We start from the raw sequence: 71,209 nt of genomic DNA on the forward strand, positions 1-71,209 counted from the left end.
TTTATCTTATACTATGATTACAATTCTTGTCACATATTTTTTCTTAAAAGTCTCAAGTCACAACTTCTAAATCCAACCAATTACAATAACTGATCTTTTGTAAAATCCAATTGCTTTGTTGTCAACAAAGGACCTAAAGTGGAGATTGTGATAAGTGTCTATTTCACTCATAATTCATATCCATTTAAGAACTTATCTTGTTTTATTCATATCTTTCTCTATTTATTATATTTTTAGAGTTTATAATAAAATTTTGAATAAATATATAATAAAAATTCATATTTACTTTAGAGCACTATAATATATAAGTCATTCTTTAATGAATATTTATATTTCAAAAATATAAAAATTATATACGATAAAGCTTATTAATATATATTAGGAGTGTGTCAGTTATTACACACCTTGTGATATTTTTTTTTTATACAGAAAATGTATTGCAATTATTATTATTAATTTGAAATAAAATCACTAAGAGTAATTTAGTATAGAATGAAAACATTGTATATGTAGAAAGTTTTTACAATTTATGTATGAAACCATAGATAATATTGTAGAGATTTAATTGTGTGGATGATAACTATAGAAAAAGTCAAAACAACAACCAAAAATAAAATGAAGACACAAACTCATGTACGTGTTGATTAATTGACATATTAAGAACTATACGAATTATAACTATTACCAAAATAGAAATGACAAATATATCACACAAAAAAAAACATGTGGTTTATGCAACACTATATATAACTCAACATTCCAATCTCTAAACACACACAATTACATCCAAATTTTCTTATCCTTAGCTTAAAATAAAATTATGAAGAGTTTGATTCTCTTTAGCATAATTGTTGCTTGTGGTTTGGTTGAAAATGTTGTTTCATCAAACAATCAATTTCCCTATAGAACCATTATAAATTTTGGTGACTCTTTAAGTGATACAGGAAATTCTGCAACTAAGCAACCATTTAGTGCTAATAGTCCATACGGTTCAACATATTTTAAACATCCTGCAGGACGTATGTCAAATGGAAGATTGATAATAGATTTTATAGGTACTTATACCCTCTTTTCTATTCAAAAGATGACTTCAATGAAATTCATGCACAAGAAATAATATAACATAATATATGTTACCAGTCAGACACATTCTTACTAACATATGATCATTTTCGTTTTAGTCAAAGCATATGGGTTACCGTTCTTGCCAGCTTATCTAAATTTAACGAAAGGACAACACGTTAAGCAAGGAGTAAATTTTGCATTTTCTGGTGCAACTGCACTTGATAAAAGCTTTTTTGATAAAAGAGGACTCGATGTACCAGCAGCTGCTTATGCATTAAATACTCAACTTGATTGGTTTTATAAGATCAAACCCTCGCTTTGTACAGGCAAAGAAGGTTTGATCATATCTCCTTTCATAAAGTTTCTACATTGTTTCTCCATATAATTACTAACAATTTTATTTCCTTCTATGACAGACTGTGCTAATTTCTTTAAGAACTCATTGGTTCTAGTTGGTGAGATTGGTGGGAATGACATTAATGCAATTATCCCACATAAAAATCTTACAGAAATTCGAGAGTTTGTTCCACATATTATTCAAGCGATTACAAATATGACTTCTGTAAGTTGTATCAAATATATCTTAAATTAATTACAATAGTTTAATTAAACTTCATTTGAAATGTGATTGATTATAGTAACTTGACTTTGGTTTCTGTTTTTATTATGTAGACACTAATTGCAGAAGGAGCTGTTGAACTAGTGGTTCCAGGCAACTTTCCAATTGGGTGTAATACTTATGTTTTGAATGAGGTGAATAGTGATAAAAAAGAAGATTATGACGAATTTGGGTGTTTGAGAAATTACAATGCTGCCATCAAGTACTATAATGACCAACTCAAAACGGCTATAGACGAATTGAGACACAAGAACCCTCATGTTAACATAATATATTTTAATTATTATAGTGCAGCTAGACGTTTATATGAAAAACCAGAACAATATGGTATGTTGTGCTTTGATTTTCCTTTTCTTTAGATGAATAATAAATAGTTATACAAGGTTGTTGCTATAATTTTGCTATTAATTTATGTAATGCAGGCTTTAAGGGTAAACCTGACACCTTCAAAGCATGTTGTGGAAAGGGTGGAAGATACAATCTTAATGAAGTTTGTGGATTTGGTGATTCGGTAGTTTGTGAAGCACCTGTAAAACATATAAATTGGGATGGATTTCATTTCACTGAAGCAGGTTATAGATCTGTAGCACAAGGACTTCTTGAGGGTCCTTATGCTACTCCTCCTCTTAAAACTCCTCCATTCAAGATACCAAAGGAATGAAGATAGCACAAAGGAAACACTAATGAAGATTTGATTCTATCTTTTAGTATGCATATAATATAAGTCAAACAGAGGAAAAATGGTAGAACATTACTATTGTATTAGATAATAAAAGTCCTATAATATGATGGACATGTTTTGTTTTATTAAAGAAATAAATTGTTGTTTTTTGAAACTCTCATCTTAAATTATATTATTTTTCTTTTAAAAACACTTATTATGGCTAGTTGTTAAAATTTGATAACTTCATCAATGTACTTTAGATGGTTATGAATATTTGATTACCTCATTACAGTTTTCATTATGTGGTAGTTTTGTTTTACTGATTAATTGTGATTAGTTTTGTTTACATGGTTGTGAATATCTTTCAAATTCGTTTAACCAATTTGTTGTTTCTCATGTTATTTTTCATCAAACTTCATATGTTTATATATCTTAACAAAATGAGATGGTTGAACGTAAGAATAACACTAGTGTAGAAACAGTCTTTAATGTCACCCTTTAGACGTCTAACTCCTGAATATCCCACGTAAAAAATGATCGTGGCACTTCTGTAAATAAGTTAATCTTGTAGACGTCCGACCTGGCTGGTCCCCGACTACTGATGTCTCTATAAACGTCCGACCCCAATGTCGGACGCCTAATGACCTGATAGGTAGCTGAAAAGTTGCCCCGATCCATTGTTTTAGACGTCCGGACCCCCATGTCGGACGTTTGAGGTCCCTATAGAAGTTTGAGCCCCAATGTCGGACGCCTAATGACCTGACAGGAAGCTGAAAAGTTGCCCTGATCCATTGCTTTAGACGTCCGGGCCCCTATGTCGGACGTCTGAGGTCCCTATAGACGTCTGGGCCCCTATGTCGGACGTCTGATTACTTGACAGGTAGGTGAAAAGTTGTCATGTTCCATTGCTTTAGACGTCCGGGCCCCTATGTCGGACGTCTGATGTCCCTATAGACGTTCGGGCCCCATATATCAGACGTATATAGCCTCCGCCGAAATTAAATTTTAAATAGACATATACGTCCGGGCCCCATAAGTTGGACGTCTGATGTCTCTATAGACGTCAGATGGGAGAGGGCCCCAACGTCTAAGGTGTTTTATTACACTTTGCGCGAACTCGGGGCAGTTACGCGCACTATTCATCGTCTTCCTCCTCGTATTTTCTCTCTCGGGTTTGGATTTTCAAGTACGTTTTTTGTCTTTTAGACCGTTTAAACTTACTTTTATTCCGATTAAATTAGTCTTTGATGGATTATCTTCCATTTGAACCGATTAAAATGAGTTTTCGCTGTGTTTTTGTGCAGTTTTGCTCGTTTCCTTGGGTGGCGATTTCTTGCGTTTTGGGCAGGGTTTTTTGGAGTTTTCCACTCTTCCAATTCCTCCACTATGTTTGTAATCGGTTAAGAAGGTTAGCATTCTTGTTTAAAAGTTTTTGTCTATGCATGTTATTGGCTTTTCGGTATGCATGTTTTTAGCATTTGGATATTTCGAATATGCATGTTATTAACTTTCGAATTTGCATATTGTTGGCTTTTGGATTTGCATGTTGTTGGCTTTTGGATATATACATGTTATTGACTTTTGTGTATGCATGTTATTGGTTTTTACGTATGCATGTTATTGGCTTTTGAATATGCATGTGATGAAGTTTTGTTGTGTTGTTATGATTGGTATGTTAGATTATTAGTATCTAATTTTGTGAAACTTAGTTCCCATTTGAAATTTAACACAAACGATTAATCTTTTAATCATTTGTGTTAAATTTTGAATTGTTCGATTTGACAGTTTGGAAAAATTATTTTTCATAATTTGCTATAACATGTATGTTGGAGTTTATGGATAAGATTGATAAAATTTCGGTTTAGATTATTTGTGTTGTTCTTCGGATGCATATTTGATTGTGCTCATCCCTGACCACTCTCATTTCGTGTATTTCGGAGACAATGCGAAATGTTGTCGAAATCTTATCAAATTTATCATGTTAAACGTCTTTGCATGTGTCTTAGCAAATTATGAAAAATAATTTTTCTGAATGGGTAGGACCTAACCTTGGGAGAGTTAAAAAATTGAAACTGACAAAGTATATTACGAACATAGTATGGATCGAAGCTGGATGAATGAACGTCGCATCAGTGAAGAATATGAGAAGGGTGTTTCAGAGTTCTTGCAATATGTTGAACAAAATGTTAAGTCTGTGAACGGGACATATTTTTGTCCTTGTGTTCGTTGTCTTAATCAAACACTCCAAGACTTAGACAATATGTGTGATCATTTATTCATGTTCGGCGTAATGAGAACTTATACCGCTTGAACTTGGCATGGAGAAGTACTAGACCAGCCTATCACGTCACGAGGAACAGATTATGTGGAAGAATGGATGAGTGATCATTTAGAGGACATGATACGTGATGTTGGTGAAGATAATTTTGGAAGAGCTAATTTGTATGATTCTCTTAAACATGATTCAGAGCAACCGTTGTTTCCAGGATGCCCCAACTTTACATGTCTGTCTGCAACTTTGAAGTTGTTTAGTGTAAAAGCAAGGAATGGATGGACTGATAAAAGTTTCAGAGAGTTGTTGGAGTTGTTGAAGGAGATGCTTCCAGAAAATAATACTCTACCCATTCATCATTATGAGGCCAAGAAAATATTATGTCCAATGGGACTCGAATATCAAAAGATACATGCTTGTCCTAATGATTGTGTTTTGTACATAAAGGAGTTTGCTTTGCTAAAGTCTTGTTCAACGTGTGGTTTATCCAGTTTTAAAAAGAAAAATGACAAAAACACTAATGATGAAGGTAATGATGGTGCACCTGCTAAGGTGATGTGGTATTTGCCTATAATACCTAGGTTCAAACGTATGTTCTCTGTTAAAGAAGATGCAAAGAACCTTAAATGGCACGCTGCCGGAAGAAAGTGCGATAATCTTCTTCGACACCCAACTGATTCATCACAATGGAAGAAGATGATGAAACATTTCCCGAATTTGGTACAGATCCAAGAAACTTAAGACTTGCACTTGTAACTGATGGTATGAATCCTTATGGGAACTTAAGTAGCAAACACAGTTCATGACCAGTTATGTTAATGATATACAATCTTTCTCCATTGTTGAAGAGAAAATATGTGATGTTGTCCGTGATGATATCGGGTCCTAGACAACCTAGAAATGACATTGATGTTTACTTGAAACCTTTAATTGATGATTTGAAAATGTTGTGGAAAGAAGGGATCGAAGTGTTCGATTCTGATGTTCAGGAATCTTTTCTTTTGTGTGCAATGTTGTTTTGCACTATAAATGATTTTCCAACATATGGAAACTTAAGCGGTTATAGTGTAAAAGGTCATTTTGCATGTCCCATTTGTGAAGAAAACACTAGTTACCTTCAGCTGAAGCATGGTCAAAAGACAGTATATACAAGACATTGAAAATTTCTTCCTTGTAATCACTCTTACCGTAGATTGAAAAAAACATTTAATGAAAGTGCTGAGGATGAGGTTGTGTGCAGACCTCGCAATGGTCAAACACAATTTTTTGCTTTTCAAGTGTGGTTTTATTGCAAAAATAAATAACTTTTTTTTTTAAAAATACCCTTTGACGTCTATTAATGCAACATCGGACGTCCATAGACGTCAGTCAGTGTATATAGAGACATCCAATGAATTACAGAGGCCAAACTTGTTCCAGGGTCTTAGACGTTCGACCTGCACAAGTCGGACGTCTATATAGACGTCCGACTAAACAGGTCAGACGTCTATATAGACGTCTGACTTGTACAGGTCGGACGTCTATATAGACGTTCGACTTGTACAGGTCGGACGTTTATATAGAAGTCCGACTAAACACGTCGGATGTCCCATCAACGTAAAAAATCCAAAATAACGGACGTCTAAAATGATTTATGCACTAATGTAAATATTTTATTGATACAACTCACATCCTTTTAATTCATGATGAGATTCCTCAACGTTTTTAAGATGGTGTTATTTGTACTAGGTTATCTTATTAATAGTATCTTATATTCAATTTTAGATAACAAGATATATCTAATTATTTATTTATTACCTAAATAGCTTGTATTTTATTAATACATATTCGATTTTAGATAACAAAATATATCTAACAAATTATTTGTTTGTTATCTAAATGGTTTGAATATATTTGAATATATATATATATATATATATATAGGAGGACTATAATGATATTCTACAATTTCTTTAAAATTGTTATTGATTCCGGTATTAGATAATTTTTTACAAGTAAATATCTCATCAGCGAGCAAGTAAGAAACCATCGGAATTATCAACCCGACTTCTAAAAACCTTACTTTTCTTTTCATCTTGAAGCAATCTGTCTAAATTAATTAAAAACAATATGTTTATAAATATTTTCTCTATATATGTAATTTTATTTGAATTTATATTTTCGTAGTTTATAATCAAAAATCAAATTTTGAATAAATATATTATAAAAATTGATATTTACTCTAAAGTACAATTATATATTATTTATCAATTAATAAATATTTATATTTCAAAAATATAAAACTTATATGCGAGAAATCTTATTAATATATATTAGGAATGAGCATTGTGACATTTTTTATTAAAAATATATTATTATTATTATTATTATTATTATTATTATTATTATTATTATTATTATTATTGTTATTATTATTATTATTATTATTATTATGTGCATATAATAAGTCTCATAAAAAAAATGGTAGAACATTACTAGTGTATTATACAATAAAAATCCTATAATACAAAGGACATTTTGTTTCACTGGAGAAATAAATTGTTGTTTTCCTAAACTTCCATCCTTGTCATTGTTTTTCTTCTAAATAGACAGTTTATTAAAATTTGATTACTTCATTATTAGTTTCTAATTCAATTAAAAGGGCACCTAACTTTTACGTTGCACTAACAGTTATCCTTGAGTCTTCAAATTGCACAAGCAAGGAGCTGCTATTTCTGCCCCAGAATCAAAGTATGTAAGTGGTGGCGCTTCTCCACTTTATAAAAAGCTTGAAAAGCATATTTTACGTAAAGCATATTCCATCACACAAACTTTTCCCAAGAGAAAACAAAGCTATACAAGTCATTATACCTCACCAGTTTAATATCTTTTTCATACAAGATTAAAAGTTTTTTTATTTCAGAAATACATAGTTCCATATATATACATATAAACAAATTTTAAAATTATAAAATTGAAAATATTAAAATAGTTTTAAATAATTTAAAAAATTAAAAAAATGGTGGTTTAGTCTACCACCCACCTTTTGGTTGAGAGGGTTAGGATTTTAAACCCACTTTTCTAGGAGTGTGAGAAGTAAAGATAAATTATTTATTCTTCCCTTATATATATCCTTAAGTGGATCATTTGATGGATATTTGAGAAACAATCAATTGATAGTGAGGGTAGTTTTTTTTTCTACTACAACAAACTTTAATTTAATTTTAGTTTTATTTCTATTAAATGTGACATATTTATCATAACCTAGTCTCGAACATAAAACTAAAAAGAACTTGATAAAACCTAACATCCTTAATTAGATAAAGTCTAAAATATTAATTTTAAAAAATAACATTTTAATCTAGTTTAATCTCACAAAACTAAAATCTAATTTATAAAATAAATGTACACTTATTAATATATTATATACACTTACTAATATATTATAATTTTACTTTTTTTTTATAATCATTGTGGTTATTCAACAACTATTACATAAAGAGAAAAAAAATCTCCATATGTTATGAACTAATTTACATTATTTGTTGTCTCATCTATTTTTTCTAACACGAGATCATGATTCTATATTAATATATTTGAAAATTTTATCATTTCTCTTTTGAATCTTCCTTTATTCTATATTGACCGGCCCTTTACTTGATCTATCTAGAAGCTTCAATAATCAAGATTCCAGAGTAGCCACTGTTCGAGGCCAATGAAACCGTTTCTTTAACCATTTATGTGAGATATGATCATACGACTGTGCGAAAATCTCTCTTTTTTTTTTTTTTGTCTTACTATAAAATGTGATGACTATTAATATACAGCTAAGAAGTCATAGGAACAAGAGTGAGACATTTGGGTGTTGGGATTATTTTGAAGGGTAAAACATAAAATGCTCCTCGTCAAGCATGGGCCACCAGGACCATTTGAATAATCATTTGAGTATGTCACACGCAACACATTTGTTTGTACCAAGAAACATGTCCAAAAAAACTTAAATACACTCATTTCCCACATATTCATCTAATTATCTACTTGTATTCTTTTTCTAACTTCTTTAGTGTTTCTTTTAAGAAGATAGATTTGAGAGATGAATTGATGGATTTAGATGAATTAGAAAGTAAAATTTATATTATTTCTTTAAAGGATTTAGAAATAAAGATTAATGAATTTGAAATTGAAATTTGTGAATGATTTTATTAATGTAATAAAAAAATGAAAAAGAAATATTATAAAATTGTCTTTATTTAATAATAATCTAAAATAATTTTTGGATTAGTTAATTTTTTTTTTGTAAATAGTTGTTCATGAATAGTTTGAAATAATAAAAAAATTATTAATTATATTTGACATTGACACCGCAGAAACATATACATATAATAGTCATGAGATGTATTGACATAGAAAAAAAAATAATGCATTTTACAGATAAAAAATAAGAATTATACACGACCATTCACCAAAAAGACAATACACTAAAGACTTGTATTTGATTCACAAATCTCTTCTATTAAGATGAACTTTTCAACCGATCCACAAATCGATTGTCCGGAATACGAATAAGTTAATTAATCACAACAAATCCTTCTGTCGTTCTAATACATCTCTTCAAGCTAACATAACATTACTCTAATAAACTATAATATATAATCATATACTTTAAATATTTATAAAAGAGGTTTGATTCACCTATTCTTATTGAATTTGTTACTCTCAATTATAACTACAAGAGATGTGTTAAAAAAATGGCATATTTACGGATTATTACTTCTTCGAAAAATATGTGGTAAAATAAATGGAGATGGTTTCTTTAATAATAGTAAGCGATAATTTAATTTATGAAAGAAGGAGAATTATTGTGATTAGGTCATTACTTTGAATATTGTCTTTTATTGTGTTTGACTTTATAGAGAAAACGGACAGAAACAAAAGAAAATGAAAGAGAATTAATTAAGTTAAGAAAATATAAATAGATAAAAACTGCTTTGTCTTGTATTTATTTATAATGTTGAAAGATTATTTTAATTATATCTGTTATGGTCAACTTATGATTAATTCATAAAGTTTAGGAAGTTGTTTGTGAGTAAATAATAAATTATATCTAACAAGAGAAAATATATATGGAATTAAAAATGAAAAGACAAAATTATCCTTTAGAAGACTATGAAAGAATAATCTTCCTACCCGGCTGAGTTTGGGTGAGTTGACTAATATGAAGCTGTACATCAGGTAGATGTGAAAGACAGATAGGGACTATTTCCTCGTCTCAGTAATTAAATTACTTTACTTCTTGTTGTTAATTAACAATACCTTTTCACTTTCAGAATTTTCTGGTGGACAAAATAATTAATAGTGTAACTTTGGATAAAGTGAGACATGAAAAAGTTGTTAAATTCCATAAGTAGCCTCGAGGATATAGTAAGAATTTAAGAATTCTGAGATTACCGCAACGGTTGTTCGGAGTGTTTGGAAGACCGAGTCAGTGAATGGAAATTAGCAGAAGAGATAGATAAGTGAAGAGAGATTCCGAGATCCAGTCTAACAGCATGCGCAACAACCTCGCACACCAGAACTTCTTTCATTATAAAAATCCCAACCAACAACAATAAACAAATCCACTGCCGAACTACATGGGTGGCAATGGGAAGCACAGATGGAAAATCTCCTTCCACCGCTCCTCTTCCCAATCCTCCAAGCTCGACCCCAAGCTCCCTCCCAAGGAATTTACGTGCCCCATTTCCGGTTCCTTAATGTTCGACCCGGTTGTCGTCGCTTCGGGTCAAACCTTTGAACGTCTCGCCGTTCAAGTCTGTAAGGACCTCAACTTCTCCCCCAAACAAGAAGACGGCACCCGGCCCGATTTCTCAACGGTAATCCCTAACTTAGCCCTCAAAACCACAATCCTCAATTGGTGCGATAAATCACGCAGCCAACACCCGCGCGCACCCGATTACGCCTCCCTCGGGGGCCGCGTCAGGCAGGCAATGCTTCTTTCGGTGGGACAAAATCAACAGGAAGAACGACAAGAACGAATTAGGGTTTCCGAAACGGAGCTTCTCAACGCGGTCCCGGATAACCCTCCCGTCATTTTCTCCCACGCCGCCACTGAGTTAAGCCCCCGAGTCAACCACTTCAACTCGGGATCCTCCTCCGAGGAGTCGGTCATCATTCTGCCCAGTCCGGGAACGCCGTTACCGTTTACTGTTCGTCCAACCTGCTTCTCCTCCTCCTCCTCCTGCGAGATTGAAATTGAAAACCCTAGCGCGCCGGTTTCGGAGGAAGAGGAAAGAATATTGAAGAAATTGAAGAGCAGCGAGGTGTTTGAGAAAGAGGAAGGCGTAATCGCGCTGAGGAAGATCACGAGGAGCAAAGTGGAGGCTAGGCTCTTGCTCTGCACGCCGCGGGTGCTGCTGGCGCTGCGCGGTTTGATCGCTTCGCGATACGGCGTTGTTCAGGTCAACGCAGTGGCGTCTCTGGTCAACCTCTCGCTGGAGAAGCAGAACAAGGTGAAGATAGTGAGGTCGGGGTTTGTACCGTTTTTAATCGATGTTTTGAAGGGGGGATTGGATGAGTCGCAGGAGCACGCTGCGGGCGCGCTTTTCAGTTTAGCCTTGGATGATGATAATAAAATGGCCATTGGCGTTCTCGGCGCGTTGCAGCCGCTGATACACTCGCTGCGTGCCGAGTCCGATAGGACTCGGCATGACTCGGCGCTCGCGTTGTATCATCTGAGCCTGGTTCAGAGTAACCGAGTGAAGCTGGTGAAACTCGGGGTGGTACCGACGCTTTTGTCCATGGTGGTGGCGGGGAATTTGGCGAGCCAAGTGCTGCTGATTCTTTGCAACCTGGCGATGTGCACGGAGGGGCGCACGGCTATGCTGGACGCGAACGCGGTGGAGTGTCTGGTGGGGCTGTTGAGGACGAACGAGTTGGACTCAGAGGCGATTCGGGAGAATTGCGTGGCAGCGCTGTTTGCGCTGAGTCATAGGAGCTTGAGGTTCAAAGGGTTGGCGAAGGACGCGAGGGTTGTGGAGGTTTTGAAGGAGGTTGAAAAAACGGGAACAGAGAGGGCCAGGGAGAAGGCCAGGAAGGTGTTGCACATGTTGAGAACTGTGGGCGATGGAGGTGATGATGAAGGTGACGAATTTTACGACACGGTCGGGTTGACGCGGAATCGTTACCGACTTGGTGCTGGCAGGAACCACAACATCCTCAACACGACCACGTTTTAGGTTTTGATTTCTTTCTGGTTTAGTTTTTCCACATTATTTGTTGGTTTAGGTTTTGTAGGAAAATATGGTGAAAAGGATGAATAGGAAACGAGTTTACATGGTGTTGCTGGGTGTAAATCATGGAGGTGGTAAACTGGCAATCTCAAACTTATTCTGTTTTATTTCATTTTAGTTTTTAATATTGGCTATTGATGGGCGTTATATTACAATCTGTATGTAATCAGGGTTTAGGTGAATTTTGGGTTGGATACTGGTGTGTACATAATTATACTCGCTGTCTAGTGTCTGCTTTAGTACACAGAAATGAGAAAACAGATATCTGTAGAGTGATTTGTGAATTCACTGGATTGGTTGTGTTTATATATGTAAATGTATAAACTATGAGGACCAACATCTTCAGTTTCTTTTCCTCATTATGCACATGTCATTCCTTTTTAGTAGCTGTTTTCGTTTCAAAATTCAAATGGCAAAATTCATGCAAATATGGCAAATGAAAAAGAATTTGACCAAACTCGATTTATCTGAAATTCATACCTAGGATTCTTGTCTCTGGCAAATGATTTTCTGTTTATGAGCTAAAGCCTGTGTCACTAAATAATAATAAAAATTAATGCTTCTATATGGAAGAACCTAAACTCCTACAGTGAAAGATTGGAGCCATGGAGAGGCCAGACTCTGTAGGCCTAGCTGCTCCTCCTCAACCCAATACCTAGGCTCGGGCTGTTTTGTCCAACTGTACTGCACATTTGGCAAGTTTCTTCGGTTTCCTTCTAGCCAGAAATCTAAGGTGCATGTGCTTGAAACTCCCGTCAATGTACTAAAATTTTTTGCTTTATAGTACACGGTTACTTCACTTACCTTAATCCAATGTTTTTGTCTGTTATTATATTGGTTTCGTTCTCTTATAAACACTCACCTTAATATTGGTATTATGCATAACAGGCCTTAATCTTGATATCAAGTCATACTCCAAATGCTTGGTCTTGTTTTTAATCGAAGACCCCTCCTCCTTTAGAACCTGTAACGTGAACTTCCTTTCCCTTCCATTACTTGTAATAAGCACACACCTCTGACTAGTTTGGTTAAATCTTTCAACAAGTGTTTAAAGTGTGAAGAAAATAAAAATTAAAGAGAAAGGTTAATTAAATTTGTGCCTGGATTTAAAATTAACTCAAACACCTCAACTCATACAAAGTTGAGGCTTATACATTAGTTTTAGTTTGTGAGGGAAGTTTAATGAACATATATGAGGGAAGCTTACTTCGAAGTGGTTCTTAATTAAATACAGACAGGCTCTTACCAAAGCATCCATCTTGCAATTATATATTTGATTGTCAACTGCCTCTAGACTTTCACTTGGTTGGATAATACATTAGATTGTTACAAATTGCATAATTTGGTGATTTTAATGGAGGGTTTGGTGAAATTATATTGTAAATTATGTCTTTTTAAATCATTCCAGGATAAAATTTGTTTTTTGCACAGGGCTGTTGATGGTGATTGCAAAGAAGGATGTAGAAAATGTCGTAGAGAAGGGAGGAAGACTTCCTTTCTTGCCTTAAACTTTCTTCTTTGAGAGAAGAGGCAAATTATGCTAAATAAAGAGTATTCCCGTTGAGGCAAAATAATAATTTTTTAATCTCTTTGACTCACTTTGTTTTATATGTTTACCCTGTACAAATTCACAAAATTAATTGTAATTAAAATGACTGCTTGGTTCTATTGGATTGCAGCTAGGGCTAAATTGTTATTGTATTTTAGTTTCTGAAAATTGAAAACAAAAACTGTTTCAGCTAAATTTTAATGTAAGAGATTAGAAAATATTATCTTAACATGAGATTATGTTCTGATAATTGTACAGTGGCGAGTGCATCTAATGACATGGTTGTATGTTAAATTCCGATGTCAGTCATATCGTTACAGGGTATGATGGATCAGCTCGTTTTAAATACAGTAAACCATATCATTATAAGGACTATTAATGTTCAAATTTTATTTTCAATTTTAGTTTTAGAAATAATTATGGGAAATCAAATCTATAAAAGGGAATGATTAATTTTTCTAATTATTTTTCTTAGCTTATTATGTATTGTCCAATTATAAAATTATTTGTAATCAGAAAATAATTCTTATATAAATTTATAAATATTTAAATTTCAAATAGTTAATAGAAATTAATCAACAGCATCTAATTAACATTAAAATTATGAATTTAATTCATAAAACAATTGTCTGATCCTAAATCGACTTCAAATAGTTAAAATAAACGTCTAATCGTAAATTCAATGTACTTTAAGATAACTTATCAATATTCAATTTTCTATTAGTTAATAGGAGTTAAAATAAACGTTTAGTCTAAATGTGCTTAAAGTAAATTATAAATATTCAAATTCACAATAGTTAATAAAAGTTGATAAACAAAGTTTTCTCCAACAAAATCTCGTTTAGATTTTCTTAATCTGAAAAGTTTATCAAACTGTTCAAAGAACTAGAAAGAATTTAAAGAATTCAAAAATTCTAAAACACAAGTTTAAAAAAAAAAAACTAGATGTTAAGTTATTTTAAAAACTTAGTAGTTGTGTTTGGATGGTTTATTTTCAATCGTTATTTTGCTTATTATTTAAAAGTGTGATTTTTTTTATAAATAAATATTAGTTTTTTAATTTAATTAGGGTGTTTCGCATTTAAGATTTTACGAAAAAATTCATTTGATATAAAAATTACTAATTTTTTGAATTAGTCTTACTCAAATATTTAATGAATTTAATTTCTTGTTCAGTTGAATTTCAATGAGAATTTTGTGATGTTTCATCAAACAAAATAGAAAGGTAAATTAAACTCTAAGTACGAAATTTATTCTTAACAAATTAGTTCTTATAAAAACTATACAATAGAAATATAGTAAAATAAAAATAATAAAGATAAAAATCAATAAAAGATTAAAAACAAAATAACAAAAGATAGAAAGAAATAAATTTATAATAAAATTTTAGAAGATAAAAACAATTATAAAGAAAATAGGTTGATTTCAATATTCTTTTTAAATAGGATTTATCATTGGTTATCTAAAGATTATTGTTCAATTAACTATTGTCTTAAATATTCAATATTCAAATTAATCAAAGTAAATTCTCAATTAAATTGTTCGCGTTCTCACTATTAATCAAAGTACATCCTCAATTAAAAGCAAAAACTTTATAAATTAGTCATACTAAATTTAACCAAAGTACATTCACAATTAAATATTACTATGCCTAACCATGTTTATTTTTTTACCTCTTATATAAAGTAAAAAGTTAATTAACCGAAGTACATTCTTGATTAATTGTTGTTAATGTTTCTACCACTAATCAAAGTACATTCTCAATTGGTGGCAAAAATTCATTCAATCACATGAAAGTTTATAAATTTAATCAAAGTAAAGTCTCAATTAAAATTAAAAACCATTGGACCTATATGATTGATATGTTATGTAGATTTAATATCATGTTTACTTGCTATGATGTAAAAATCATTATTTTTACTTGATTAAGAAGACATAGATAAAAATGAATCAGCACAAGAATCAAAAGAACAAACAAATTTATTCATCTAACTGCAGAATCCAGTTAAAAAATTATAGTTGAATCAATCTAGAGGCTTAACACTCCATGAAATATTGAAATAACATGAAAATAAAAGAAGATAGGGTGTGGAGAACAAGAGAGAAGAGAGAGGACAAAATTTGAACCCTAAAGGGTTCTTAACCTCCCTCAATAAGCTCAACTTATGTGTAGCTACACTAACACGCTTCAAAATATCCAAAGAATATTTATACAACTAAAAGACTATTTTTATCATGTTGTCAACACCCAATTTTGTCTGGTTAAATAAAATTCATCACAAAAATAAATAAATAAAAAGAATAAAATCTCAAAAATAAAAAGTATCAACCATTTTCAAATGATGACGAGCCAGAACTACGTGATCCTTGATTCTCCATCAAGAGTAGAGATATATAGGAACAAGACTAGTCCTTGTCAGGTTCACTTTCCTAAAAATCCAAAATTATCCACAATCATTCCCAAATAATTTCCAAACAATTTTCCAAATAATTTCTCAAACAATTATCCAAACAGATTTTGCAAAAGAACTACACATCCCTGATTTTTCACACGAGAATATGTAATTCCTGATTTTTCACACGAGAATATGTAAGAGCGAGGTCAATCCTTGTCGGACTTAAAAAAAACAAAAAAAATATTGTTTATTTCATATTGTCTTGCATTATTATTTTCGGGGAAAAATAACCATTTGAAAACCACATTAACTTTGTACAGTTAATTAAAGGAACTGTTTTCATGCAGGCGTTGTAGGGTGTTAATACCTTCCCTACACGTAACCGACTCTTGAACTCAAAATCTTGTGTCGGAGACCATGTCTTATTTTATGGTTTTTCTATAATTTTTCAGAATAAACTATGGTGGCAACTTCCAAACTCTGATTTTCAAAGTTTTATTTATTCTTTTAAAAAAGTTCGCCCTCGTCGCGATTCTGATTACGAGACATGTTTTTGTATCTCATTCTCAATAAACCTTGTTATAACAAATCCTAATTAAAATATTTTTTAAGTACAAAAACTAATTAAAAATTCAATATCAAAGGCTAAATGAGAGTATAAATATTCACTCATCACCCATTAACACAATTAGTATTTTTGGCTTTTTTTTTAGTTTTTCCCGTGGAAATGAGAACGCAATAATAATGGATGAAGTGTAATTTAAAGATGGTAAACTCCGAAATGATATGCAGTGATACAAGGATCGCACAAATTACAAAGGAATGTAAAGAACACAAAAGTAAATTGCAAGAAACAAATTACTAAGGAAAGTAAAAGAAAATACTTATAACATAAAGCAATCAGAATGGTGACCCAAATTGTAAGAACAACTTGATTAGCCATTTTTCCTCTTCGTAGTGTTTCTTAGAATGTCTATATTGTTCCACAATTTATTACTTTAGTAAAAGACAAAGTAAACCTATCATATTGTCTAGTCTTCCTTGGACAGTTACAATATTTTGAATTTAAAATTTAAATAAATTACATGCGTCAAATCTTTTTATAATTGTTCTAAAAAACTATCCTTAGCGGTTTTGGAGTCCACATGATTATGTCTCCATAATAGTTGTTGTTTTACTCTTCTTTCTGATTTTCTTTGACCCTTTTCTTTGATTATCATTCATCAATCGATGTCAATTATATTATTTCCTCTCTACTTCGATCAACATTCTAATAAGGGGTAAATAACCTATTTCGATTGCCTAACAGAGGTAAATAGCACACATCTAAGGAGTTACAAACTCGTTTTACGACATTCTTCACTAACACCATCCTTGTAAAAAATTATGTGTTGTCGTCTTTTATTCCTTGCTATTTAAATAAGATTTGACATTCGGTCAAATTATGCGAAAAATCTTTCTAGTTATTTTCAATTCCACATCAACTCTGAATTTCAAATAATTTCTTCCTACTTCTTAATGTCGTCAACAATAATACATAATATTAAAATTGTGTAATGTTTTTGAGAAATGTCGATTTTTTTTAGTTAGTGTTAGTTTTAAACTATTCATGATGACTTGGGTCCATGAACCCATTACAATAAAGGTTTACTACATCATTTGATCCCTACTTTTAGGGGTTTGATTCAAAGTAATCCTACCTTTTAGAAAAGTTCAGTAAGACCCATATTTTGTTAAAAAATGTTCGATTTGGTCATTTCCGCTCATACTGTTAAAAACATAACGGTGCAAATGCTACCGTGACATCTCATAAGCACCTGGCACACGTTAATAGGTGGACTTAAATAATTTTTTAATTTAAAAAAAATCTCTGTCACATCATCATCTCTAGACAAATTTCTCTCCAAGAAACCCTAGTCGCCGCACCATCCAGTGCCGTCACTGCCATCCTTGCTGACAGTCGTCCTCTCCAATACATCACGCGCCACCACCAAAGCATCTTCTCCCTTCTGTTGCACCTCCATCACCTTCGCATCTCACCTTCGTTCTCACGCCACCACCCAACGCGATCCCTTGCTATGCCGCAACCACCAATCTTCACTATTTTCACCCTCACTACAGCCAAATCGTCGTCGTGCCAGCAGCACTACCGTCCAATCTCCACCACAGAATCGTCCACCACTAACCACTAGCCAAATCGCCAGCTGCTGCAGATCGCGAATCGCCACTCTTCTCCACCACTAATACGCCGTTGCTTGCCTCCACCTGCAACCACAATCAGACCTACATGCAACTCGTGGAGACCTAGGGTTTCTCGCGTTCTCGTCGCATAGCTTTGGTGGTGGCATGTGATGCGTTAGAGAGGACGGTTGCCGGCGAGGATGGTGGTGACGGCGCTGGATGGTGAGACGGCTAGGATTTCTTGGAGAGAAATTAGGGTTTGTCTAGAGATGGTGATGATGACGTGGCAGAGACTTTTTTTTTAAAATTAAAAAATCATTTAAGTTCACCTATTAACGTGTGTCACGTGCTTATGAGATGCCACGATGGCATTTGTACCGTTATGTTTTTAACGGCGTGAGCGGAAAGAACCTGATTGAACATTTTTTAACAAAATATAGGGTCTTACTGAACTTTTTTAAAAGGTAAGATTACTTTGAACCAAATCTCTAAAAGTAGAGACCAAATGATGTATTAAACCTAAAGTGAACATAGCTTGAAGGACCAAAGAAAGATAGCTTGAAGGATCAAAGAAAGTTGAACGGACCATCCATCAAATACTAAAGAATCATTCCACAACATCATGAAAAGGTTTAAAGCTTGCCCAACACATACCTTAACGCCCAACGAAGGCGCGTCCAACACGCATGATTGGCGCTCAGCGTTGCTGTTTCAATCAGCAACTTCTTGATGGACCTAATGCATGGTTTTCATAAATTAAACACAGGCCTGCCACTTGGCAGCTGATCCACTTTTCAAGGCTGATTAATTAGCTTGACCGAGCATGACATTATTATAAATATCATGGTCCATTGTAGAGACACTTTTAAGGAAATGAATGTGGTTCTTCTATTGAGAAAACTCAAGAGCACTCTTCTCACTTTGAAAGTCACGGCTAAGGATTTCGAAAAGGTCTCCTCTAGCCACCTTCCAATCCCCGAGGCATCTCTTCTTCCAATCCTTCATTTACCGTTGCAATTACAGTTTTCTTCATCTCATGAATCACTTGTTCACTTGTTCCGCTGCGTGTTCTTCCTTTACACCGCTTCAATTTCATTCTGTTGCGTTCACAAATCATGTTTTCTGACGAGCCAAGGTCATTGCTTTGTCATCAAATGGTAGTCAGAGCTCAAGTTGCGAGCATGCGTTAGAGATAAGTATCTCTAGTGTTGTTCCGTGGTGTTCATGAACTGTTCGATTAAATGTCTATAAGAGTTAATCTGAGTTAGTTCTATTTTAATAATCATTTCTATTTTGGATATTCAAATCTACATGCTCATTCATGAATCTCTTGCCCACGTTAGGAATTCCAGTTCTGTGATTATGGTCTGTGAGTATTATTCAGTCTTCTTTCATTTTAATCGGCGGATTTGCTTGTTTGAGCTTTTAGTTTGAAATCTTATTCAGTTGTGTTTAAGTCATGTTGTTTGCTTCAATTGTCAAAGTATCGCAAGTTTTAACTGGTTGATTTTCTGTTTTTTCAATTTGAATTTTTGATTTGCGAAGTCTGCACACCAATTGAGCCCTAAAACTCCTATGAGAGAGCTTGGTGATCACTAGCAGTGAATCTGCTCAACTAAGTTTCACCGAATTAGCTTATCTTTGAGCCATTTTTTAGGAAAAATCTGTTTGACGTGCCTACTTTCATTCGACAGCCTTAATTTTTTTTTGCTTGTCACTTTTATTGCAACTCTTTCGTCCTGTCAATTCTGCTATTTGGTTTAACTTTTTTTTGTTTTTTAATTGTGAGTTTCTTGCTTTATTCCTTGGTGGTCCTGGGTTTTTTTTGGTGTGATTTGAAAACTGCAGAACAGCTTTGGAAGAAGAAAGCTTGAGATTGGTAGCATATTAGGTGGTAGTGACCTTTAAGAATCTGTAGACGTGGTCTGTCAAAGCTGAAGTACCACTAAATTGATCATTTTAAAAGCCAAAACAGCAACGTCATTATCAGTTTTGAGAGACATGCACTGCTTCTTTAATTCAAACTCCGCACTCAAGAGATAGCAAACTCCAAACAATAGAGAGCATACTAGTTTTGAGAGAATTGTGTGGCTATGTTACCCTAACTTTTCCTAGGTAACTAGAGAAAGTGTTTCAGTTTTAAAATTGGCTGAGTTGTAATCTGTGTTTGCTATGTGCCTGCTGTTTCTAGTTAACCTTAATTGCTTGTTTGTTTATTCTTTGTTGTCATATTGTTTAGGTTTCACTGAAATTTCTTATTGGAGTAACCAATTTTTCCATTTATACGTTAATTGCTATTGTTGGTTTAGTGTGGTTGTTGGTTGTGTATAATTGTCTTGGAAGAAGTTCTCTATCTAGTGGTAGCATCTTAGGAAGTGGGAGCTTTCAAGAATCTCAGTTCCAGAATACTGCAAATGACCAAATTGGTGAGAGTTGATAGCAAAACAGTAAGAGAAAAGCACTACAGCAGAATGCAGCTGTCCATGAGTTGAAAATAGCTTGTAAGCCAGGATCAAAATCAACAATATGCAATTTGGTCTGATAGCAACAACAACATGGGATATCTTGATGAAATTTGAGAGTAATACAGGAGAAAGAAGAGTCAAACAGCAGAAAGTTCTGGACATAAAATGTGAAATCTGAGAGAGTGTGGCTAATTCTGAAATTTGTGAAAGAAGATAGAAGAGAAAGATAGGAGAGAGCAAAGGAAGAGAAGTAAGAACTTGTGAAAGAAAAGGTGAAGGCAAGAATCCTATTCAAAGAAGAATTGCTATTAGAGGCACCTTCCACTACCATAATCCTAATCCTAATGGATCCAAGTATTTTAAGGGGAGATTTTCAATCCTATAGTTTTTCTCCAACTATTAAGTTTTCATTCTTTGTTCCAAAATTCTTTTTGTGAAAATATTCCAACTTCCTCCTTAATTATTTCAACCTCCTTAAAAAAATTTCAAATCACATTTGGAGTTAGTGTTACCTTTTAGATTACAATTAACTCAAGACAAAAATAAAAGTTTTTATAAAGTAGGACTCCTAGTTTTCATCAATGAAATAAATCAAATTCCGAGGAGATCTTCTTCTAAAGTTATCTTTCTATATACTTTGTCTCTTAAACAAAAATTAATTAAGATTATGTTTGATGCTTTGTGTAGAATGACATTTGATCTAGGAAGAGTTCATGTGGACCTCGAAATAAATAAAGTGATCTATAAATGTTCTGCTCCCAAGAATGTTATGAGCTTCTTCAACAATAAAGTCAAGTTTCTTCAGAATAAAAACGACCCCAAATCTAAGGACAAATGCTTCTTAAGAGGGAGGGATGATGACTTGGGTCCAAACCATGGACCCATCATAATAAACATGGCTTCAAGGATCAAAGAAAATTGAAAGGATAAGACATTAAATGTTAAAGAATCATTCCACAACATGGAATGATTCGCAGTCAGCGTTGTTGTTTCAATCAACAACTTCTTGATGGATCTAAACATGTTTTTATACACATTTTTCATAAATTAAACACATGGCCTGCCACTTGGCAGCTGATCCACTTTTCATGGTTAATTAGTTAGCTTGCACGAGCATAGGGTTATCATAAATATCATGCTCCATCATTGTAAAGACACTTTTGAGTGAATGAAAGTGATTCTTCTGTTGAGAAAAATCCAAAGCACCCTTCTGACTTTGAGAGTCACGACTAAGGATTCCAAAAAGGTGTCCTCTAGCCACCTTTCAATCTCCGAGCTATTTTTTTCTTCCAATCCTCCATTTATCACTACAATTACAATTTTCTTCATCCCATCAATCACTTGTTTCGTTGCGTCGTCTTCCTTTACATCGTAATTTCATTTCGTTGCGTTCACAAATTGTGTTTTCTGGTGAACTGAGGTCTTCGTTTCGTCATCCATTGAGCTTAAGACTTATTCTAGCAAAAAAACTAACTGACTCAGAAAAAATAGTAGAGGACATTTTATTTAGAAATTTGGCCTATTTTTTTGGAGGTTATTATTTGTCATATTATCTTTCCTTATTTTTGAGAATTTTTCTAAATAGATGAGATATTATGGTTATTTTATATGTCCTCCAGAATCAATCATGATTTTTGTTTTCATTCGTTATGTCTAATTTATTAGTTATCTCTAATTTACTAATTGAGCTATTTAACTTGTAGATATTTCTTCTTGGATATGGTCCTTAAAGTTCCTAATTGCATCTTTTCTTTTTTTGCGCACTATCCTAACATGTATTCATGACACACCAAAGCTCTCACCCTTAAGCCTCAAACATCTTATTAAGGTGTTGAGGCTAACCTATATTCCAAATCTATGATTATAACATATAAAAATCCCTATCCTTAAGCCTTATTCCTTATCTGAGGCATTAAGGCAACTTTATTTCAAATAATTTAAAAAAAGTATTTATGTCTACGTTTTATGTTTTGACTATTCACCATATGTTTATTTTTACATTGTGTTTTAATATTCTATGTATGTTTGACAATGCATATATCTATTATTATGTATTGTTGAAATTTATCAAGCTATAAAGAATACCTTTTTCACATCATCCTACAAATCTTCCATTACCTTTTTTGCTGATTAATAATCAATGTTAATATGTATATTGTTGACCATGATATTTGTCAAAACGACCTCTGATCAAGTTAGGATCGATGTTAACCTTGGTAATAGGGGAAGTCACCATTTGACCCATATAGGATCATTGACAAACTTAGCCTTGCCAAGATGGTTTCAACCAATTTGGGATTGATACTTAACTTAGTCTTGCCAAGACAACCTCTCACTGGGTCAATGTCAAACTTAGTCTTTAACAAGACAACTTTCGATCGAGTCGGGGTCGATGTTGACTAAGTCAATTTTTTAATTTCTTATCATTTTTAGTTGTAAGATTTAAATTTCTTGTATCCTTTATACTTTTCCCTAAAAAAACACTTTCAAAATTATCATTCTATTATCTTAAAAGTATCGATAAAGGATTGACTAAAATCCTATTTTAGTATTCTAATTCTTATAAAAAAATTCAATTAAATTTTTTAAGAAAATAATCCAATTAGGTCCTTTTCATTTAAATTAATGTTAAATTTTCATTAAAATTTGTAAATCAAATCATTTCACCTAAAAAACCTAAACACTTAAATTAATTTTATTTTTTAAGTGAAGTAAAATTTATGTATAAATTCTAATAAAAATCATTTTAAAATATCTAATTGAATCATTTTAAAAAATTAAAAAACTAAATTGAACCAAATAAAAATTAAAAATTTAATTAAATTTTTTATAAGAATTGAAGAACAGAATACTAAACAACTAATTCTATAATTCTTAATAACGAGAAGAAGGAAAAAAGAAAAAAAAGGGACCGTTCTTAAATATTATTATAAAGGAAAATTATAAATATACCATATATATATATACATATAACTTAAAAAAAATGAACATAAAATTAATTTAGAAATAATAAAGTGATATTCTCTATATTTAAAAGGATTTTATTTTACACTAAAAATAGTACTTGAAAACTCATTTTAAAACTAGTTTAGTTGATAAAAAAATGTTTTGTATTTATAAAAAAAGCTAGGAATTGAAAAATAAAATAGTAAAGCTAAAAAAACATCAAATCTCCAATTTCACTTTACTCTCTATAACTAAAAACTAGATGGTTGCTTTTTTTTTTCTATGATAAAACTTATAATATATTCATGTGCTTATAAAAAACCAATCTATTTCAGAACTGGTTTTCAATTCGGACGTTGACCTGATACATCTTTAACACTTCCAAAATTTCAACCATATTTAACCATTACCACGTTGTATTTCTCTAATTATTTATATCAGTTTTATTTCTCTTTATTTTTTGATTTTTTTTAAATAAATATTATAATTATTTTAGATATCTAGTATAGTTTTTTTTTATATAGATCTCAAATAAATAAAAGGTTTGATTTACCAAAAACACTCAAATAAACGGTTTAATTTTCTATGTTTTTCTTTATTTATAGAGATAACGTAGGTGTATGTGGTTTCATGATAATGTAACTTAAATATTTTCTATTCATGACTTACACCTCATTTTTAAAAAAAAAACTTTTTTAAGTCAATAAATATAAGATAGCCATTTATAATAAAATAAACGAATTCGTAAATTAATTTATTTTTAATCTAGGTACCACTTTGAACTGACATGAAAATTTAATGGTTAAATATAAAACTTTTACATCCCACCATAATTAGGTTATGTTTACTTTGGCTAATTTAACTGTTCACGATGACATCGAAATGCAGATTTCATAAATTTATTGTGTTTGTTGTAGAAGATTTGCAATAATTTGAGAGAATGAATTTGCGAAATACAAAAGACAATGAATCATCCCATAAGTAAAGAGATTTGATGAGATTCACGTAGTTTTATTAAAGTACTTTTATGGATTTTTAAAATAAGGATATGCATGGAATATAGTGATGCAACTCTACGTGTAGTATGGGGTATGTTATGGGGGCAGAATTGATTTTGCATAAATAATTTTTTACTCTTATAAGAAAAGAGTCACTTTGGGTTTAGTTTTCTAATTGTTAAAACCTTAAATTTAATAATAATAATAATAATAATAATAATAATAATAATAATAATTCACAATTAATTTAATATAATTAACACTAATTATATTTTATTTTAAATTACTTTTATTTTTCTATTATTTTTTAAAATGTATCCTAAAAAAATGTTTTGTATATTATTTTTTTAAAATTTTACTATTTCAAATAATTTCTACCAAAAAATATATTAATCATAAATATCATTTTATATTATTTTTGTCATTTATTAATAAATATAATTTTATATTATTTTAATAATTATGAGCATTTTAGTAATCTTTAATTTCTACCCATTAAATAATTTTTTTATCTATCACACCAATCAAATCCTATACTAATTCTCATATATTTTACTTTCAAATTCACTCTCAATTACTTTCAAATCCATTCAAATAAATAACAAAAACTTTATCTTTAAATTTATTCAAATTCATCAATTACATCTCGGGTGTGTTCATTTGGGGTTGATTGGAGGAGATGATTTGGGGAAGAGTGATTGAATGGATTTGAGAGGATTTGAGGGTAATTTTTTGTGTGTTTACTTGAGTGGATTTGGAGGTAATTGAGAGTGGATTTAGAGGTAAAGTTTGTGAGAATTAGTCTAGGATTTGATTGATGTGACAACTTTAAAATATTTGTTTAATTGGTAGAAATTAAAGATTACCAAAATGCCCCTAGTTATTAAAATAATATAAAATGATAATTGTTAATGTTATATTTAATTGTAAATTTTTTTATAAAGAGTAAAAAATTAAAAAATTATTAAAATTAATTTTTAAAAAGTAAAAAAATTATAATTTAGTAAAATGAATTTATTTTTAATGTAGTATTTGCTTATAATATAATTTAGTTCCAGGTAGTATGAATTGATTTGTTATGAAAGTGAGATTTATTAATTTTGAATACAGCTTATAATATTACATGACATGAAATAAAAAATATTTATAAAGAGTAAAAAATTAACGTTAATTATTAGTAATAAAAGTAATATAAAATGATAATTGTTAATATTATATATAATTGTAAAAATTACTATAAAAAGAAAAAAATAATAAAAATTATTTTTGAGTATAAAAAATAAATTATTTATTATTATTATTATTTGAATATAATGTAATTTATTAGTGGAAGATGTAACCGAATATGTAGAAAGTGTAACCGAATATGGTAGAAAGAGAATAAAACAAGGGGTTGTAATGAGCACAGGTAAGGAGTTCATACTAACCTTTAAACATTGGCTCTTTTTTTGTATCACAAATTGGATAATCATGGGGGCAACAATTTACAACACATAGCAGAAGTTAACCCACGCTGCAACGTCTCCAACACAGCTCGTAACCGAATACAGCTTCTGCTATCCGAATACACTTCTGGGAGAACCGAATAGGCAGGAGACTAACCGAATACAGTTTCGCATGGTTTTCTTCATACACTTGTAACTGGATACGCCGTCTTTGAACCGAATACGCTTTCACAGTTTTTCGCCTTCTCCAGCACAATCCTCTTCTTCATCTCCTCCACCCATCCACCTTATCTTCTTTATGAGTGCACAATAGCCAATTTCGAGCTTCGAATGCATGGTTATGAGTTAATATATTATATTAATCATGCAAAACAAAAGTAGACGCGAAATTATGAAATTGGAGAGGGACACATTCGATTTTTATATTACGATTCCTCCAAATCGCCTCTGTTAAACGGGTGACAAAACACCAACGCATCCTGCAATTCAATCGTATTCCTTCCGCGCGATTCTCTTCAAGCGAACACGAGTTTCTCTTCTTTTCATTATTCGCTGTTATACGTAAACAGAAAAATATCTCCGAAGTGAACACGAGCATAAATTATCTCTTACAGATGAACAGAAACTAAAGCAAGAGGAAAGAGAAATAACATTTTCTATAAGAGGTGGAACCCACTCTAGTTAAGAGACGAAGATTAGGATAGACATAGCGAATAAATAGAATGAATAATAATAATGCATTGTCGTTATTTGGTGTGACAGGGTACGGAAGGTACATCCCTTATAATTCAAATGAAATGAAATCATTCTGATTCACAACTCACCTGCTTTCATTTCCGCACTCACACTGATGTCTCCCACTGTGCTTCCCTTATCATTCTCATTTTATTTATGTATCAGACTTAATAATATAAAAATATGGAAAGTTTCATTTTACAAATTACTTTTATAAGATTAATTAAGTCTAATTATAGGATGCTAAAGGAAGATTCATTGAACTTATTAGGTTAGAGTCTATCCATTATTTAATTTTATATTTAAGATGATTGTCGAGATAGTTTAGTTAGGTTCATTTCAGTTTTTGAAAATTTTCTTACTTATAGACCTATATCGAAAATAATTTTCCTAGACCTAGTCAACTTTTATTTCCAAAACTATATAGTTTCAAGTAATTGAAACTAAATTAAATTAAATATAATGTTAATTTTTATTTTTGTTTACTTTTCAATATGATTATTATCCTTTTTATTCAAACTAAGTAGTTTTTTTATGTCGTATAAATTATCAATGAAAGATGAACTCTGCGTGTTATAAGTCAATTTATGGTTTTTTTTAATTTTTCTTATTTTTAAAAAGGTTATCAACCTGTCAAGTTAACATTATGTCATCTAACGTATCAATGCAACATGTTAATGTCTTTAATTAAGTCTAAATTTTAATTAATTTTGTTCAATTTATTTCAAAATTTTGTTAATTTTGTCTAATCAATCTCAATTTTAAATTTTAGAAGGAAATTTTTTCATTATTTTTAAAATTAGATAAAAATTCTTCATTATTTTTAAATTTAAAATAAAAATTCTTCATTATTTTTAAAATTAGAAGAAATTTTTCATTATTTTTAAAATGTTCTTAGTCCCTTAACTTTAAGTGAAAATTGGAATTAATCAATCTTCGAAACTTTGACCAAATTTAGTCCCTCAACTTTAAAAATATGTGAATTTAATCTTTTTAACCAAATTTTGTTAAGTTTATTTAAAATTTTAAATGCGTTTCATAAATAGGATTTGAGTTGCTTACACCCTTTGACAATTTGATTTTCAATCTTAATTGAGTAACGCGTTTGAAACCTCAAATTAAATTAGTCGAAAATTTTAAAGAATGTCTAATTTCTATTTTTACTAAAAACATATTTAACTTTTTTTTAAATTTTAAGGAAAATTCTTCATCATTTTTAAAATTAGAAGGAAAATTCTAATTTATTTTTAAACTTAGAAGGAAAATTATTTATTATTTTTAAAATTAAGAAAAATTCTTTATTATTTTTAAACCAACTCTAACCCTATTTTTCACATGTAGAGAAAATCAAACATAACTCTAGTAATTATATTCCAATAATATAGTTAGAGTTCGTTTAAAAATAAAGAAATAAATATTTAATAAAAATGTAAATTTTAATAAAAATTAAATTTGTTCTAGACAAACAAAATTGGAGTTGAATTAAACAAAATTAACACTAAATAGAACAAAATTAATAAAAATTGAGATTAAATTGAATATAAGACATTAACACTTAACATTGACACTAACATGTGACATTAATATTGATTTGACACTTGACACTAACTTAACACACGACACTAACATTGTCACGTGGCATAATGTTAACTTGACACCCGACAACTTTTTAAAAAAAATTAAGAAAAATTAAAAAGGATTAAAAAATTAAAAAAGTTGCACTATATGGTTAAATAATTTAAGTTTATTATTATTATTATTTTGTTGTTCAAAGTTTAAAAGTAGGGATGGTTAATATCATTTTATTTAAAATTATAAAATTAAATTGAATGTATATATTAAATGAGAAAATAATACAGTGAAAATTTGTTTTCTAATAAAGAATTTATTAATTTGAATTAAAACTGAAAAATATATATTTATATAGTTAAAAAAATAATTTGTAATAAAATGACTTGAACATTAAATAAAAATATATTTAAAATGGAAATGAAAATTGATAACAATACTTGAAAAGGAAATTCACCAAAAATCAAATTAAATCGATAAATTATAATATTAGTTTAAATCTTATGTGTCTGTTTTTATATACAGAGGTCTAAGGTTTGATATTTTCATATTCTTCGACAAATGTTGGTAGCTGTATGTCTCTTTTTTGGATGAATAGTTCAATGTTTGTCTAGTGTGAGAACATAGAACAAATGGGTTAATATGTCAAACTTTTTTTCAACGATTTATCATTTGTGTATATCATTATCAAATTTGATTTCAACTGAATCATGCAAAAGGTGGTTATTAACTATTCTCATTGGAAAAAGATAGCTAATTTTAAATGACTCTTTTGCAATATCAACAATGTATTTTTGGGTTATTTTTTCTAAAAGCTCATTGAAGGTGTAGTTGTGACGAATTGATATGGTGGCATAGGTGTTTGATGTGAATGTGATCCATAACCGTATGGACTTTCAATTAAATATCCAAAAAATAAAGAGTAAATTTATTTAGGTAATATGGTAAATTATAATATGTATATGGCACAAAAATAAAATATTTTTATAGTTTATTTATATGCATAAATAATTAAAAATACTTTTGGTTTTTTACAATAACAGTAATAAATGAAAATAATATTAAAATAAGAAATAAATTATTAGGACAATAAATAATGTTATTTTATATTTTACTTTAATATGTGTCTTTTTGCTTATTTGAATGTACTTAGATGAGAAAGAAAACAAGAAAAAGATTGATTTTGGTTGATGGTTGAAGGAGACTACGATACATGGTAAAGGATCCAGCTGGATATGAATAGTGGTTATATGTTACTTGTTTTGTTCGAAAAAATTCACTTTGTTAAGTGTTATATTATCTGATGAGATTTGCGGATTCTTTTATATTCACAACAACTATGAATATTTAAATATATTTTTATATTTTTATATTTTATTTTATTTTATATTTTAAACTAAATTATTTGAAAAATTCTTTCTTTAAAATATGAATTTAATGAAAAATTACTCTTTTAAGAAATTAAAATAAATTACACAATAAAATGTTGATGTAAATAAATTCTTTTTAAAAAAATAATTTTAAATCAATTACATCAAAATATAAATTTAAAAAAAATTATAAAATAATTTCAATATCATAAGTCTAACTTGAAAAATAAAAATACATAATTTTAAATGATTCTTTCACAGATGTTTTTCATTAATAATTTTATTTTTTCGTCACTTAAATTAGAAAGAATACTGAGATAAATGTCTTTGTATTATATACTTGTTCGAAGTTTCACTCGACTAAAGATAAAGTCAATTTATAATATATAGGTAAATGCAAACCTCACTTTACAAGTCGGTTTTGTGTTATTGAGTTAGGCTTAAAGTTCACTTATTAACATGGTATTAATGTCAGGTTAGAGCATATCCTAACGATGTTTGTTGGACATGTTGTTCCACCCGCTATCGAGTCATTATCAAACTACCCATTAATGTCTAGTCTCACGCTCGAGATATATATCTCTCGGCATGACGGGTATGTTGGAAGTGTCACATTGACTAGAGATAATGCCAATTTATAATATATAAGTGAGTGCAAACCTCACCTTACATGCCGCCTAGCGATGCATATATCTCAGCATGAGGGGGTGTGTTGGAAGTCTTACATCGATTATAGATAAAACCAATTTATAATATATAAGTGGGTACAAACCTCACCTTACAAAAGTCAGTTTTATGGGATTGGGTTAGGCTTAAAGTTCACTTCTTAACAATACTATATGAAGAATTAACAAGTAAAAATAAATAATGTTTGACATCCAAACTTTATTGATAAAATAAAAAAAAAGCTAAAGTTAAACTTTAAAAGTTTTATCTATTATTTTTTACTCTTGTCTAACTCTAATTTTTTATTTTATTATTTTGTATTTTTACTTGAATCATTCATTATTTGTGCTGTCAAATCGGGTCACCTGTCCTAATTCGGTCTGACCCACCATGGATTTGTCACTTAGTGAGTCAACCCAACCCAACTCTTTATTAGCGAGTCAAAACAATTCAAATATGTCTCAGCTCACATGGATTGGTAGGTTCAATATATTGACACACTTAATTACATGATTGTTTTCAATTTAAAAAAAATAACAATTTTTTTTTCTAATTCAAATGTAAATAAATTTAAATCCAAAATGATGTTAAACTCAAAAAACAATTCAAAATTAAAAAAAAATATATAACACAATTCAAAATCATCTTAAACTAAAAGTACAATCCAAAAGTAAACACAAAAAGTAGAATTAAGTGGGTCGGTGAGTTAACTCTGCTCACTAAAGATTCGATCTGAGTGAGTTAGGTTCTGAGCGGATCAGACTTAAAATTGACCCAATCAAAATTTTAATTTTTTTCAATCCGAATCGACTCGAACTCATGATAGACCAAATTGACTCACAAGTTTCATTTTAACCATACTAGTTAATATAACAAAGCCAAAACATTTTTTAAAAAAGAATAAAAATAAAAATAAAACCTACAATTAAAGTCCAAAACCTTTATGAAAATAAATAAAAAAAATTAATAGTATTTTTTAACAAATCAATAAAAAAAAAAATCTTTTTACACAAATACACACGTGCAACCCAAGTATAATATGATGGAACATATAGTTCTCACAAAGACTATGATAAAACAAAACACACTTAAAGACAACCTTTCACAAACACATACTCACAAATAACAAAATATATTCACGTTCACAAAAATCTCATTTTAAAACCATACTCTTAAATAATAATGTAATTTTATAAAATCTAATTCTTACCCTTTTTAACAACAAATTGAAAATAGTCGGCAGATCATCTTCTGTCTTTTTTGTTTCTTTTCTTCCTTAAACATAAAATAAAATATTATTATAAAACATTAGGTGTTTTTAAATGCATTTGTAATCAATTATGATAGTGACTTAGCTCTAATCCATTATAAATATATTTTTTTTTATCATTTTTCTCTTACGATAATAAATAATATGAAAAGTAATAAAACAATAATGTAGTAAATAAGATGGTCTAACTTTTTACTTATGTTGATAATTTTTTTTTATTTTATCTAAACAATTTTATTTTTTTACCTTCATTTTTTATTAGTGAGTAATGGAAGAGGAGAAAAGAGTGTGGTAGGCATTTGGGTTTCTTGTTTTGGAGAGGGATGAGTGGTGTGAGTCAGAATGGGTGACATCTCTTTTTTTGTGTGAAATGTGAAATCATGGGATGATGTTGAGTGAAAACCACTCCTCCAGCTTTTCTCCAGCTGTCAGCAATCAACGTCTTCCCATTAATATCAATGTCACCATCCTACCATTCCATTCTTCAAATTCTTTTCAAATATTCAACTTAATTTTGTTTCTCATAATATCAATTAAGTTAATTTGAAAAAATAATTATTTTAAATATTATATTCTATATTTTATATAAAGAAGATTTGTTTTTAAGTAATATTTTTTAAATTAAAATAATTATTTTATTAATTTTATTTTTTAAATAATTGTTTTTTATGAATTTAACCGTTTACTTCTATATGACTTTTTCTAAAATTTAACTATTTTTTAATTATAAAACTAAAAACTAAAAATTATTTTATAAAATTATTTATATTTAATTTTATATAATAATAGTAATACATTATTTTCATTAATTATATATAAAGAATATTATTTTTGATAATTGTTTCGCTTTTCGACGTAATTAGGGATAATTCAAATGATCAATTTGTTATTCTTAACCCAGTAAAGTGTTTTAAAACAAGTTTATGTGTCAGATTGAGTACCAATTCGATTAATGATCAATTCCTTGATTTTTTAAATTCAACATTAATTCAATCAAAACAAGCATACTTCATATAGCAAACACCACAACAACTTAGTAAACTAAAATGACCAATTTCAGCAATACAAGTAGCTACCCGAATCCTAAATTGTACAAACTCTTACCACTAACATCAACTTCATTCAAAAATTAATCCCTATAGAATTTCACCTGTCATAACTTGAATTCTAGACAATTTCTAACATCACACCTTCATATTTATCTAACAGAATTTCAGTGCAATATTCAGGTAACCAAGACTTCAATTTCATCAATTCCAAACAAACAAACACAGGCTTACTTTCAATCATCAGTTCCAACAGAAAAATCCATACAACATACTACTAATTATAGACTAAAACAAACGTCTCAAACAACACATTATCATAAACTCAAAATAGATTTTAACGTGCTTCATTAAACTAAAACAGTAATTTCAATCAATCACAGACCATCAAACATGCATATATAATTCTAAGGTTTAATCATTATGATAGTCCCTATTTATGTTGGATTTTCTCAAATATGTCCTTTTATTATTTTTTTCTCAATTGGGTCTCTAGAAGTAAAAAATCAGTGCAATTGGGTCCTTGTCGTTAAATTTGGTTAATGAGTTAAAATTAAGGTGATTTGTCATTGTGAGGTGGAATCATTAAGTTGAGTTATCATCCCATTCTGCCATGTCATCATCTTCAACCTTTTCCCAAATAAAAAATCATAGCAGTCCATGGCAGCCACCGAAAAATGCCACCACTAGCCTTCATGCGCCGCCACACAACCACCACCATCGCAAAACCCGCAAAGCATTAGTAGAACCACCATGGCCAGTCAACGTCCATGCGCCATCACCGCGAACCAAGTTCATTTTCTCTTCATCCTCGCGCCAAAAAGCAACCCAAACCGCAAGCACCACGAGAGCTCTACAACGAGTCTGAACCTACTAAAATTCAGAAATATTCCCAATTCAGGAACATTAAAATTGCGCCACCATTGGGCGAGTTCTCTTCTCCCTTCTCGCACAAATCCCAAATTCCAGACATGTAGAAACCAACTCAACCTCCTTCATTCCAGATACTCAGAAGCATCCAAAAGGCAAAAGCACCTAAATCGCAAAACTCCTTCGTATTCATCATACATATAGCACAATCTTCATCGCACAAAAGCCTTAGCTCTTCATCTTCTTCAAATGCGCATCGTGAGTTGCTCCTTCTTCAGCCACCACGAAGTCGCCGTTACGCCTTCATCTCGAACCAAAACCTGCAAGGAAAGCTAAACACAAAACCAACCAAAACCCCTTTGAATTGTGCCACCATCGCGGTTCCAAACCCAATCGCAAACATGCGAAATCAATCCCCTTCATTGCGAGCTTTATCTTCTTCCTTGAGCATCAAGCCTGCAAAAAGAAACCAAACAATTGAAACAGAATTGTAGGAACCCTAAAATCACTACAGTTTGTAATTTAGGGAAAGGTTGAAGATGATGAACCTAATTTCATTTTCATGAACTTTAATTTCGTGATCCTTTAAATTCAATTCTCAAAAACCATTTTTTAATTACACATATTCCATGTAACCTGTTCTGAATGTGCCACGTTAATTAATGATTCCACATCACATTGACAACTCAGCTTAATTTTAACTCCGCTAACCCAATTTAGCTATGGGGACCCAATTGCACTAATTTTGCACTTTTAGGGACCCAATTGAGAAAGAAAAATAATAAAGGGACCTATTTGAGAAAATCCAACATAAATAGGGACTATCATAATTATTAAACGTAATTATAGTCATATTAGAGCTTAAGAATAATTGTATTTAGCTTCCCTTACCTTATAGAAAGCCTAAAAACAACCCATAAGCACAAGAAATCCTATATGTTCCTACGAACTGCAGAAACACGATCAGGATATACTGTTAGGACCACTGATCAACAAAGAGTGTTATAGAAGACTCAAATGTCACATGCATCCATAATAGACTCACATGTAAAGGAAGACAAAACAGACCAGAAAGAGGAGAAAAAACAAAGTCACTCTATCTAAGAAACTAATTGGTCCAAATTGAAGAATTATCCGCCGTTAGAATCAATGCTACAATCTCAATTCTTCAATTAGACAAAAAGAAGATAAAACTCCTAGAAAAAAAATCAGATAAGTTTAGAAAAATGGTTTCAAGAAAGAGAATATTTTAAAATTACGAAACTCGTTCATCAATTTATATTAAATTCATTTAATATAAAATTAATCGAGTTTTACTGTTTCTAAACTATTACCACTTTTAAAATATAGGTTTTTACAGTTTTATTTTTAATTTTCTTGTAAATACAAAAATTAATTCCGTTAATAATTAAAATATTCCTAAAAATATATTGTTAAGTGATATTAGTGTAAAATAATTTTTAAAAAAATATATATATAATTTGACTCACATAAATTTTTTATATTTATTTAACATTATCTTTTATTATTTTTTGTTTTTTTTCTAAAGATAAAAATTCATTTTTATATAACTATTTTAAAATAAATATAAATTTGTGTCAGTGTTCCTCTCTCTTATTCTTTCTGAAAAGAACGTGAGATATTCATGCTAGATATCTTGGTCATTTGGTAATTTCACTGAAAATATTCCATTGCTGCTTTTTCTTTCCTCTATATAATGCTATAGTAATGCGTGAACTATAAAGTGCATTACCAGTCACTGGGCTCTCCCTTCATAGAGATTAGAAGTGCAAATTTCAAACCCCTTTTCGTTCAGATTCTGAGTCTGCTATGGCGTCACGCGCATTTCTTATCTTGGGGATGCTTCTTCTGGTGTGTCTTGTTAAGGTACACCAACACGTCACTGTAACAGTGTTATCTCACAGTAATTGATGAGTAAAAGAATAGTTCCAAAAATATCATGCATGGTTTAGTTTATCAGCTTCTGTCAGTTGAGAATGATTTTATTTGCATTTATCTTGACTTTTCATCTTCTGGGTTTCTCATGAAGGTTTCATCTGATCCGAAGATAGAAGAAGAAACACTAGAAGAAGAACTGCTGTTTCCCAATGAACCAGTATGCTTTATATAATAAACTATATTTAGTATTCTTCAGCTTTTAACACATATTTTTCCCTTATAAATATGTCTTTTTATATTAATCATCATATTTGACAAAAAGGGTGTATCAAAGTCTACTTTTAAGGATAAAAAATTCAATTTTTAGTGATAAAAAAATATGAAGTAAAAGTCTCGTTCCATTACTTGTTGTTTGAATTTTCTGCAGCTTGTCGTGAAAGACGGGAACAGAAGGCTAATGCAAGAAATAGGTAATTAATCTGATTCAATAACAAAAATACTGGTAGTTGGGTTTTGTAGATACCCTTTAAATGGTGAAGCCATGAGCAATAATGGAAAGAGAGAAAAGAAAAATGAAGTTTCATGGTGTTATTGGCTCACTTTTCAGATTGTGGTGGGTTATGCAAATCAAGGTGCAGTGCTCATTCAAGGCCAAACGTGTGTAATAGGGCATGTGGCACGTGCTGTGTGAGGTGCAAGTGTGTCCCACCTGGTACCTCTGGAAATAGGGAACTATGTGGAACTTGCTACACTGGCATGACCACCCATGGCAACAAGACTAAGTGCCCTTAGACAACCAAATCTCATTGTCATTTTCTTCATTCATTATGCACTGTACTGCTATGTGGGTGCATCTCTGTTTTCTAGGGCAATCAATGTGTCTGCACTTCCTTGGCTCTATTATTAGACTACTATAAATGTTTTCTTTAGAGGGTCTGTTCTGGTTTGTGTGCCTGCATGATTACTGTGATGGGTCATGTAGACTTTCTACCTTTGTTCTGATTAATATAAAGAGAGTCATTACCATTTCCATTTCATAGCTACTGTACAAGAGACTTGATTTTCTTGAGTTTTACATATTTTGGAAAAGATTTAGAAAACTATGCAAAATAATGTAATAATCGTTGCTGAAATCTGCTTAACGGAAATGGGACCAAACAGCGCAAAAGAATAATGTTATGGACCACTCCTTTTGGCAAACTCTAACTATGACCATAGATTCCTATTTTGTTCATTTTGGTGAGTACAATTTCAATACCTTGTTTTGTGGTCCTTAATTTCTTGGCACCAGCTCAACACCGATTATGACGTTTATTTTCGTACTGCTGTTGCTTCTTTCTGATGGGGAAACAGATCATAATTTGTTAACATTCTTATGACCAATCACTGATCAACAATATATATATATATATATATATATATATATATATATATATATATATATATATATATATATATATATATATACTTTTGAGTAATGGAATAGGCAACGAACAAAACTTTGGCAAAACCTTTTGAATTTTTAACCATACTCTCATAATTTCTTTTCACAACGTGAACAAAAGGAGAACATTTTCAGAAGTAGGCCAATTATGACAAAGTTCATAAGCCAATCCTTATACCATAAAAATAAATTCCAAAGTAATAATTCTTTAACCCTCACACAAGTTTTATATTCATTTGATACAATTCATTACTTATTTTTTACAAATATAAAAGTTCATTTTTATAACTATTTTACTCTTACAATATATATTAATATGAATATCAATGTGTTATCATATCATTAATAAGCATTAAACACATTTATTTTATGGTATAATTAAATATTAAATAACATAACATTGTTATGTATAGTGACAAAATAACATGAAAGAAAAACTAATAAAGACTAAATTAGTTATGACTACATTGGTTGAGTTTAAACAAAAAGATTTTGAGTTGTTAAATCCAAATATCTTAAAGAGTAAATGTATTGACAAAAATATCGAGATACATTTATCTAAGAACATATATTGCGTCACAAGGAATAATTTATAATGATTTGTCAAAAGTAAACCTAATAATGCCATTTGTTAAACCTAATTTCCTTTGGTATAGTCGTAATCTTATCCGAGTGTTATTTTTCTCTGTAATTTTTGACCCATTCTTGCAGTTAAGCAAATCAACATTCCAAAGTGTTATATTTCTGTTGCTTCATATAGAACATGAGAAATTGTGCCTGTGTGGGGTTGTTAAGGAGTCTACAAGGGATACAGAGTAATCCTGGGGATGAGAGTTTGGTGGTGAGTTGGTGCTAACTAGCAGAGATAAAAAAATAAAGTGAAGATACTAAAACAGATGGGAGTCCAGAGAAAAATATAAGCCCAGTTATGAAGGTTTTGATGACGGATATGGATAAATATAATTGATTCTACTGGCAGAGATAAGGGAATCTCCAACAGTAAAACACTATCTTCCACCCTCAGTGTGTACATATACATGTATGTATGTTTAGACAAAATAAACTTCTCAATTTGTCCCCGCCAAGTCTGTTGTGATAACTGATAAGTACACCAGAGCACAGATGCTGGTGTCATGTAACTTGTACAATCTTGATCAGTCTGCTAAGACTTAATGGGGAGTACAGGGTAAATACAAATATATTTTATTTACACTACTATTTCTATGCCAGATGCATTGCAGAAAAATTTGAAAACGTTAATCAATTGCATATGCTGACAGACAGAAAATGTTGCGAGACTAATCTATGTTGGCTTCTTTTTGTAAATGAGATCATATAAAACCCTGCTTCAGAGGATGACGACCAAATTTGGAAACAAATCGCATAAAGAGCAATTTGGAATCTGATATTAAGGAAATTTACATCTTGCAAGCATTGCTGTCTTTGCATAATTCACCCTACAAAGAAAAAATAATAGATAAACACTTAGTCAAAAAGCTTTATATATCAAGCATATGAAAGTTATAACAGAAAAAACATGGGTCCAGAACAAATACTTAAAAGTCAAATTATTCATGAGCTTTTTGACATTCACAATCATATATACCATATCTTAGTGTTTTCTCCACTAGGTTATGAATTAAGTGCTATTTTGTTTATTGTAACAGGCAAAGGCACAATTTTTCTTTAATTTTTGCAGCTTAATTTCAGGTATGATTTAAATAAAAGGGATGCAGACTACTGATAAAGGCAATGGATCATAAATTCAATCAGAATCATCACATGTATATGATGGCAAAAAATATCATTCTTTCAAAATTTATACTGTTCTCTAACTTCAAAATTTCTTTGCTTACAAAATTTTCTTGCCATCTTGATTTTTTATGTTTTATTCTGCAGACATGTTCCGTGCTGAATTTAATATGATACTTTTTGTGTTGAGTCTATCTACCTTCTTCTTTCGAGCTTCTAATATTTCTTCTATAGGCTGCCGTCCTGGAAACCAAAAAATGGAAAAAAAGGGGTGGAAATTATTACCAAATAAATAGTTAGAAATGAATAATGCAACTAAAAGTGATAGTCTTTACTCATTGATGGACTGATTAAGCCATCAAATGTTAAATGAGAGGATAGCCTTTCACAATAATTCTAAGCTTCCGAGGCTTATAATATGACCATATTATTCCAACTAAATAAAGACTCACAAGTACATCAGCTCATGCCCAACTAAAGTCAAAACCTATATAAGGTGTTAGAAGTAGCCACAGAACAATGTGATGGGCTAATAATCAGAATGAGGAAGTCAGCCTAGTCCTGAATAGTGACTATAAAACCTGGAAGGTCTATCAAAGGAGGAAGAAAGCCCAACCTTGATAAATGCTAATTAATTAGGAGGTGGTTTCTAATATGCCACTCATAGGATGGAACCTGGAGAAAGGACAATGACAAGGGAGTGCATGGGGAGTGAGGGACAAGGGCAATGTGGTGTTTGTTGAAACAAACGTGACTGAGAAGTGTGGTGTCTAAGTGATTGAAGTCATGTGCATTTCTGGTTTTATTTTAATCCGTTTCACTACAACTTTGTTTTAGGTGTGTCATTGAGTACTTCTCTGAATAATAAAACAATACCTTTTTCCTTTCATTTTGTGTGTTTGATTTGAGTCTATCACATTAGCAATATAACTGAAAGGAATATTTTGGTGTAAAATTATTAATGTGCATCTATTTTACCTGTAACTTGAAGTCGGTATTTAGCCCAGACACCATATACAGAATCAGCAATTTTAGCAATCTGCAAATGTTTTTTCCTCCATTAATAACATAATATATAAAGATATAAGCTATCTTATTCTTCAGTAAGCAGTAGTGAAGGGATTTGTCCATGCTAGATGAACAAGATAACAAGTCCTTCAAAACTATGAAAGGAAGCCTTACTGGTTCATATTTTGTAATTGCATAAACCCAACCAAGACCAACATGTTCATATAATCTCCTAAACGCCTGCAGAATTCCCGTCATAGTTAAACACAAGCGTGTATAAATATATAAATCTTTATTGCACAGGAAAGTAAGTAACAAATTTCACTCAACAAAAACAGATTCACATTTCACTATTATATATCCCTTGATAGTCCTCTGCAATCTTGGATGTATTTTTCTTATTGAATGAGGTAACTAATCAATCATTCGTGTTACAAAGATTTTATATTACAGCAGCAGGGTGTATTTATCTTGAAACTGGATATTGATATTTATGTCATACTGGTATTACACTAAAATGCACATGGACAATGAATGGTGAGAGTCATTCAATAGTCAATAGTAATATTCTAACTTCTGGATTCTTCCAATTCCATAAAAATTTCTAAACTTAGACTCATGTGAATGTTCAAAAGCACTTGCATTCCAAAGCAAGTGTGAAGTAGGATTACGGAGAAGTTTCTCCAAGGCTGGAAATGAAGATTAGGAAAGAAGCCACACCTCAACATCTGTAACCACAGTTCCATCTGAGAGAATAGCATGAATTCTTCCCATAGCCTAAAAAGTAGAAACAAACAGTCATTGTATTGTATCTCGACGCAACTGCAAGAGATGCTTGAAACCTCACATATCTATGCACTACATAACATCTATCAATTAGCACATGTGAAAACAAATATCTTAGAATAATAAGAATCTTCAAAAAAAAAAAATAACCAATTTGTTTGGACGTTTCAACAATTCAATGAATGAATCAAAGGCAAAGTAAGTGTACTGCAAAGCCCAAAACCAAATATAATATCAAGTCTGCAAGTAAAGTTTACACTCCATCATAGACCAGTTTGTTGACTTTTGTAATAGCTAAATACAATTTATGATTGATTGTGAGGGTAAAAACTTTTCCACTCTTGTTATTTTTTTAACTAAATACAATTTAAGATTAAAATAAGTTAACAAAAACATAGGAAAAAAGGGGAAGTGATTATTGGCATAGTACAGAACGTAGAGCAAAGACTAACGGTTTCGTAGTCAATGTTTTGATTCTCGTCGGGAGAGTATTCATCAGAACCAATATCAACAAACTTGATTGTGCCATAACTCTTATTTCTCTCTCTTAGCATATTCACCTGATCATAACAACATGCAAAACAGTACTCTATCAATGCCAAAACTCAAAGAAACGAATTACCAGCATCAAACAATATGATTTGAACAAATAAAGGAGAACCTCGCGCATGCAGAGGGGACAATCTCCATCATAGAGCATTTTAATTTTCCAATCTTTTGGTGAATCATTTTTTTGCTTCTTAGAAATTTCAGGTTCCACAGTTGTCTCGCTGATGACTCGAATGTAGTGGTGAGGCCGCGTGGGAAGAGCGTTGGGGCGTGGATTAAGAGAAGGTGAGTTGTGGAATTTGAGAGTGCAGTTCAAATATGGAAGTGAAATGAACGTTGGGTTTTTGGGCATTGAATTGCGTGAAACAGAAACAGCAGTTGCGACTCTCAAAGGGAGAGCCATTGTTGCTTTTGTTTTGTGGTCGTGTTGTTGAAAGAAAGAAGGCAGAGGAAGGGTTGATAGCTACACGCAAACTTCATTCTTAACCGCAAACACGTAGAGTGCGTGGCAACCTCGGGGTCACCCATGCTAATCATAAAGTTCCTTTTGTATTAATCTTTTAAAATTATATTTTTACTTATATATATAAACTAATATTAATTTATAAAAAGAATCATTTAATTATTTATCTTTTAAAATTTTTATAAAAAAATCAATTTAAAATTAAGTTTCAAATTTTAAAATGATTCAATTAAATTTTTTTCTTAGATTTGCGTAAATGACAGAGGAATGTGGTGACTCTCTTTAAAGGATGTCAGATTTTAAATTTGAAGTGAATTCTAAGGATTGAAATGATAAGATTGTCCTTTTCAGAGAGAAAACATACTTTGCCCAAATCAATTGATGATGTCTCTCCTTCCAATTTTGGTTGTTCACGTCAATTATGTCTTGGTGTAACTCGTCTTCATCTTGCACTGCCTGGAAATACAAAACCATAGTTTTTTCTCTCATGGTAGTAGGTATTGGGAATTAGGTTTAGCATTCATTTGCAACAATAGAGAAGTTGTAGTTTTGAGAACAACTAGAATTGCTAAGAATTGTAAGAAACAATTTTGGAATTGCTAGGATTCCTAAAATTTAGTTTTTGTTTAATTTTTCTTTGGGAAAATAAAAATTGTTGGTGCTAACAAAGATTGATTGTGTTATGATTGTTTTGAAGAACAAAGTGGAAGTAAAGATTCGATTCGGTGTAATTATTTTAAATGGTGTATTGAAGATGGTAGTTACAAAATGATGCTACTATTGTAACACAAACAAGATATATAATATAGAGAAATCTCTTAAGGTTTAAAAAAATGGATGTAACTGCTAATGTACATGGTTTGTTTTGTTGGTGTAATTAACATAAATTTAATATCTTTATTGATAAAAATTTCATGATTTCTTATAAAAGGTAGATGGGTTGTAATTAATATGGTATGTATTAAGTATGTTGAAGGGTGTAGGATTTTGTTATGTGATGTTAAGGTTGTATATTTTTGTTATGTAATGTTATGAAATCAATGAAAAGTTTTACTTTTGTATAAAAAGAAGTATTGTGTGTTGGTAAAGTCATCCAATTTGCTATACAGATATAACATTTGAAATATTCTACAAATACATTCATAAAGACAAGATTCTACTTAATAATTACATTATAAACCGCTTACTTAAAGTCAACTGTTATGAAAATAGATTCATAGATAAATGCGCCAACCAAAAAAAGCTGGAAAATACATAGATAATTAAAGAGTCATGGCTTCTAAACACATCATCTTCTGTATTTCAATTTTTCCTTGCGTTGGGTTTGCTTGTGATGGATGAGGTGGTAGATGAATTGGTTCATAAAACTGTCACAGTTGAGTTGGTGGATAGGATGGTTCAAAAGACTGTGTTGTTTGTGGTGGTGATTGTGGAAGACATTCCAGAAAAAGATTGAACATAAAAGTATACCATCATGTAAGGTAAAACAAAAAAAGTAGAAATTATAATAAATACCTTTTTGTTGATCAATAAAAGTGCACGAGGCATGCATTGTAGCCCTACCAAGATCTTAAATCAACAACTTCAAGAACCAAGTCCAAGTTTCCTAGTTCTTAACTTTAATGATATTGTATGCTATTGGAAACATTTGGTCATTACCATCTCTTTCAACAATAGTTAACAATTCACCTTTATACTTGTCTTTCAAAAAGCAGTCATCTAAACCAATTATAGGCTGACATAAACTGTGTTTCCATGTCTTAAATCATGCATAAGGTCTCATGAATGTTGGTTTAGCATCATTTTCTTCAATTTTACCTTTTGTAGTAGAATCAAGATTTGATCAAATAAACTCATATGCATAGTCATATATTCTTTTAAATTGTTCTTTCAGTGAACCATCAACATGGTTGAATGCCATTGTTTTTTCCCTAAGAGCCACCGACTTAGACGTATCACGTTCCACTTTCTAAAAACTTTGTTATGAACGTACACATGGTTGGATTTTATCTTATTATGGATTTTATATTCCTACTTAACCACTTCACAATTATTAAACGAACATTAAGTTCTTTAATGTACCTTTGATTGTCCTTAATTTTCCTTAACTACCAAATATTAAGCGAAGCCTACCCACAATAAGCATATCACTAGCATTTTCCTTTTGCCCTCAAGCACTTTACCCTAATTCTACGTTTATCATTCTTCTGAAATTTTAAATTTCTCCCATACTACACTCTATATGTTCTTATGGCTTTTATAAATTCTTTCTTATCTGTGAAATATGTTCCAACTTCTCATTAATATCAATTCATGGTTTTAGGCATTGAAAATGTCCCAAAGTTTCAATAAATTTTTTTGTCATTACCCATTATGTCACTATCTTCACCACTATCCAACTCTTGTGATTCTCACTCATTATCGAATAATCATATGTCATGTATGTTGGTTTGGACATTTTCATCATCCCCAATCCTTCATCCTCATCATCATGTGATTAATAGTCTTCCTTAACTGTCTCCTCTATCTTGCTACATTTGCTTCTTTTTCAAGTGGAAATCCCAAATGGTCCACCAACATCTCCTTTAACAAATCTGACTTCAACTTCCACATTACCTTCACATAAATTATTTTTAACTACATCATTTACATCACAATCAACATTCACATCAACTAATTCTTCAATATTGTCAACACCTTCATCTAGCAAATGAGAACAACTTAGAATGATTTAAAATGAATGTCATAGCATGTTACCTTTGAAAGTAATATCCTTACTTTAAGATCACGTTTAGGGTTTAGATATCCTTACTTTAAGATCACATTATTTTCACATGCATGAATGTTTTGTGTATGTTTTTGTGTTGCTTGAGACGAGTCTTTGAGAGATTGTGGTGGTGTTTGGGTTCAACCATTTTAAGGTGAGTTCCAGATGGGAGGTTGCGTCGTGTGATGAGTGTGTAACCTAGTAACAACATGGGTGGGTTGGGCTGTGGACCTTTATGATGGCGAAGCAACGAGAAGGTGGTTGTGGAACACATTTGATGAAGGGCTTGTGAGCGTGGAGTGTTGGGAATCAGTTTTGGTTGTTGTAGAGTCAGTTCCATGAGAGACATGCATGTGCGGGAATCGATTCTCTTATGCATGGAACTGATTCTAGTGTTTATGAAATTTGTTAAAATTGGTTTAGGGTAAGGGAATAGTTTCTACTTTTGTTTGTACTATAACTTGATGAAAATGGTCTCATTATTGATTATATTAGTAACACGTTTGGTACATACGATTTGTATGCACCAGTTTGAGAGGATTATTAGATATGTTATCTTTATCTTTTATATTTAGTTAATTTGTTATTATTTTTTATTTGTATTTTGAATTTAACTCATATTTTTTTCTATTATAAATAAAGTATGCTATGTGTATATTAAATTAATCTTATGCCTATTTTTCATTATATTTCAACAATTACTTTAACATTAATTACTATAAAATTGAAACTCATATGAATACCTTCTTCGCAATAATTTCAAACACATTCAAAACATATTTTCTTTTAGACTTGACTTTTTTTCTTCAAGTCCAACATGTAATGTGATTTACATTTCAAATTTTCCCACTGACATATAGTTACGGTGAATGTTGTTCCTTTTCTACATTGATTCAACCTATTATAAAATATCTTATGGATTACGTGGTATATGTGATTTTCGCATTGTTTTCAAAAGGGTTAAATATGTTTTTAGTCCTTAAACTATTAGCCATTTCTAGTTTTCGTCCCTCTTTCAAAGTAAGGTACAATTTGATCCTCATTCTTTTCGAAACGTTCGTTTTAGTCCTTGAAAACTAAATACTGTTTAAAAATTTAGTCCCCATTTAATAACAAATGAGGACTAAAACCAAAATTCTGAGGACTAAAACGAACGTTTCGAAAATAATGAGGACCAAATTGTACCTTACTTTGAAAGAGGGACGAAAACCAGAAACGACCAATAATTTAGGGACTAAAAACATATTTAACCCATTTCAAAAACATTCAAAATTTTGATGAATAGAATTCTATAAATTGGACACATGTTTAAACTTAGCCTACTCCTACTCTTATTTTTTTCATTATAGATCACCGTTGTGTATAAAAAGTAAAAGCTAGAACGAGAACAGGAAGTTCTTAACGTATCTTTTTCTGTCATTTTTTTTTGTCATGTTTAAATCATTAATTAAAAGGGTTTTATATTTTTTGGTATCAGAGCCATGAATGATAATTTTTTTCTTAAACTGGACAGGAGAATACTTTTTAAGATGTTTTTTTTAACATTTCATCTTCAACTACTATAAGATATATTATATTTTTAATAAAACAAAATTTTAATAAAACAAAACAGTTAATTTAAAAAAGAACATTATTATAATTATTGAAAGATAACATATAATAACAATATATATATATATATATATATATATATATATAATAATAAAAACTACTTTTTTTTAATTTAAATAATTATTTATAATAAAAATATTTAATAATAAAATATTATATAAATTATATATTTTTTATAATTATTTTTATTAAAAAAATATTTTATAATTTAAGAAAGTAAACATAACCATATGTTCCAATAATATTTATTATACTGAAATACTAAAATATTACAATAGTCACTTGAAATGTGTGAAAAAGATACAACATAAATATGTTTAATCCTCATAAGAAATTAAAATAAGAAGGAAAATTAAGAAATGTCATACAAATATTCATGGCTACTTTGTGACTTTTAATTCTATCATTGATAAGAGTTTTGACAGGAAAATATAATATTGGTTGAAAATGGTTAATTCAAATAAATTTCATCAGCGAATAATTTTTTTAATTTGAAACAACGTCAACGGGCCATTATTTTTAATTGTAAAAAATCTATAAAATATTAAAGTAGTAGGTAGATGCTGAAAAAAAATGGAACTTAATTAAATTAAACTTTATATATGTCTGTGTAACATAATGTCTTTTTCAAAATACAAAAAGAAAATTATAATACTTAATAAAATTGTGAATAGGTAGATGCTGAAAAAATTTAACTGAATTAAATTAAACATAATATATATATATATATATATATATATATATATATATATATATTCATATTTGTATAACTTAATGTCATTTTGAAAATACGAAAAGAAAATTATTATACTTAATGTCTTTTGTTTAAACTTATCAATTTTAATGCAATTTAATAAGATATTTATTAATTGGTTCAAATTTTGTTTGCTTGTTGATTTATTAAATTATGTCTTTTTTTAACTATATGCTTTTTATCATCTCGGAATTTTGTTCATCGTAATTCCAAACTTCAAATTTTTGTAATTTGGTGTATCAAATAGGCTTAGACATTTTTTTAATAGGATTAAAAGTAGTTTTGAATTGATTTAAATGAAGATAAAAACAATAATTTAAAGCTTAACTAATAATAGTGGTTAATCTACATTTTTAAAAAAGCTTTAATATACAAGGAATATTTACTTTTATAATAACGTGCGCAACCCCAAATCTCATATCATTGACCATTAGGGATGGCAACGGGTCGGGTCGGGCACGGATAGTGCCTACCCGCAACCCGACCCGACAAAAAAAAATCCACCCGCTACCCGATCCGCTACCCGCACGGATACCCGCTTAAAAAATATCCGCGGGTATTTTAAAACCCGCGGATACCCGTGGATATCCGCAGATACCCGCAAATATTAAAAAAATATATATTTTAATAAATTATTAAAATAAAATTTAAATAGAATTATAAAAAATATATAAAATATAATATAAATTAAATTAAATATAAATTTTAATTAAATTTAATATTGTAAAATATAAATTAATGTTAATTTTAATTAAATTTAACTTAATAAAATATAAATTAAATTTTTATTTTTATTTTTTGCGGGTAGCGGGTATCCGCGGGTACGGATAGTATAATATCCGCACCCGACCCGTTTATAAGCGGGTATTAAAATATCCGCTACCCGCGGGTTGCGGGTAATAAATATCTGCGGGTATCAACTATCCGTCGCGGATTTTATCCGCGGATATCCGCGGGCGCGGATTTTTTTGCCATCCCTATTGACCATCATATACCAATAGTAGCCAATTCTTTATTATAAATTAAACTTTTATAATTAAAAAAATTAAAATTGCTGGTGAAGTATTATTGTGCATGAGAGAGTAATTGCAAAAATATACAAGAAATAGATAAAAAAAAAAATCAATCATATACAAAAAAAGCCTTTATTCTCTAAACCTCAGTTTGGTAATTCACTCAAATCTCACGTTTTCTTCAAATAGAACCAACTTTTGGTAACATTGCAGAGAGTTCTAAAAAATATACCAATCAAAGTCAGGAATATAATAAGTTTCTTTCTTTCCAATTTCTAGAAGCTCAATATATATATTTTTTTCCTTTTCGCCCTTTTCTAAGTTGCATCTAGAGATTTTTTCTGTTTACGCCCTTTATAATAAGTTTCTTTTTTTCACAAGTAAGTAAAGGAAGTTAGTATTGTTTGTTGTGATTATTTAGATTTGTGAGTCTTGATTTCATGTTTGGGTATTATAAAATGTATATTTCGTGTGTGAGGTTTGAAAGGAATGATTTTGAGTCCTTGTATGTAAGATTTGGGGTTTGGAAATGATATTTTCTATTAGCTATTATTTCTTACTTGACTTTATAATGCATAGATAAAACATTATGATCAAATTTTTAAAAGATACTACAAATCAAGGGAAAAAAATTAAATATATTGATAAAAACATTGTGATATTAATATTTAAGGAAAAAAAACTAAAGTGAATTCTTATATAAGCACATTTCTGTTTTAATAATCATAAGATGTAAACAAAAATTATATGATCATGTAACATAAAATTTAAGATCCTGAATTTTAAATAAAACTCTGTATTATAAGAATAAAATAAAACATTAATTAAAATTTATATTTTATAATATTTTTATATCGGAATAAAAGTTGCAAAGAAAATTTAAAATGGCATACTGAAAAAAGAAACTTAGACTTCGTATACTAACTTAGTAATATAGATGTTATGATTGTTCAATTTTTTTTATTTTTTTTATATTTTTAGTAGTTAAAAATGTTTTAATTTAATAAAACTACAAGATATTTAATTTAAAATTAAATTAAGAGAAATATTATATTTTTTTATTAAAATTTTAGTTTTTATTAATGTTAGAAACTGAAATTACAGTATCTTAAATTTTGGAGTATAACCTAACTATGGTTATTATTTTGAGAGAACCAAAGAATGAATAAATGCTGCACACACCCACTCTTGTGAATGTCAGTGGAAACACGACAACTTTCTTAAACATGGTGATATGTTCGAATCTTGGTAGAAAATATAAAGAAAAGTGTCACTACTGAATTTGATATACATGCTGTGAATATCATAAGTGGCATTATAGTAATTTAATGTCCAAATACGTCATCACCAAATTACAACTAACCAAATTATTCATCATTATTATTGTGATTTATAGCGAAACTTTTTATCTTTTTATGTTATTTTTGTCTCTAGCAAGTTTGAAAATTAGGTGCATCATATGCAGGACCAACATTTTCAACTGCTACTCTGAATTTGTCTGAGTCTGAGCTGTTGATTCTACCAACACACAACTCTGAGTGTGAAAAGGAAAAAGTGAAAAGAAGAAATTGGGAGAAAAAAAAAGGTATTCTCTTCATTCAGTGAGGTTCTGAATTGTGCAACTTGAGATGGCATCATTTGCAGGGACTACCCAGAAGTGCAAAGCATGTGAGAAGACAGTGTATTTGGTGGATCAGCTCACTGCTGACAACAAGATCTATCACAAATCCTGTTTCAGATGCTACCACTGCAAGGGTACCCTCAAGGTTTGATCACACTTTTTTCTCTTGCTTCAACTCACCAAGATCAAAACTTGATTTTTCTCCACTTTTCTCTTTATGTATGAATGAGGAGGATGCATTGAGTTTGATTGCCACATGTTTTATTTGAAAACTTTGATTGTTTTTTGGTAGTTTGACTATAGCTATTCTTTTATTCACTTGGTTTCTTTTCTTCTATTCATGATGATTTAATCTGCATGTTATTGCTTCAGTGAATGGTGAGTGCTTCATAAGGAAATATGATTTGGATTGCCTAGTAGAGATTTTGTTCTATTTCTAGCACTTACAAAACACAGGGTTTTGAACATTTTTTCAATCTAATTGTCAGAGAAATGAGTAGTTTAGTCATAAAATTGAGGATGATTGAATAGGATGAAGTAATGACATGATTTTGAGAAGGATTTCATGATCCTGAGTAGTTGAAGGCTCTTTGATTGATCTAAAGAAATGGAATCAAGGCTTTATATTTTTATTGATTGAAGCTCAGGCTATGCAGCTGCTATTTGCCCCTTTTCTTCATTACTTAAACAAAATGCATCACACTCTTGCTCTTTTACGATCATGCATTTTGTATGTTTTTTGACTCAATGATTTCAGATGTTCTGATTCTGAATGATAGAATCTATAATGGGGTCATATGAAATAGGACATAATGTCAGCTCAAATGGTTGTTTTTCTCTGAAGCCTAAAGATTGAAATTGTTAAAGATCAAATTGGTGAATACATATTTAATCCTCTTTGCTTCATTCATCCCTGCAGCTGAGTAACTATTGTTCCTTTGAGGGTGTTTTATACTGTAAGCCTCATTTTGATCAACTCTTTAAGAAGACTGGTAGCTTGGAGAAAAGTTTTGAAGGTGAATTGCTGTTATTTAGCTGTTTCTGACACACAATACTTACAATTTCTATCATTCGGATCGGCCCGCTACTAATATTGTTTCTTCCTTGTTTTCTTGTTTTCTCTTTAACTTCTACATTTATTGCTTGTAGGTATTCCAAGAACTGCTAGACTTGAAAGATCTGCTGATCAGGTTTTCCACCTCATTTTAACTTCAAAAATATTTCTTTTCATCTCAGAATTATTACTCAGTCTTCTTACATAGAGTTCTTTTTTACACATTTCTGTTTGATTCTTCTTGTATGTAAATACTCTCTGGGATTTTTCAGGTCCAAACCAATAGCAAGGTTTCAAATTTATTTGCTGGAACTCAGGAAAAATGTGTTGCTTGCAAGAAAACAGTGTACCCAATTGAAAAGGTACATAACTATATTTATCAATATTTTTGCTTCATATCAAGCAAAACTGATCGATCTGGTTAACCTTTTCATAACATTCCCCTCTCCATCATCATTTGATTTGTGATCCTTATTCAAATCTAGATCTAGAATCTGTACAAGAACTTATTTAGACTTAAAAATTCGGCTCATGCAGCAATGAAAAAAAAAACTAGCCACTAGCCAAACCTCTGATACTCATAATAGAGAGACAATCTAACAAATGTCTAAATTCATGTCTTTTTTATTGTTATCATTATGAGGGTGAGTCGGTGCGACATAATGATGAGGGAGACAGAGTGAAAGATCCATTTTTGAAACATTTGTTGTTAACTTTAGCAACAATTTTAGTGATTTACATCATATTATGTCTTATATGAATATCCACTTTTGTTTTTCAGGTAGCTGTTGATGGAACATCTTACCATAAGGCTTGTTTCAGGTGCACTCATGGAGGATGTGTAATTAGCCCATCAAATTATGTTGCCCATGAACACCGTCTTTATTGTAGGCACCATCACACTCAGTTGTTCAAGCAGAAAGGTAACTTTAGCCAACTCGACAAGCAAGAAAATGATGAAGGGGTGACTGAGAACACAACAACAGAGTAGTAATAGCATGCATGCAACTTTCAAATTACAGTGGCAATACAACTTTAGTTCGTGACTCTTTTTCAGGAACATATGTGCCATTATTTCAATCCACTTTTCTCTCTTTTTGTTTTGTATGAGAAAAATTTTGCTAGACAAATTTTGGGGTTAATAATTGAGAAGTAATTAGTAGTTATTTCAGCATAATCATATGGCTGACAAATCTGTATTTTGCTTTGAAGGTTTATGAATTTTGTACTTTTCATTCCTGTGATAAAATCTTGTCTGTAAATTTCCTGTTGGTCCTTGTTATTCACATAAAAAAAATCTACCCTTTGTATCAACATGATGATTTTTCTCATATGGGTCACTAGGAATACATTAAAATCAACTATAGTCATGAAATTATTGTTAGGAATTTAAGTAAGAGTCTAAGTTCCAAATTAAATAAAGAGGAGAAAGGTCAACACCACGTAAACTCATAAATTCATTACTTTCTAATTTTAGGTTGAATGTGATGTTAAGTTTCTTACGTGAGTTTAAGTTTCTCATTTGTTGTTGTATTTCTCTAATGAATTTCGTTTTAGTGATATCAAAATTGATGATTTATCTTTAATATTAGGAATTTCAGGTAAAAAACAGGGTTACAGGTGCTTTTATAATTACTTGATTAGTTGATGTAATTAGTAGAAAGATTTTCATATTGCATGACATGCTAGTTGACTTAGTTACCCGCATGCTTTGCCAAGTGATGCTTGGCAAAAAGAAAAAGAAAGATTCTGAATAAACTTTTTTAGGCCATTGGTTTCCATGTTTTCCTGAAATATGAAATGTGCTTCCTTGTGATGATTGGTCTCGTTCACTGTTTCCATGCTTTTTAGTCTGAGCTTGTATTTGCTTTCAACCAAATATCTGAGGAGAAAGGCAAAAAGAAGAGGACTTTTGTTTTTTTGATCATTTATCACTGGAAAAAGATGTTTTAACACATATTTTTAATAATATACGTATTTTGATATAATATATGTGTTATTTTTTTATTGGTTTATTATTTATTTTTTACTGTACTGATATACTCAAAATTTAATAAAAATAATAATATGTGTATTGTGTTAAAATATTGTAAAAAGATTGTGTTAAACTATTATTGTCTTTCATCTTTTCCATTCTTACAATATACATTAAAGATGAACAGAGTGAAACAAAGTACGAATTAAAGATGAAGACAGTGAAACAAAGTACAAGAGACCAATCTTATATAACTCACTTGTACTATGAATTAAAATTGTTTTGATGAGATAAAAGGCACGTACGAAATATTATAAGTTGCATCCAAATAAAGAAAAAACTTGTTTCACTATATCAAGGGTGTACTATCTTGAAACTTTTTGGATTTCTTTTTCATACCATAATTTAAATTTTGACCAGTTAAAATTCTTAATTTTTGTTCCCCGTTACCACTTTTAGCAGTAACATTATTATGTGGAAATGTAGTTAGATTGGTAATCCAGTTATGTTATTAAGAAATTTGCCGGAATATCATATGTAATGTTTTATAAATTGTGATATTAATAATTTATCATCAATTGATATAAACAAAAGGAGTGACAAATTATTTACTGCGCTTAACACGTCAGAGTGACTAATTATTTGAAATATAGAAAAAACTCTCAGGGGAAGATTTGAATAGAGTTTTTAAAACTTTTTTAGAAATAAGTGTTAAATGTTAATGTAGGGATTAGATCAAGAGTATTGAACACTTAGAGACTTTAAGAAGTGTTTGAAAATTAAAAAAAAAAAGTAAGAAGTCAAGCTTATTTTTATACTAGTTCGTTCCAAAATGAGTTATGTTCAGTTTCTCCTTTAAGTACTTTTTAAGGAATTTCACTAATATTAAAAGATTACCATACGAGTTTAATCATTTCTGATTTTACAACTAACCCAATTGGTTATGCCGAGTTTTACCACTCGTGGTATCTCATAGTCCAACTGACTAGAATGTTTAACTCCACCGAGTTAATCATTCAAGTATTTTAATCCACTTATAAATATACAGACATGACAAATGTACTTTTACAAAACAAGTACATATCATAACTCTTTCTATGAGATAAGTTTTCGATACAACAAAATTTGAAGACTTGTAATAAGACTTTTCTTTGGGCAACCATATAAGGGATTGACATCACTCTCTACCCAAAACCTTAAGAAAATGGGTTAATGGGTCTTTCATCTTTATATAGTGCTCTACTTTCTCATTTCTATCCAATGTGGGACTTAGACTCACACTTGGATTCCCAACAGGTTGGTCCACCTCCTTCAAGATACACTTCCAACCCATTCTCCAAAACTCCATTTCCTTCATCTTTACATGCTTCCGCATTCAATACATTATCGCTATGGAGTCTCCTTCAACTTGTGTGAAGAGGGTTGCCATCATTTGGCACAAAACATTGTTCCTTCATATGGGTCATGTTTCATCATTAATGTTAATTTTGTAGTTCAGTGAAGAGTGTCTTGATCCACTTCCACCATTTGGTTTTGGAGCAAGCCATTTTTCCATCAGTTATGATGTTTCACTAAAGTTACTATGCAACAAAATGACCTTTTGGTATGGTCATGTTTTGTCTTATCATGAAAAACACCAAAAAGAGTTATACCAATTTCAATTTTCCCATGTAACATAAATTTATGGATTTTTCTTATATGTCAATTATGCATAATTTAATTTTAATATAAGTATAATGTATGCACAATTTGATTATTCTTAGCTTGCTCACTTTCGTTGCTTAAGCCTAGAGTCTATGCACAACTACAAAAAATAACTTTATATGTTGTCAAAACGGGTCACCCGGCCCGCCCCACCACGGGTTGGTCACTTAGTGAGCCAACCCAACCCAACTCATTTATTAGCGAGCCAGAAAAATTCGAACCCGGTCCGACCCACCACGGGTTGGTGGGTAAACGGGTTGGCTCACTGGCTCACTTAATTACAATTTTTTTAAAATTAAAAAAATTACAAACTTTCTATAATTTAAATCTAAAAAAAATTTACTCCCAAATTTCACTTCCAACATGGGTGTTTAATTAATTTTGAAAATAAGGAACTTAAATAATTTTTTCAAGCAAAAACAAAATAATAAATATTTTTTTATAAAATTAAAATTAAATTTTAATAAAATAAAATTAGGTTGGTGGGCCAACCCGGCCCACCACAGGTTCAACCCACATGAGCCGGGTTTAAATGAATTAGGTCGAAATCTGACCCGCATGAAAAAAAATACAATTTTTTCAAACCCAACCCAGCTCAAACCCGTGGTGGGCCGGGTTGGCCCGCGACTTGTGACCCATTTTGACATCTCTAAGTATAATAAATGACACAGTGGCACAATTGTAAATAAAATAACACTTTCTATACTTATTGGAGTTATAACCGATATAGAAAGTGGGCGCGGAGAAATTTTTTGATAAAGAACAAAACATTATATGCATGTTCTAGTTATAATCAATATAGAAAGTGAGCATGATGATACTTTTGTAATAAAGAATAAAACTTTTTAAATCAATTCTAATTATAACCGGTATAGATAATAGTTTTTTATTCTTTTTTATTTGTAAACAGATAGATGATTTTGCATAGATGTTAGCAAGTTGTTAACAAAACCTTAGTTTGCTCGTATAGGAAGTTAACTAAGACATTAATATAAGGAATTATATAATTTTTTAATATAAAATTTATTCAAAAATAGTGTACAAAACTCAAAAGAAAACACTAAATTGATTTAAACAAAATTATCAAAATATGCATGAAATGCTCAAATCACTATGTAAATGATATTAGACTGCTCTAATATGATGAATGAACTTGCAAAACTATCGCGAAATATGCATGAAAGATGTTCCAGACCTTAACTCTACCTAAAATTTCTTATAAATGCACAATAGAAAAGTGTTCGATAAAATGACTCAATGAAAACTTAGTTTTCATTAAGTGTTTGATGAAATACTTGAATGAACTAAACCATGATTTATGTAATGCAAATGATCTAGATAAGTTTCTAAATGTATAAATATGTAAAATGAATGGTTAAACTAAACTAAAAACTCCAAAATCACAAAATCATGCATCAAACCAAACTATATAGTAAATGCACCAAAACTAGTTTTAACAACATTTTAGAAAATGAGTTTCATGCATATTTTTTGGTTAAACATTTTAGAAAATGAGTTTCATGCATATTTTTTGGTTAAACTACTATGCTACTGATATAACCATGTTTCTATGTGCTTAAATATGAAAATGTAATGCTTAAACCTAATTAAATATGATGGAAACACAATTTCACCAATTAAACCAAAATTGACAACAAGCAAGTTAAAACTAGATTTGACAACATTTGATATTTGGTGCACATTTATGGTTTAGTGATATGTTATGTATGAAATGTTGTTTTTAACATCTGAGCATGGATAATATGACATAAACTGACTCTTAAAAAACATAAATGCCTAAGATATGTAGGAATTTAGAAAATGCCTAATTACACCTAAACATTGCAAGTTAACTTCTACGAATGAGTGAAATCATGCATATGAAGATGAAAATTGTTCAGAATTTATGAAAAAAAATAATGCAGAATAAAATTCTCAGTTTGAGCTAGACTAGAAAATTTAAAATCTACTAAATGGTTCAAAATCTATAAAATGCATCAAATAAGGTAATTGATGGTTCATGCATGATCTCATACACTAAAAAAAAATTCTAGAATGCATATAACTGCACTGTAATGACGAAAATGCAAAATCAAATATGGAACTAAAATCAAGGTGTATAGGCGACAAGTACAGATAGAAAGATCTCTTACAGAGGATATTGAAAAATAAAAAGTATATCTAAAAAGATTTGTTACAAAGATTTTCTCAAAGGCTAGAAGACACAATACCAAGAGTTTTTTGGCAGCTAAGAATATGTGCAATTGTTGTTATAATTATTGTTCTTGTTGATAATAATTGATGTTCTCTTCTTCATGTGATCTTCTATATATAGTCAACTTCAAGAAAGATATGTTACTCAAAAGCATTAACTTTGATATAGGTGATATAGCCTTTTGTACGAGGTCAGATGCTATTTTGTTTTTGTAGAGGATACTATGTCGTTGTACGAATTGGTCAAACATAAAGTAGTTAAGAAACATTCTCATAATGTCTTTGTATCTCTTAACGTTCTTTTGAATTAGTGCAAAACTTTTGAATAAATCATTTGTCCTTGATGGATTTGAATAGATAACGAGAAACTACATAACAGACAAAGTATTATTCATACAATGGATTTAAAACATTAGATGTTTATCATAGTGTTTAGCGTAGTCCACGTACTATATTGTTTAGCATAGTCTATTTATCAGTGTTCAAAATAAAGGGTTCCTAGATGATCTTGGTTTAACAATGCCACATTATACTTTCTAAAAATCATAGTTAAATCTAAAACTGATCCTATATTAAAAGAAGGGATTAAACCATTCAATCAAAGTTTAAGAACAAGGTTTTACTGCAAAACTGGAAAATAGGTTTGCTAAACTAAATTTTTTAAAATTGGAAAATGAAAATCTTAAGATTCATGAAAGATAAATGGTAATGAAAAACACATATCAAAACAATAAAGACTATCAAAGAGTAAAGAATAAAATTGAAAAATCTTAATTGCATTAAATCTAAAAAGTGAATACAAGATGGAGTCTAGGATTAAATCACTCAAAATAGGTTGGAGGAACTCTTGCTCACATTGTAGTCTTTACTCTCCAACCATTTTCCATTAACAACAACCAAAGAAACTCCTAAGAATCTTGAACAAAACTAAGAGAAATACCTGTGAAAGGATGGATGTTTAGAAGTGGTGGTGGTGTTTTCTATCCTGCTAGGCTAGTCTATTTAAAGAAAATAAAATACATGAATAAAAGCTCTTGTCAAATTCTAAATACAATGAATTTCTTAAACTAGTTTAGGCTTCTATTCTAACTTCTTTGACTTCTTCTAACTTCTTTAACTTCTAGTTGTACAATCTTTGAATCTATCTTAGTTTGAAATTTGTCTAGCTGTCACTTGATACATTGCACACTTATTGCCACCTATAATTATCGAGGTTGTCTTCTAGAACAGAATTTGACAACTAACTAACTTTACTTGGCCAACTCTTTAGGCTTCATACTCTCTTGAATTCTCATCTTCAAGTTGCTCGAAACACAATTAAAATTCAAGTTAGTGAAATCAAGAAGGTTAGACTAAAGATAAAGTCAGGAAACTCTAGACTAGACTAATCATAGTAACTCAAAATACACTAAACAAAATTTTACTCTTAAAACACCATTTTTAACACATTTATACTAAAACTAAGATTTTTAGAAGAAAATATTAAAACACTAGCAGAAAATAAAGAAAAGAAAGTTCCCAAAAGAAGTGTTTTAAAACATAAAAAATGTGTCTAATTTGACACTTAAAAATGGACCATTTCACTTTTCCTATACCATTCTCCATTCTCCATCTTTAGTCACCCATCATTACATCTAAAGGCAACACAAAGTCTTGTCATTGTGCTCTTTCTTTGGGCCAACCATCGTCGGCTATTTTAAAAGGAGTTATTGCTGATGTGCAACACCATTGTTTTCGTGATCAAGGACATCGTTGCAAGGGGTAGCTTCCCTTAGATCTTTTATGTTCACATTCGAAGCACCTCCAATCGTGGTCACACATTCTTTTCTCTCATTGGCACTGTCACAACTGGAGACATCGTCGTTGAAGGCAATGCCACCTCTTTTCACCTCTTCATTTCCTTTCTCTTGAATTTAAAATGGGTTGTGAGATAGGGACTTCAATTCTTTTCTATTGAATGTTGGAAAATGGGTTGTGTGATAAAGACTATAATTCTTTTCTTCTTTGTACATTATTTTGATACATAATTACGAATGTCGACAATAACTTTTGACAATGGTGGTTATTAGGATTGTGGCTAGTATAAAAAGTGACACTTTGTATATTGATTGTAACCTTAATCGGTATAAAAAGTGAAAACTTTCTATATTGTCTATACTTATATAAGTTTTGAAACAGGTATAAATTTTTTTTTCCTACATTAGTGGTGTATCATCTCTTTACACATCAAACCTATAACCAATCATGTGTTTGGTAATTAAAATGTATAAAATCATACATTAAGTGATCATGAGTCTTAACCCACATGGCAAATGCAAGAAATAACTCATGTGAACATGATATTTTGGATGCATGAATTATAATTAGCTTGAAAATTCTCTATATTTAACTTGACTTCGTATCTTAAATCATAAATGTGACTTGGAGACAAAAATTCTTGATCAAGTAAGTTCATTTCCCCAATAAAGAATTATATAAAGAAGTTTTCTTGTTAACTATTTGGTCTATAAACTATAACGCGCTATTAGTTTTCTTTTTTATATTAAACTTTGATCGTCTTAGGTTTTCATACTTTAGAAATGTATGGATGCAGTAGTTTTCACTTAACAACGTTGACTATTTTTTGACATGACAAACGACAAATCATGTCACTAGTTCTCCTCTTATCAATGTCACTAGTACAACGAAGGGATATTGCCTCGGTTGTTTTGGGTTTATGACCGCGGTTATAAAACCGAGGTATATTCAAGCGAAGTAAAAAGTTTGAATTTTTGACCTCGGTTCAAAAAATCTGAAGTAGTAAAACAAAAAAAATGTCTATTGCCTCAGTTTTGGTTTGAACCGAGGTCGTAAACCCTTAAAAATAATTGATTTAAGGGTCTATAACCTCGGTTGGGGTCCAGAACTGAGACAATAGACCTTTTTTGCCTCGGTTCTTACCAAAATCACTGTCTAAAGTATGTTATTTTTTAAAAAAAAATTGTTTGTTTCTGCAAACATTCCATAGCATATATACAAGAACACAAACCCAAATACAAACATGTAATTTGAAGTTTAAAAAAATATTTGCATTGCAAAACTTAAAAAGACTTTAACTTTCACTTTGGTTAACCGATGTATACGCTCTTTTCTACTTTTACAATTTTTTTTTTCAAACTTTGCAAAACAAAAACATCAAAAACTTAAAACAAAACTAACCTTGAAGGTTGAAGGCGGCTTCTATGCTGAAACAAAACGAAATAAACATTCAGAAAGCACATGTGCACAAAATTAATCGGTAAAAATGAAAGACAATGGTAGAGAAACATTTAATCAACGAAAAACGAAAGAAAAAATGAAAGAAATTGAAGATGATGGTCTAGAAAGCGTGGAGAGAGAGTAGTGGTGCATAGGAGATACAAATGTTTCAAATGTGCAAGAGACTCTATTTGCGAAATTTAACCCTAAAAACATGTTATTACCTCGATTATAATATTAACCGAGATGATAAGGCTCTATGGCCTTGATTCTTTTAAGAACCGCTGCCTAAAGCCTCTCAAAAAAATAAAAAAAAAATTCAGTTATTTTATGTCTCTATGGTTTCGGTTCTCTAAACAACTGAGGTAATAGACCATTTAGGCATCGGTTCTTTATAAATCGAAGCTTATATGTTTGGGATAATTACAAAAATGTCACTGCATCATTTTATGTCTCGGTTGTAATGGAACCAATGTCAAATCTGTGAAATAAAATCCATAATTTTTACTAATGTGTCTTAAAATGTTAACGTAATTGGTTGTTCATCACACCAAAAAATAGTTATTACTGTCAAATAAGGAGGATTGTGTCTATGTATTTCAAGCATGAGAGTCTATTAAGATTAAAATTTAATATAAAGATGAAAACCAAAATGGTATTATAATTTAGAAACAAAAACAAAATTAATCCTAAAAATTTGAGAGCTTATAAATAGATTATTAAAATGATGGATCTCATTTTTTGAGCGCTAATGTCTTGATAAAACAAAAGTTAAACCTTATATTAACCATGATAAAAACACATTTGCTTGTTTGTTTCGAAAGAAAAAGAAGTCTCTATACATATGAAATGCCAAAGTGAGACGGTACTTGCATTGATTCTCCATTTTGATCATATGAAAGAGAAAAAGTATTTGTTGGGTGAACTATGTATTCGCATCTTGCATCATTGTTCATCATATTTAAGGAAAAAGAAGAGATATAGACAAACAAAAGAGATGGAAGAAAGGACGAATTGCGTGATGTTGCTGTATTTTTAAACAAGAACAAAGCAGAGAGAGAGTGACTGAGAAAAGAAAAGAAAGTGAAAAAGCAAAAGGGTTGGTTGGTGGGGGCATTTGGAGGGAATTCTATGCATTTTTTGGGGTCTCCTCGTGCAGTGAAACAAACTTTTATGCTACCAACTGCACGAGTGGAGTCTATGTTATCCACAACCTCTTTTTCAATAAAATATAATGATAAAAACAACATCAACTCATTTAATTATTGTCTAAAACTATTGAAAATCAAAAGTTATTCTTCTTTTGTGGTGAAATTAAAAACTTGGTATAAAAATGAAAATAATATATGGTAATAAAAATTAATAAATAAATTTTTACTTTAATTAAGAATATTTTATAAAAGGAAGATAACATATCATAATAAAACTTAATAAATAATTTCTTTTAATTTAATCAAGAAAGAAAATTTATCGTTTTAAGGATTTTTTTAGGTTGCAATGACTCTGATCCGTAAAAGATAGGTTAAAACATTGATGAAATAGAAAACTACTAAGAGTAATTAATATGTAACGAGCATAAATCAAAATAATGTTTCAAGCCACAAACATTTTCAATTGCTCAATAAATATAGTCATTAAGCTGTAAATTTAATTAAAAACTTGTTTTTTTATTTTTTATTTATAAAAGTTAAAGAAAAAAACGTCTAGGGAGACTTTACTTTTCAAGTTCACGAAACAAATATGTAATATAAAATTTACATTCCACTTACATATTTTAATTTTAAGATCTTCGATACATATATTTCCAAATTTTTATGTAATAATATGCTGAAAAAATCCCAACAAAAATGAAAAGTTGTAGTAATACAACTATTAAAAGAATATTTTAAAAAATAAATCTATAAAATCATGGTGAAAGTTAATCTTATAATTATTTGACTAAAGAATAGTAAAGTTTTACAAATAATTCTCACATTTTTTTTTATTTACCTTCTAATTTGAAAGGGCTAATTTTGGTTTTTATGACATTAATTATATAAAGTAATACACAATAATCTTTCTTTCAGCACGTGGCATAATTGGGAAAGTACTTGATCCGGTATTTCCTTTACTTTTAAGACAAAAATAACTTTGTTTATACGATTTGGAACAAAATCTATCATCAACTTAGAAATAGAAAATAAAAAAAAGCACAATAAAAGAGGAATAAATGATAAAATTTTTATGGAATAAAGTTTGCTTTAGTCAATATATAACTGCGTTCATTATTTAATAGAAGTTGAATCTTGACACTAATTATTTGAAGTATTAAAATGTATTTAGAATATTGACCAATTCCAATAAAGACTTCTTTATGCACGAAAATTTTAAAATTAAATATTAAATCATATAAGACATAATTATCCACCTACCACACAAGTCACTTTGATTGCTAGTGTCTTAAAAAGGTATACTTCTTACGTCAGGATCGATATTCTGTCATATCATTTTAATTTTTACCTAATGCAACAGAAGTGAAAAATATTCCCTAACATATTTTTGTGTCTTACTTGTCTGATTCATCATTCTTAAAAACAACATAATATTTTATTTTATTCTCTTCATATATATATACTTTATTATTTCTTTATTTTATCAAGCATTTCTATATTTTTCTTCATATACAGTTGCATATTTTATCATATAATAAAGGATTAAAACTAAAAGTTAATTAATGATTATACTAACTACTTTATCAACATGATGATAATATAGACGTTATTTGAGTCATGTTCGCAACTTGCGTGCTTTTACTTTTTATTTTTAATCTTCATCATTCATATTTAAATTATATGATATAGATCTGTAATTGTTATTTGTTACGTAACAATATTTTTCACTTAAAAATGTTTTCTTTTAGCTTATATTTATTTTTATATTTTTTTCTGATACACAAAGTAATTTATAGTTACAGTTTGTCTAGATTTATATGTGTCTGGTTAGTCTGGAAAAGCAAGTGTATAGTTTGTTAAGAGCTTTATAATTAAACTAATTCTAAACATGTCTTAATGTATGAGTTGGTGTTTGTCTGTATGTTTATTAAAAGAAATTGAGAGGTTCAGGAAAAAATAATAAATAATTTTATTACAAGTAAATTTTGAATAGAATTAATTTAAAAAATATTTATATGTTTAGAAAGATAATATATCTATAATCATATAAATAGTAGATTTTGTAAAAATACAAAAAATAAAACATGTGTAATGTAACATCTCAAAAATACATTAATAAACCATATAATAGAATTAATTACATTTAATAATATATCAGTTCAGTCTTACACTAAACAACATACGCTTACGGCCGAACGGCCTTATCTAAGCTTTCCAACTAAACTGTACAAGATAAGAGAAAACATGACTGAATGGTTTACAAAAGTCAAATACCGAACGGTCAGATAACAACAAAAGAGAGGAGGTGACCGAACGATCACCTCATAATAAACTACTATCTACTAACCGAACATCCTACGGTTCGGCCTTTACTTCTACTTCGACCAAGTTTTCTTCTTTCAGCGCCTCTTCCAACAGCGCGTCTCCTTCTGCTCACATCCACACGGATGATCATTGCAACGACAAGACGAACGCACAAGACGAGACAACACAAGGAAAACACAGGGTAAGCTTATGTAATTTAATTCATGCATCAACATATATGTTAAACAATCCAACACACAAGAGCATTTCAACACATGTATCACTACGAAGCCTATCACTAGACTGACCGTCCGGACTGTATGAAATCTGTGTAGCTACAAGCGTTCGTGCACCCGAGTGATGTAGTAACTGGGATACACTCAACAGCTGCCACCCGAGGTTAGCCCTATCTGTCCAAAGTACCCCTAAGGATTAGGACCTCCTGCCGTTCCCACACATGACCTACCCTCCTCTACGTGAAGACGAGTACTCACGGAACATCAGAATGAACGGCCAGCTTAGCATGCCCACACTCATACTTTACCAAATCCAGTATTCATACATGAGTCGTTCCTCCCCGGAACGCTCGTTCATATTCCACATCATTTTATCCATCTCATATACTCTTCATCTATTATTATCCATCATTTTAACTTCATCTTTATCACCAAATCTACTAACAATAAATACCGAACGTTCAGTCCTCACTCGGAATGAGGACGAACACTAAGAACGAGACCGAGAAGTCGCTCGTTCTAGAATGGAATAAGAATGAGGGATTACCATTTGATTTAGGAATAAATCGAGTACACTTTTACCATATGAGACGACCATGACTTACAGCATGAATCAGTTAAATGTACTGACTCTCGTGAACTCCAGCTAACACTCGAAGAATACATCAGGTACGGGGACTCTAGGTCGGATACAACTAATATAGATGTGTCAAGACTTTAAAGAACCATACGTAGAATAGTTCATATACAGAAACCTAATGTCGGTCAATGACCGAACACGGTAAAGGGGATTCTATTGAATTTTGGACAAACACTGTTTCATCGGGATTGATTAATTATAAACGAGAACCAGCGCTTAGTATAACACCGAGCACCACTCATTATGAGAATCTGATATGAGGTCGAGTACTACTAATCTTTTAACATAAAAGATTGATAAATAAGATTTTTATAGGAATTGTGTTTAAGAATAATTACCATATACAAGTACATACATACATATACAAGATTTATGTTTTTCTCCGAATATTCAGATGCAACTACGCTTGGCTGAACGCTCAAGCACAGTATTATCACAAGAAGACGCTCGTCCTCAACTAAGATTCTTTCCAAATGAAAGAACCAAATTTCAAACAAGACTACTAGAAACACCGAACGGTCAAGGACCGTTCAATGACGAACGTACATTATCATAGGGAAATTCATATTCAGAATTTATTTACATTCAAATCATAACACATTTCATAATCCTCATACATCAGCTCATAATCATTATCATATACCAAATAATCAAATATCACAAGGTCATGCTTCATACAACTCACAGAACGTCCATGCAACACAGTAAAACATACGAATTAAATTGAATAAGCTTCCCTTACCTCTAGTGTGAACGATCGTCCCAGGGGCAGAAACACAGTTCACCACTACCGATTCTTCTACTCTCAAGGTTCGACAATTTTCAACTAACCCAAGAAAATTTAAAACACTCTCAGAACTACTCGTTTGAATAATGACGATCATCACATAAGAACAGAAATGGATTTGCATGCCTAGGAAAATGAACGGTTGGGTGAAGAGAAAGGCTTACCAGCTCAACTTCACAAACCGAACGGTTTAATTGGAAGCTCTTGACGCCGGAAGCACTTCTACGGTATCTAAATGATGATCGGAAAAGAGAAAGGGTGAGTTTTCTTAGAGAGAAGATGAAGGAGATATAGTGAGAAGAGGAGAAAAAGAGGTTTCCAGAATCTGGGAAGAAGAGTGCATGCAGAGAGTGACACGGTAGTTTTCAAAAATTTCAGTTTTGCTTCTCTCGTCAAAACGAGCGTCCGCTCGTCTGCTGACACCTGTCTTCTACTATCTGATTTCCAGATCCTCGTTGCTTGACACCTGGTGTCCGTTCAGAGGGATTTTGGGTGCGTTTTTAAAGATCCTGACATGAGGGGTTTTGGGTGCGTATTTACGAGGTCTGACATATAAAAATAGAATAGACTTTCTAAAAATATAAAAGATAGGAATAAATATATATATATATATAGTAAACTCCTTAAAAATACAAATCAATGTATGAACATATTGATTTAATTTATATTGTTAAACTCATTTAATCAGTACATTGACAAATTCGTCTATATGTTGTTAAACTTGTCTAATTAATATATAGACACACTCTCGTCTAATGTGTATTATTAGATTTGTTTAATTAGTATATATACAAACTTATCTAATGTATATTGTAAGACTCATCTAATCAAATAATAGATAAAAGTTGTTTAATATGAATTAATAAGCTCATATAACATGTGTATGAACATAGTCATCTAACACATATTGCTAAACTTGTCTAATCAATGTATGAAATAATTCAACTAATATTTTTTGTTATACTCATCAAATAAGTATATAGAGAGACTTGTCTAATGTATATTGTTAGACTCATTTAATATTTTTCGCTACTCATTTAATCAATATGAACATACTCGTCTAATTTGTATTGCAAAATTCATTTAATCCATGAATGAATTTACTTGTCTAATGTGTATAATAAACTTGTCTAAACTTTTTGTGAAATTTTTTTTAATGTATATACCTGAAAGTAACATATATTATTTTTAAATAATATTATTTTAAGACATAAAAGTAAAATATATTTTTTTAAATTTAATTTTATTAAATGACCAAATAATTATAAATCATAAAATGTTAAAATTAAAAATGAAAAAATATTATAAAAAAAATTAATATTTTAAATATAAGTTATTCCTTAATAATTTATTAAATGACAAAGTAATTAAATATTACGAAAGGATAAAATTAAGCATGAGAAAAATAACAGAGAAATAAATATTTAGTTTTTAATAATAAATATATTAAAAACATTAGAAAAATAAATTTTAATAAGGGCTAAAATGTATCTTAGGATGCACATTGAAAATAAGTTTTAGGAATCTCTATAATGGATTAAATTGATTACTAAAAAAATTTCATCTTTTGATATAATTAAGGTTTTAAAGATTGAAAAGATTCTAAATGTGAGAAACTAACCGTGCTAAGAATTAAAATAACAAATTTATTAGAGATTAAATTATAGAATGGAAAGATATTTCCATTTTTATTGTAAATCCGTTTAAAAACAACTCAAATGGATACAAAAAAGTAAAATAAACACTTTAGGAAGACAATTTTTTATATAACATTGGAAAACATTTGTATTGTTAATAGATATGTATTATTTTTTAAATACTATTATTTTAAGAAATAAAAGTAAAATATATTTTTATAAATTTAACTATATTAAATACTAAGTAATTAGAAATCATAAAGGAATAAATTTAGAAAATTTTAAAGTTGTATAAAAAATAATTAATATTTTAAATATAAGTTATTCTTTGATATTGTCATTTTCTTATTGTTATGGACCATCGAATTTGCTTTATGAATTGTCTTTTATGCAAACTTTGCCATGAATGTTATTTGTCATTAACATGTGACCAGCATCTTTGCTATAAGGTTGTTTTGTTATGCAAGTTTTTCAAAAAATATAGTAGAAATAATAGTAAAGTAATTGTATAGTAAATAATACCATTATTCGAAGATAGGAATCATAAGAAACAAATGATTTCATCTACAATGTACGAATTGTGATTAAATACATAATAACATGAAATGATATAAATAGGAGAGAGAACAAGAAAGAAATTGCAAAAAAAAAGAAAAAAATTATGTAAACCTCCATTTTTCACACATTTCAAAATAACATGGAAATAACTTTGAAACTTTAACTTGAGAGAGCTATTCTAAGGGAAGACAATATAGAAATATTGTATTGTACATATTTAGTTTTATTCGTTATGTTTTGATATATTTGATATTTGTATGTTTTTATCTCTTTCTCTTAGTATTATGTGAATTATCATATTATAAATCTATTTTTACTATATCTAAAATACCACTCAATTTTTAATTATTTAAAATTAAAAATAATTCAAAAATTTATTATCTAAAATTTTTGATCAAAAATAATATTAATATTATATGCGTAAATTAAACTTATGTTTTATTTTGTTTTTTTCTCTCTGATAATCTTTTCTCAAAATCACCATAAGATATATTATAAAAAAAATTAATTTCTGAAAAATTTATAAAACAAAGAAAATTTTAAATAGACGTAAAGTACTAATAATCTTACAGTGTTTCAATTCTTTAACTAACACATTAAATAATTTACTTTTAACTTTCAATTAGAACACATAACATAAATGTATGTTTATGTTTATGACATTTAAAATGTAAACATTTTGAATGAGTAGTACGACGAGATTGAATCCTATGGACAAATACAAGTGTAGCTTGCACAATGTTTATGAGTTTTTTCTTTTTACTTATTATTTATGTTATGAGCATGATTTGTCGAGTATAAAATGAAAAATAAAATCATTTATATTTAATTTCTTTTTCAATAGCTTTCTAAGAAAATAAAGAAGCCTTATTTTTTTTAAAATTAAGAGCTTCAATTATAGAAAATCTTCTCTTAAATTTCAATTAGGATAATATTAGATAGAAAGTTAATTTCTGACTTATAACCTAAAAAAAACCGAAATTAAATATTTAAATTTCAAATTTATAAAATGATCCTTTAATTATATACTTAGAGAATCTAACTCAATAAATACTGTCAATTTGCTTTTGTTTCTTGATTCTAGAACCCTCCTCCTATAAAAATTTCAATTTATTTTCTATAGTAACTATTTTTGTAACAAATTAGGAGTTAATTATATTTTTTTCTTGTATTCAAAATGAATATTTTTTCTAAAAAAAAGGTCGATGGGTTGGCCCTGGCCCACAAGGCTTTTGAAGAAATTTTGGCCTAGTGGGCTTTTTCTACAAGGGGCTTTTTGCCCCTGTGAATTTTTCTGACCCCAACCCACGTGGGTTAGGGCCAAACCATGTAAGGGGGGCCAAATTCACGGGTCTACTTTAACCTTATTTATTTATATTAAACAAAACTTTTTATCTAAAGTTATGAATTATCTTAATAAATATTGTATTGTAAAATCTCTTTTGAGTAATCTTAATGAATTAATGGAATCAGATATCAAATATTCAAATGTATGTGATCTCAGTAAAACCTTATATCGAGAATATAAAAATTTATCCTATCATGATCTGCTATTGATTTTGAGTTAAAATTCTCAAATCTATTGTTACAACTCTTGAGAGGTAGAAGAGATACATGACAAATGCAAGTCTTTGAGTCACTGAACACGCTAACCTTCCAAAAGGAAAATTCAAATGTTTTTATTATGAATGAGTTATGAGTATTGAGCCCTGAGGGCTCTATTATATATACATGGGTGATTGTTGTTGAATTCTTAATCTAAGAATGGATCATACATGTTATTTGTGAAGTAAAGTTAATTGTTTTATTGATTATGTATGCTATGAAGATGGCATAAAATGTTGGATATCGATTGAAATCGTTGAATTTTTTCTTGTTGGAATTATGGACAATTTCACTAGCTTGCATTTGCATTTTGTGGATGTAATTCTCATATGCAATAATCGTATAATTATTATACATGAGATGGAGATTCCTAAAAAAAAATCTTGGATTATAGAATAAAAATTGTACCATATTGTAAACATATATTATATTGTAAAAATTGGAAATTTGATTCTGGATTGAGTGCTAAGACTAACGTGCACTAGTACAAAAACAGCGTACAACGTTGAATATTTTTGGCCTTTCACGTCGAATTCGAGATCGACGTCATATCGGGAAACATTAAATTGTCATCGAACATAGAACAATTCAACGTTAATCAAATTAACATCGAATTTTGTCAATATTCGACATTAATCAATTTTTGTTGGTTTTTTCAATTAATTGTGATCCTTTCTTACAACTCTACGAAACCTGACCTGAAATGCAGAAAAACAACAAATTTTAGTTTTTGATATTTTATAAAGCATGAACTATGAACGTGTAGTGTAGTATAAACAACAAACAATAATAATAAACAACAAACAAGTTCAATCAAACAACTACAACAAACAGGTTCAACCAAACAAAAAGAACAAACAAGTTCAAAAACAAACAAACAAACAAGTTCAACAAATAAGTTCTTCAAAACGAAAAACGAAAACTAACCTTCAAAAGTGGGTTCGTCGAAATAAAGTATTGTCACTAGTGAGAGAGAAAGCAGAATGCGCCTAAGAAGGACAAGAATACGAAAATAACCGGTCAAAACAATCGAAAATCATACCTAAAGTAGTTAATTAACATCCATTTGTAACAAATGAAAGAAAGATTACATGCTCGTCAAACTTTGTTTCAGAAAAGTTTGAGCAGAGAAGAGGGTATCCCGCTAAGATAAAGTGAATGAATTTTCAATCTTCCACTAAAATTTTTATTGAATGGGTATTCAACGTTTTATATCCTTTTGACATCTAATTCTAACGAATTCGACGTCATACGTAAATACATTTTCACCTTCGGACCAAACATTTTCGCAAAATTTACCCAATATATCAAATTGACTTCAAATTACAAATCTAAACGACGTCTAAATAATTGCATTTATTTACAAAAATGTTACCGATCAATTTTAATGTTGGTTATTCACTGGTTGGACATTGAACGTGTGACATTATACATTGATTTTGTACTACTGGTGATTATACAAGTTAGGGATATGGTGTTAAAACTTTCATATGTAGTATAAATAAAATATGTTAAGATTGATGAAATGATGTAATTAGTAGTATATTCTCTAATAGTTTGAGTTGTTACAAGATCAATTAGTTAAAAGTTATAAAAAGATAAAATTAAGAATGAAAAAGAATTATGTACTATAAATAAGATATGTTAAGATTGATGAAATGATGTAATTAGTAGTATATTCTCTAATAGTTTGAGTTGTTACATGATCAAGTAATTAAAAGTTATAAAAGGATAAAATTAAGAATGAAAAATAATATGGATGAAAAAATTAATATTTTAAATATAAGTCATTCTTTAATAATCAATATATTGAAAACACATTAAAAAAACTTTTAAGAATGAGACATGCATTAAAAGAAATATTTATTTATTTATTTTAAAAATAAACTAATTTAATTACCAAAAGAAATTACAACTTTATACATACTATTGATTTTGGAGATTGAGATGAAGATTTTAAATTTGAGAAACTAATAATGTTATTTAAGAACTGAAATTAAAAACATAAAATAAAAAATATAAAAAATGAATATTTTAAATATAATTTATTCTTTAATAATTCCTTAAACGATCAATTAATTAGAAATTGTTAAAAAAATAATATTAAAAATAAATAAAATAATATAAAAATATATTCCTATTTTTTTGGAAAATGAGTTTAAGAATAAAATAAATAGTTAAAATGATAAAATAACTTTTATGAAAAAAAATATAAAAAAAATAATTAACATTGAGAAATAACTAAAATATCAAATTTTTAACATCTATTAACAAAATAAACATGAAAAATAAAATGATTTTCTAATATATTCTTCTCTTATATTATACTAGATAATAAATTTTAGAGAGAATTTAAAGATTAAACTGCAAATAAAAGAGTTTATTGTAAGCAAGCTTGCTTATCTGTTATGCAGAAAAAAAAATATATTGATGCTTAAATTAAAATATTCAAATATTCTTGGCGATATTATTCTTCTCGATGAAGTTTAAAAAAGAAAGAAAAACGTGAGATTATTCAATGAATCGTAAAATTAATGATTAAGACTAACAAATAATCGTGACCACATATATTCTTTGCAACTGCACAAGATCTTCGCGCCATATATTATTTTTCATAACTTCACTAGATCATCTTCGTGATTAAGGATGGACTCTTTATATTATACACATAATAATTAAATAATGTGTGGAAAAAAATTAATAAAAGACCATCGTTGGTTTAATTTATATCCTATGCAGATATATTTTAATAGCAAGCGATTCCATTCAATGTTTTTCGTCGTAGCCAAATTTATTCCAATAATTTGAATGAACAATGTGATGTAAATAATATTATAATTTTATATCACCAATCACATTAGTTAGATTTAATATCAATGTCAACATTCAAAGTGTCATAGTTATTATTCTTAAACATTTCAGTAATTTTGAGTTGACCTATCAATGGTAGAGGAATATTATTGTCGCTTATGATCAATAAGCATCTCTCACCCGAGTTTGGTATACATTTTAAACTTAATTTAACTCTATAGTATTTATTTATATG

At 30.0% G+C, this 71,209-nt stretch overlaps 6 protein-coding genes and 1 long non-coding RNA gene across 12 annotated transcripts; 6 read left to right on the top strand and 1 right to left on the bottom strand.

Moving 5' to 3' along the window:
• The first annotated feature begins 820 nt into the window (after nucleotides 1–820).
• LOC124826243 (GDSL esterase/lipase At1g28590-like) lies at nucleotides 821–2,345 on the top strand. Its single transcript, XM_047299028.2, has 5 exons — nucleotides 821–1,055; nucleotides 1,182–1,400; nucleotides 1,482–1,627; nucleotides 1,738–2,011; nucleotides 2,107–2,345. Exons 1-5 carry the CDS (start codon nucleotides 821–823, stop codon nucleotides 2,343–2,345), a joined length of 1,113 nt encoding a protein of 370 aa, XP_047154984.2.
• A 2,380-nt stretch (nucleotides 2,346–4,725) lies between these two features.
• LOC148203452 (uncharacterized) lies at nucleotides 4,726–5,361 on the top strand. Its single transcript, XM_088107608.1, has one exon. The coding sequence runs from the start codon at nucleotides 4,726–4,728 to the stop codon at nucleotides 5,359–5,361; it is 636 nt and encodes a 211-aa protein (XP_087963734.1).
• A 4,677-nt stretch (nucleotides 5,362–10,038) lies between these two features.
• PUB38 (plant U-box 38) lies at nucleotides 10,039–13,632 on the top strand. Of its 6 annotated transcripts, XR_015784142.1 has the most exons (4): nucleotides 10,039–11,834; nucleotides 12,462–12,621; nucleotides 12,777–12,854; nucleotides 13,320–13,632. XR_015784142.1 is itself a non-coding variant. In XM_088106202.1 (2 exons), exon 1 carries the CDS (start codon nucleotides 10,233–10,235, stop codon nucleotides 11,832–11,834), a length of 1,602 nt encoding a protein of 533 aa, XP_087962328.1. In that variant the 5' UTR covers nucleotides 10,039–10,232; the 3' UTR covers nucleotides 13,297–13,632. The 6 variants fall into 6 exon arrangements, 3 of the variants coding, with proteins under 3 accessions (XP_087962328.1, XP_047154993.1, XP_047154992.1); XR_015784141.1 differs by having other exon boundaries at nucleotides 12,462–12,854; XR_015784143.1 differs by lacking the exon at nucleotides 12,777–12,854.
• A 4,956-nt stretch (nucleotides 13,633–18,588) lies between these two features.
• Nucleotides 18,589–21,747, top strand: LOC148203453 (uncharacterized). Its single transcript, XR_015784144.1, has 2 exons — nucleotides 18,589–20,751; nucleotides 21,167–21,747. It is a non-coding gene; the product is annotated as an uncharacterized LOC148203453 (long non-coding RNA).
• A 13,375-nt stretch (nucleotides 21,748–35,122) lies between these two features.
• LOC124826245 (snakin-2-like) lies at nucleotides 35,123–36,330 on the top strand. The gene is made up of 4 exons (XM_047299029.2): nucleotides 35,123–35,281; nucleotides 35,445–35,510; nucleotides 35,721–35,763; nucleotides 35,901–36,330. The coding sequence occupies exons 1-4, from the start codon at nucleotides 35,225–35,227 to the stop codon at nucleotides 36,083–36,085; spliced, it is 351 nt and encodes a 116-aa protein (XP_047154985.1). The 5' UTR covers nucleotides 35,123–35,224; the 3' UTR covers nucleotides 36,086–36,330.
• A 1,310-nt stretch (nucleotides 36,331–37,640) lies between these two features.
• Nucleotides 37,641–41,282, bottom strand: LOC124826253 (Putative thiol-disulfide oxidoreductase DCC). Its single transcript, XM_047299038.2, has 7 exons — nucleotides 40,945–41,282; nucleotides 40,736–40,843; nucleotides 40,218–40,274; nucleotides 39,672–39,737; nucleotides 39,468–39,528; nucleotides 38,689–38,732; nucleotides 37,641–38,194 (listed from the first exon to the last, which is right to left on the bottom strand). The coding sequence occupies exons 1-7, from the start codon at nucleotides 41,233–41,235 to the stop codon at nucleotides 38,156–38,158; spliced, it is 666 nt and encodes a 221-aa protein (XP_047154994.1). The 5' UTR covers nucleotides 41,236–41,282; the 3' UTR covers nucleotides 37,641–38,155.
• A 7,573-nt stretch (nucleotides 41,283–48,855) lies between these two features.
• On the top strand, nucleotides 48,856–51,354 carry LOC124826255 (LIM domain-containing protein WLIM1-like). The gene is made up of 5 exons (XM_047299039.2): nucleotides 48,856–49,206; nucleotides 49,981–50,077; nucleotides 50,211–50,251; nucleotides 50,388–50,477; nucleotides 50,897–51,354. The coding sequence occupies exons 1-5, from the start codon at nucleotides 49,069–49,071 to the stop codon at nucleotides 51,104–51,106; spliced, it is 576 nt and encodes a 191-aa protein (XP_047154995.1). The 5' UTR covers nucleotides 48,856–49,068; the 3' UTR covers nucleotides 51,107–51,354.
• The last annotated feature ends 19,855 nt before the right edge of the window (nucleotides 51,355–71,209 follow it).

Source organism: Vigna umbellata, chromosome 2 (assembly GCF_029865625.1).
Source record: "Vigna umbellata cultivar VRB3 chromosome 2, Vumbellata_1.0, whole genome shotgun sequence".
Lineage (NCBI taxonomy): Eukaryota > Viridiplantae > Streptophyta > Magnoliopsida > Fabales > Fabaceae > Vigna > Vigna umbellata.

Coding starts and splice junctions, on each gene's coding strand:
- LOC124826253 (XM_047299038.2), bottom strand. CDS start 41,235: ATGGCTCTCCCTTTGAGAGTCGCAACTGCTGTTTCTGTTTCACGCAAT. Junction 40,844..40,944: donor GTCCCCTCTGCATGCGCGAG/GTTCTCCTTTAT, acceptor TGTTATGATCAG/GTGAATATGCTAAGAGAGAG. Junction 38,195..38,688: donor TAGAAGCTCGAAAGAAGAAG/GTAGATAGACTC, acceptor TTTTCTTTGTAG/GGTGAATTATGCAAAGACAG.
- PUB38 (XM_088106202.1), top strand. CDS start 10,233: ATGGGTGGCAATGGGAAGCACAGATGGAAAATCTCCTTCCACCGCTCC.
- LOC124826255 (XM_047299039.2), top strand. CDS start 49,069: ATGGCATCATTTGCAGGGACTACCCAGAAGTGCAAAGCATGTGAGAAG. Junction 49,207..49,980: donor ACTGCAAGGGTACCCTCAAG/GTTTGATCACAC, acceptor TCATCCCTGCAG/CTGAGTAACTATTGTTCCTT. Junction 50,478..50,896: donor CAGTGTACCCAATTGAAAAG/GTACATAACTAT, acceptor TTTGTTTTTCAG/GTAGCTGTTGATGGAACATC.
- LOC124826245 (XM_047299029.2), top strand. CDS start 35,225: ATGGCGTCACGCGCATTTCTTATCTTGGGGATGCTTCTTCTGGTGTGT. Junction 35,282..35,444: donor TTCTGGTGTGTCTTGTTAAG/GTACACCAACAC, acceptor TTTCTCATGAAG/GTTTCATCTGATCCGAAGAT. Junction 35,511..35,720: donor TGCTGTTTCCCAATGAACCA/GTATGCTTTATA, acceptor AATTTTCTGCAG/CTTGTCGTGAAAGACGGGAA.
- LOC148203452 (XM_088107608.1), top strand. CDS start 4,726: ATGAGTGATCATTTAGAGGACATGATACGTGATGTTGGTGAAGATAAT.
- LOC124826243 (XM_047299028.2), top strand. CDS start 821: ATGAAGAGTTTGATTCTCTTTAGCATAATTGTTGCTTGTGGTTTGGTT. Junction 1,056..1,181: donor ATTGATAATAGATTTTATAG/GTACTTATACCC, acceptor TTTTCGTTTTAG/TCAAAGCATATGGGTTACCG. Junction 2,012..2,106: donor TGAAAAACCAGAACAATATG/GTATGTTGTGCT, acceptor TATGTAATGCAG/GCTTTAAGGGTAAACCTGAC.